The sequence below is a fragment of the Protomyctophum bolini genome, assembly GCF_963924005.1.
Source record: "Protomyctophum bolini genome assembly, contig: SCAFFOLD_159, whole genome shotgun sequence".
NCBI classification, from domain to species: domain Eukaryota; kingdom Metazoa; phylum Chordata; class Actinopteri; order Myctophiformes; family Myctophidae; genus Protomyctophum; species Protomyctophum bolini.
The window spans coordinates 24,812-96,510 of record NW_027665663.1 but is presented as its reverse complement, the minus strand read 5'-3'; the positions used below and the strand labels follow the sequence as shown (position 1 = coordinate 96,510).

The 71,699-nt window shown below is 42.8% G+C and overlaps 4 protein-coding genes across 6 annotated transcripts in view; 3 read left to right on the top strand and 1 right to left on the bottom strand.

Annotated features, from left to right (window-relative positions):
* Positions 1-9,210, top strand: part of LOC308312212 (E3 ubiquitin/ISG15 ligase TRIM25-like) — a 13,602-nt gene extending 4,392 nt beyond the window's left edge. The window contains exons 3-8 of the mRNA XM_080794596.1: positions 149-229; positions 805-957; positions 2,209-2,371; positions 3,110-3,148; positions 4,719-4,799; positions 6,774-9,210. Coding sequence (XP_080650722.1) covers positions 149-229; positions 805-957; positions 2,209-2,371; positions 3,110-3,148; positions 4,719-4,799; positions 6,774-7,330 — 1,074 coding nt within the window. The 3' untranslated portion in view covers positions 7,331-9,210. The remainder of the gene's footprint in view (positions 1-148; positions 230-804; positions 958-2,208; positions 2,372-3,109; positions 3,149-4,718; positions 4,800-6,773) is intronic.
* A 10,091-nt stretch (positions 9,211-19,301) lies between these two features.
* On the top strand, positions 19,302-46,667 carry LOC308312213 (lysosomal alpha-mannosidase-like). The gene is made up of 23 exons (XM_080794597.1): positions 19,302-19,416; positions 21,492-21,594; positions 22,787-22,960; positions 24,230-24,423; positions 24,861-24,993; positions 26,198-26,343; positions 27,063-27,262; positions 27,503-27,623; positions 28,781-28,859; positions 29,078-29,187; positions 30,308-30,415; positions 30,525-30,641; positions 31,225-31,416; positions 31,819-31,916; positions 32,051-32,171; positions 32,829-32,947; positions 38,346-38,447; positions 39,423-39,510; positions 40,716-40,796; positions 42,601-42,825; positions 43,452-43,601; positions 44,765-44,867; positions 45,755-46,667. The coding sequence occupies exons 1-23, from the start codon at positions 19,306-19,308 to the stop codon at positions 45,856-45,858; spliced, it is 2,979 nt and encodes a 992-aa protein (XP_080650723.1). The 5' UTR covers positions 19,302-19,305; the 3' UTR covers positions 45,859-46,667.
* A 1,293-nt stretch (positions 46,668-47,960) lies between these two features.
* Positions 47,961-62,572, bottom strand: LOC308312216 (tRNA (guanine(26)-N(2))-dimethyltransferase-like). Of its 2 annotated transcripts, none has more exons than XM_080794600.1 (16): positions 62,439-62,572; positions 61,625-62,001; positions 60,209-60,413; positions 59,159-59,346; positions 58,144-58,259; positions 56,267-56,379; positions 55,862-56,028; positions 55,315-55,398; positions 54,722-54,791; positions 54,222-54,356; positions 52,538-52,623; positions 51,340-51,448; positions 51,009-51,085; positions 50,148-50,267; positions 49,405-49,519; positions 47,961-48,089 (listed from the first exon to the last, which is right to left on the bottom strand). In XM_080794600.1, exons 2-16 carry the CDS (start codon positions 61,987-61,989, stop codon positions 48,009-48,011), a joined length of 2,031 nt encoding a protein of 676 aa, XP_080650726.1. In that variant the 5' UTR covers positions 61,990-62,001; positions 62,439-62,572; the 3' UTR covers positions 47,961-48,008. The 2 variants fall into 2 exon arrangements, with proteins under 2 accessions (XP_080650726.1, XP_080650727.1); XM_080794601.1 differs by having other exon boundaries at positions 55,862-56,010.
* A 2,776-nt stretch (positions 62,573-65,348) lies between these two features.
* LOC308312218 (nucleus accumbens-associated protein 1-like) overlaps positions 65,349-71,699 on the top strand; it is a 22,232-nt gene continuing 15,881 nt past the window's right edge. The window contains exons 1-2 of one of the 2 annotated variants that reach the window (XM_080794603.1): positions 65,349-65,369; positions 71,194-71,344. In XM_080794603.1, the coding sequence (XP_080650729.1) occupies positions 71,219-71,344 (126 nt within the window). In that variant the 5' untranslated portion in view covers positions 65,349-65,369; positions 71,194-71,218. Of the gene's footprint in view, positions 65,370-65,664; positions 66,078-71,193; positions 71,345-71,699 lie in introns of those variants that run through there. The other variant, XM_080794602.1, reaches the window with a different exon arrangement.

The following is a 71,699-nucleotide window of genomic DNA, read 5'->3' as shown; positions in this document are numbered from 1 at the left end:
CCCCCCCCCATACTGTACATGTTTTCCCTTCATTTCTAACAGTGTATATGATGATTTCCTTTTATATGTTTGCATAGAAGTGTATGCCTTTTAAATGTTGCCTGTATGCCTATAAACTGTTCAATCAATCAAACTCTCCATGTTCTAGGTCCAGGCCTCTACTGTGCTGGAGGACAGTGAGGCTTTGTTTGCTGAATTGTCCCTCCGTCTGGAAAAGACCAAGGCAGAGGTCAGACACACATACGCACACACGCAGCATAGTGATACTGATAATTATACCTAGATGGAGCGTAAATGATAATAACGTTATATACATGCAATAGGTATTGTAAGTGATTTTTCATTTTTGTCAAACTGATCATAATAGCTCAATATTCTGTAATCATTGCAATATTCTGTAACCATTGCTATAGTGTTTGTTGAGCAACCAGGGTCTCTACAGCTCTTTACTACATTTTATTTTATTTTATTTTATTTTATTTTATTTTATTTTATTTTATTTTATTTTATTTTATTTTATTTTATTTTATTTTATTTTATTTTATTTTATTTTATTTTATTTTATTTTATTTTATTTTATTTTATTTTATTTTATTTTATTTTATTTTATTTTATTTTATTTTATTTTATTTTATTTTATTTTATTTTATTTTATTTTAGCAACTGCTGAGACTTGACCGTGTCTGTGTCTCGTATTCTTTCATAATGGCATGTGGAGGATTATTGAACAAATCAGTATTTCAGTGTATTCCTGGCTCCAAGTTTACTCGGCACTCCGTTTATTACCGTGTGCCTTCCACACAGGTGCGAGGCAAGCTGGAGGCCAAGGAGCGTGCCGTAGTCGGGCGCACCGAGAGGGACATCGAGATGATGGAGAAGGATCTGGAGGAGCTGAGGAGAAGAGACCAGGAGATCAGTCAGCTCCTACAGACGGAGGACAACACCCACTTCTTGCAGGTGAGGAGCAGAACTTGACACGGACGTTTTAAGAGAGTACGCTGCATGGAAATCGCTAAAAGTATCATCTCGGTTATGTTGCCCAATACCGTATCGAGGGTTAATAATAATGGTGATCTTACTTTGAAGTCATATGGCCCAGCTCTGGGACAGAGAGAGAGCAGAAGGATGAGACAAGATTAAAAGCCTGAGGCGTGAGTCAGCATTGGCTAATGGAAAAAAAACCCTGAGCCTGGCTGCCATAGTGCTTTCTAAGGATGCGATAATGGAGGGGAAGGAGTTGTGTGGATCTAGCCCAGGGGTGGTCAACTTTGACGATGGAGAGGGCCATTATATTTCCATGCTCCCTCCAGATTGCATGCACGTCGTAGCAAAAATAGCCGATATACAAGTTCAAAACGCGTTTTGAACTTGTAGATCAGCTATTTTTGCTATATTTGAATTGAAATCCTGAAAAGTCATTTTAACTAAATACAAATATATTGGACATAAAAAAGACAATAACATTATTTGTAATACTACTCGGCAAGCCACTAATTTAGACTGTAAGTAATTAAAGCGGGTCATGTTTGCATGTTTGGAATTGTAACAGCTGAAATCAATAACATATCTGTATTCTGAAATTAATCTGTGGGCCACATTAAGTGAAGGTGGGGGCCGCATGTGGCCCATGTATGATCTTCTAGACAATGGTCTGGACCCAAAAAAGAAAAATCACACCCGTGTGAACTGTGAAGTGAGGGGCGCTATTATCATCGTACAAAAATTTAAAAAAATAAATTGAGGCCCTCACACCTGTCCGCCACCGATCTGACTGATATGCCCATTTATGGAGATCTCTATGTATGTCTGTCTTTTGTCCCTTTTGTGCCCACATATGGAGATGACTGATTTGTTTGTTCCTGATGCCATGACAACACATTGGTTAGACAACACACTCCATATTTTGGTGTAGCTGCATTGAACTGTGAGCTTGTAGACTATTTGCACATGAAATAAGGCTGGTTAATTCGTAATGTTGATGTTTTTGTGTCCCAGATAGACATTAAAGGGTGGGGGGGGGAAGGGGGTTGTCCCTGGAACAACATATTTTCAGATGGGGGTCGGTGGCCAAATGCATATATTTCTGGGCATGAAAATGTTTGAGAGCGACTGACATAGAAACATAAGGGTTTTTGTCAGAAAACTCTCCTGATTTAGAAGACATTTGTAGAATCTAAGTTGGGTCTAAAAATGGGTTTAATCTCCCAGGCGGCCCCACTGCTGAGCGTACCTCTCACCATCGGCCGGCGCTCCAGAGCCCAGAGCCTGCCGACGTCGGAGGCCTTCAGCGCGGCCAGGAAAGCCCTGTGCCACCTGCGCGCTCGCATGGACGAGGTGTGCAGGGAAGAAGTGGACAAAATCTGTCGTGCCGGTAGGGGATATATATATACAAATACAGACTTTTCAGTATGTTATACCTTGGTACTGCAAGCAAGCATATTTTCATGCCGATACTTTTGTATACAGGCCTTTTACTATACAGATTATTTTGATATTGTAAAAGGAAAACAAAATGACGCGTATGCAACTATGCATTATATGAATACATTGTCATATCAATTAATTTGACGATGGAATTTAAATGTTCAAGAGGACCAATGTGCTATAAAAAGTCATTTTTTATCCATTTGCACACTTTAGGGGGTTAATGTAAAATTGAAAGGAACTACAACATGCATTTTAAAACTATTTGTAATATTTAATATCATATTGTTTGTATAACCAGTCCATAAAGCAGTTTTAGCTGCAGTACCATAATGTCCTGATGTGTTGGGGGTGCTGTGTAACGTGTATGCAAATAATTTTCTCCGATACACCCTCATTCCAGCCACTCCCCTCGCGTATATCTAGTGTGTGGCCGAGCATAGGCATGGTCTCATTGTTCAAAATGGGGTATTTGTGGGGATAGAAGACGCGTAGGGGAGCCCAAACAAACACAAACAAATAAAATAAAGAAAAGTTGCATTTCGTGTTGTAGGACCTTTAACACAGAGTCAGCCTCTTTAACGGCAGAATTACACATTCGCACACTTCACCACGCACACACAACGGTTCCACTGGCACCATGTTTCACGATTTATGAGGATGTTTCTCTACGTTTCCTTCCCAGTTAACGAGAGCGATGTGTCTGTTGGAGAGTGTGTAAAAGGTAAGCACATGAAACAAGACACACACACACACACACACACAGTACAGTAGACACAACCCTGTCAACCCTGACACTGTCAGCAGCAGGTGACCCAGTTTATCAGACTGAAGGCTTTAACATGGCATCTAACACCGAGTGGGACAGTAACATCAATTATTCATTCAGCTTGAAGAGGACAATGAGATTGTCCAGTACATTGTACAACACACTATGGCACACCTCCAGTTCATTTCAGCTCTGTTAACTTCTAATGTCATCATCATTCACCTATAAAAAGATGTATTATTTATATTGCGATGGGAGAGCGCTGTCCAGCCAACACCAACTCGGGACTCCTGAATCAATGCCCTCCTACACTCAGGGCCGTGAGCTATACAGTGTTGTTAGCTAAGCTGTCACGCCCATTGTTATAATAATAATTATCATTATAAATGGGTTCCATCGCGCCTCAAGCCTAAATCGGGCTGGTCCGGTGCATCTCAGGAGCAGACACATAATAGCTGAACAAAGAAGATGTAATCTGACGTCATTCTTGCCTTGCACGGTGCACCCATCCAATAATTATTATTAGTTAGTAGTAGTAGTAACCATAGTAACAGCAGGAGTAGTAGTAGTAACAGTAGCTGTCACAGTAGCTTGTAGTAGTGACAGGAGAGACAGATACTTAGTGCTTCAGTCTCGCTTGTTGGTGCACCAGGCTCTAGCACAGCCGTTGTTGTTTGATTTGCTGGCTGTGGTATAGTAGTCGTTGCTGGCATTATTTTGTGTCCTGATCCCATCATTTCCAGTGGCAGTTTTTTTATCTTAAGATGGGGCATAATAAACAAAACAGAAACCTGTTCCAATAAAAACTTCATATGATTTTCCACCTATTCTTTTGTCATTGAGCCAATTCCCCCATTTTCTCCCAAACCTGGCCTTGAGAAGGGTGTGTAGACAAGCATAATGTCTCCTCCGAAACATGTGAAGTCGCCAGCCCGACAGTGAAGAGTTTCACCAGAGGGTGAAACATGTGAAGTCGCCAGCCCGACAGTGAAGAGTTTCACCAGAGGGTGAAACATGTGAATTCGCCAGCCCGACAGTGAAGAGTTTCACCAGAGGGTGAAACATGTGAAGTCGCCAGCCCGACAGTGAAGAGTTTCACCAGAGGGTGAAACATGTGAAGTCGCCAGCCCGACAGTGAAGAGTTTCACCAGAGGGTGAAACATGTGAAGTCGCCAGCCCGACAGTGAAGCGTTTCACCAGAGGGTGAAACATGTGAAGTCGCCAGCCCGACAGTGAAGCGTTTCACCAGAGGGTGAAACATGTGAAGTCGCCAGCCCGACAGTGAAGAGTTTCACCAGAGGGTGAAACATGTGAAGTCGCCAGCCCGACAGTGAAGAGTTTCACCAGAGGGGCATGATAACGCATGCGGAGGAACACTAATTAAATTAAATAATAAAATGACACTAAATCTGGACAATGTGGTTGTAGTGATTTATGAATGAATTGCAAGTGTAAAAAAAATACTGCAGTCTCTCTCTCTCTCTCTCTCTCTCTCTCTCTCTCTCTCTGTCATCTTCATTTGTAGCCACGCCAGCGTCGGCGTTCCCTCTCTCCTCTCTGTCTCTCCAGCCGACTGACCAGCGAATGAGAGCAGCGTTCCTCAGGTGTAAGTACAGTAACACCTGTCAGTCACTCGACACCCTGTTTCCATTCCTCACATCTCTCGGAATCTTTTCATCCTTTGACCTCCCCCCTTCTGTCTTTTTCGTTGTCTCCTTGTCTGTTTTTCCACCTCTGTCTCCCTCTTTCTATACCCCTCTCTCCGTTCCTTTCTCTTCTCCATATAGCTCTTTAGTGTACGAGACACCTGAGAAGCCGGCTGGCTTTTTTGTTGTTGTTTGTATGAGCCTCATCAATGATCGATGATAGGGCATCGTACTGTACTTATGACATCCGATCCCATTGTTGGTGGGGGGGGGGGGGGCATTCCCCAACGGATGCAAGCAGAGAGCACAGTATAGGGCACCGTGTTATGTCGTGTCAATAATTCAACAGGTCACACACAGCCAGATTAAGGCAGCGTGTGTCATATTTCCACTAGAGGCCAAATGTCAGCCACAATGCTTGGCCTGTCTAGGTGTCGCTATAGTTGACGGCAATAGCAGAGGGGAAATATGGAAACATAGTGATCTACCGGTACTGATGTCTAAAAGAAACGGTGTCTCTGTGATGCTTTTGAGTACTTAAAGGACAACTTTAGTTTTTTTCAACCAAGGTTCATGTTTTAGGTTGTTATTAGAGAAACTAAAAGGTGAGTGTTAATTTTCTTTCATTTGCTGCTTTCTTTTGTTTTGGGTATTTTAGCAGTTTTTGACAGGGGGGCGGGGGCATTCGAGCATGGGGCTAAGTATGTATTTCTTTACAAAATATTATGGCGATTTATTTTTTTATTATTTACCATAGTCCTAATAAACCCCAAAGAAATTACATCTGACCACAAAAGATAACAGGATCTATTGAATGTGACAAACTGACATATTGAGCCCTATACACACAGTATAAGCCTTCCCCAGTAGGTAGATCACATTCAGTAGATCCTGTGATCTTCTGTGGCCAGATGTAATTTCCTGGGGTATATTAGGACTATAGTAAATAATACAAAAATAAATCACCATAAAATGTTGTAAAAAAATACATAGTTAGGCCCATGCTCGAATGCCCCCGCCCCCCTGTCAAAAAGAGCTAAAATCCCTAAAACGAAAGAAAGCAACAAATGAAAGAAAATTAACATTCATCTTTTACTTTCTCTAATAACAACCTAAAACACGAACCTTGGTTGAAAAAAACTAAAGTTATCCTTTAAGTTCCCACCATATTTTTGGGTTGATTTTGGTTTGAAAGTCCACAAATAGATTCTTACTGCTGCTGGCAGTGGCGTGCACAGATAGACACTAGGGGGTGCTAGAGCACCATCTGCCCTTGCCCTCTGGACAGCAATGTGCCCTTTTGAAAAAAAAAAAATATATATATATATATAGACCATGATCAATTCTTGATAAAAAAAATAGCTTCTAATATATTATTTATGCCCCAAAATATATACATCTCACACTATTAAGGCAACCGGCCGGTTCCACGCGCTGTACACACGGTGCCCTTTTTTCACTTGAGCACCTGCCCCTCTAAATGTCTGTGCACGCCACTGGCTGCTGGGTAAAGGGTAAGTGATTTGACGAATGTGGTTTCTCCAGTGTTCTGCTGGTGGGTGGACATGTATGGCAGGCGAGTGGAGAGGAGGGCTTGTCTTAAATGTGTTGACTCATCTTCATCCTGCATTATTCATAGAACAACAGGATGCAGGCTGCTCTGTTTTAGAGCTGTATATTACCAGTTGTAAATGTGACAAATTGTTAGTCAGAGGTGGATTTCTGCGTTTCTCTCCCTTTGGCTTTTAGGCAATTTCTTTGAACCCATTTCTGCTCTCCGATTCTGACCCTAATTCTCTGTCGCTTCTGTCTCTCCCCTATGTTCAGTTTGTACGTAACATCTCGCAATGCCTGTGTGTAAGCAAGCTGTATCTCAGCGCTTATCTGCAATTCATCTTTCTCCCTCTCTGACCCCATCCTTTCATCGTCTTCAGTCTCCTCTCGCCTGTCTCTCGACCCGGACACGGCCCACCCCACCCTGGGTCTGCTGGAGAGCCCCCAGCAGGGGGTCCACTGCGGCGAGGAGCCCCAGGCGTACCCGTCCCACCCGCAGCGCTTCGACTCGGTGGCCCAGGTCCTGTGCCGCGAGGGCCAGTTCGGCGGAGCCAGCTACTGGGAGGTGGAGTGGCGCGGCGGCGGCTGGGTTGACATCGGCGTCACCTACCGCGCCATCGGGCGCAAGGGCGGCGGCAAGCCCTGTCTGCTGGGCCGCAACGACAACTCCTGGCGGCTGCGCTGCACGCACGCCGGCTACGCGGCCTGGCACGACAACCGCAAGACCACGGTGGCGGCGCCGCTGTGTCCGCGCATCGGCGTGTTCCTGGAGCGGCAGAAGGGCGCGCTGTCCTTCTACGGCGTGTCGGACGCCGTGGTGCTGCTGCACACGTTCCGCTGCCCGTTCTCCCAGCCTCTGTACCCGGCGTTCCGCCTCGACCTGGACTCCACGCTGCTCATCTGCCCCCCCGAGGCGGGGAACGGAAACCCGCCTTAAAAAGCCATTCTGACCTGAGATCAGATTCTAAAAAATGTCTTCTCTACATCCTGACAGTTTTCTGAAAAAGCGATGTTTCTATGTCAGTCGTTCTTCGATTTTTCAAAAAATAGCAGACCTACAAGCTCTATGAGCTTGTAGATCTGCTATTTTTCAATAGCTATAGCATAACATAATGCTAACACCAAAGGGGGTTCCCGCCCCAAATTGGGTTAACTGCAACTCTCCTCCAAGACCCTCTCTGGGTTTCCACTAGGACGGAGGAAGCGGATGGTCCGCTCTTGCTTTTGTACCTTTTTTTGTTTTTGTTTTTACAGGTCAGAAGGAAGCACCGCAACCAGAAATGAAACATTTGTGTAATGGTGTACCCAGGGTGAGGCCAATATGTCTGTCCTTTCTATATATTATTTTTCTTCGTCTCCCTGTCATTCGTCTCCTCATCGGTATGCTCTTTCTTGTTTAGCATAGGACAAACTAACACATTTTGGTGTCTTGACAGTGCTGTATTTCCAAACATTTCACTGCGGCCATGGATCCTATGGAGGTCAGTGAAGTCTGGAAAGGAACTCCAGTTCTAAAATGATTTCGCCCCAAAATGTAACCTAGTTGGCTCAAGTGTCAATCATATTTCCCAGCTCTGATCAGTATACATGCAAGATCCAATCCAGAAACTAATTTGGTGAAATTATCGCAATTTCTCCATATCTCCATTGTGACAAACATGGAAGAGGAAATAACCAATCCATGGGAGTCTCCATGATGATGTTTTGTTTGATATGAAGATGCAGTGATTATGGTATCCATAATTGTAAGCATGATCGAGTGTGCCAGGTTTGCTGTGAACATGGAAGTAGGAGACTAGAGAGCTTATATGACCTATCTATTCTGTAGGAAGGAACCCTGTCTGGGGACATTTGTAAAGGACACAGATCCGCTATAAACTGCTTAATACTATTCCTTGATTACCTTAATACAGTTCTGTTATAGAGTCGGTTATAGAGTATGCAGTGTCTGTGAATATGCAAAAGTCACAAATACGTATCGCTAGTGTCGAAGAACACAGCTAGCAGCTGCATAATTATGCTAGTCATCGCGTTAAAATAGTCATTACCATTCGAGTTGGGGAAACCTCACTTTTTACAGTGAAAGTGAAAGTAAACCTTCCTGGTAGCGACCTCAGATGAAATGTCGGGTTTAGGGTTACAGTGTTTTGTTTTGTATTTGATACCCCATTGCCTGCAGCACCGAAGTCTGACGTGACTTTCAGTAGAGGGCGCCAGTATACACAGGTTCATGTACTTTTTTTAATTTGCATTGAAATCCCCCATAGGGGGATTTTGGGTCGCTTCATATAAGAACCGTTTGAAAAGTAAACCGACGATCATTTCTGTCAGGGGGGGTGGCTGTGCGTCGTTAATGATGTCCATTCATGTATGATAACAGCCAGTTTCTGGAGGAAATGGAATTAATGTAGCCGCCCTTGAAACTACAAGGTTATATGAAAGCAATGTCGCTGCTAATATATGTCACGCCCATAGGCGGATCTAGAAATGATGGGCCCCTGGGCCACCGTCATGCAAAAGGCCCCCCACCCCCGTGGACCTTTTCTTTTTCTTCCCGACGTGGCGCATACTTTCTACACGTGTATACGCATAACATTTATGACATATAGGCCTGTGATATTCAGATTTACAGCAAGGCATTGCTTAAAAAATAATAAACAGCCAAAAACTAAGCCAAATAAATGCAAACCGAAGGTTTAAACACACAGTAATGTACCGTATCATGATGGTTTTTGGACTTTTGGGGTTATTTCATTGCCACAAATGAATAAGCCCGTTGTTAATAGCAGTGACAAGGACCGTGTGTGTGTCACTGTTATTCACGTTACCCCTTTTTGGGAGGGGGCCCTGAGCTTGAGCCTCTTCGCGGTCACGCGGACGCTCAAGCTCAAGGGCCCCCCCCCCTAGCTCAGGGCCCCCTGGGCTTTGGCCCAACAGGCCCGTCGGATAATCCACCCCTGGTCACGCTGTCAACACATTGCGTTCCTGAGATTCATCGTTGACGTAAGCTCAGCTGGCAGCGACTCGACTCGTAGTAACCACGAAACATTAAATATCAATACAAAAAAGAAAAAACGTAATTAACATGTCAGTTTCTGTTGTGCGACGGGCAGCTGCAGCCACCCCGCCTATACCTGGAAAGTCTCTGGGTTGTTTAACTCGTTTCTAGCGCTTACTGTGTTACTCTTTGGGTATATTTGTACATTTCCACCTTCAGTCGATGCTTCATATCCATATGAGTGAAAAAATATTATCGGTTTATTTTTCAAACACAGTTCTTATATGAAGAGATCAAAAATCCCCCGATGGGGATTTCAATGTAAATAATAAGTACACGACCCTGTGGACTGGCGCCCTCTGACAGTGACGTCAGGACTTAGGCGCTCTATAGAGCGGCGCAGTCCCTCCCCCTTTCAGAACAACGAACGGCCCAGGAAATGAAAACGCAATGCATTTCCCCATAGGCAGTTTTTATTTAATTTATTTAAAGACCTTTTAAGCGTCGTACGAAGCCAACTCTTGTTGTGACAAGAAGAAAAGAAGAAGAAAAACAACAAAGAAAGTGTTGTAACCTGCCGTTTTTTTCTACTTTCTAATTCTTTGTTTGGCCCGAAATATTGTGTGTGTTGTCATGATTTGTCACGACAAGAGTTGGCTTCGTACGACGCTTAAAAGGTCTTTAAATACATTAAATAAAAACTGCCTATGGGGGAAATGCATTGCGTTTTCATTTCCTGGGCCCTTCGTTGTTCTGAAAGGGGGAGGGACTGCGCCGCTCTATACCAAAATAATGTTCTTGAGATGGTGCTAATTCATTCAGAAGATTGTTTATTTGTTACTGTAAAAGCACTGTAAAAGGCCTTTTAGCCTGATGAGAAAACTTCCAATCAAGCTCTAAACATCAAAACGATGGGATGTTTTTGAGCCCTGTGAAATGGCATGCTATCGTGTAGATGGTACAGAAAACAATCTTTCACTTAAAAATTTCACATTTCATTTATTTTGTCTTTCTTTTATTTCTCCCCACTCTAGCCTTGGCCAATTACAGGGACTACACTATTTGTGTATAGTCCCTGTCACTGCTAACTCGTACTGTTTGCTCTTGGTGAGGGTGTAGTCAACCACATCTCTTCCGATACACATGGAGTATTCAGCTGACAGAGGCCCCCTTTCCATAACGCATGTGGAGGAACACACTTATTATCCCAACCTGTATACGAGTCCCTATTGCAGTGAGTATAAGCCTGGGACCGAGGCTAGGCGGTGGCAGAGAATGCTCTCTCCTCCGCCAGCTGGCTTCTCATCCACAAACACGGCCAAGTGTGTTTGTCTCCACGCCACGGTGGTGCACATGTTCTTTACCTCTGTGCCATCCAGGTACCGGGATGTAGCATTTTTTCAAACCAAAGTTTACCCAGTGCTTCATAGGTGCATGGGGAAGATTATTTAAAATGGGCTTTGGAAGTGAGTGACATTAAAAATAAAACCTCTCCTTGTTGCTCATTAACATGTAAAGAGATGCACTTCTTTGCCATAAAAATGCATTTGCACACATGACAGCACTGCATTATAAAAATGCCGGGTCATAGCATTTAGTTAAATTGTAGCATTTTCTTAAACCTTCGCTTCCATGTTATATAATTGAATTGTTTTGTAAAGTTTTGTGTGTCTGTGTGTTGCACCTGTGTATTATTTAAAGTACATTACTAATAAATTGAACCAACACGTGTGACAGGCCAGTCCAAGCATTGCTTTGTTGTTAACCACACACCCTGACCGGCTGACCCTGAAATAAGGTTATGGCTTTATCAGTGCTATCAGAGAAGGAAGCAGCGACGTCTCTCGTGCGAGTTCAATGCAGGCAACTCCGCTGAATGATCAGCTACCCCATAAACTCTAGGAAAGGGCCTTGGGAAATTGAGTTTTCCTGACAACATAAAACCTAAGTTGACTTCATGTGTGTTAACAGAATACTGAACAGGGTAACATAATGTATAGGATCTGGGGAACTTTGGATGCTGGAAAGACAACAATTAATAATAATTCTAAATAAATGAATGCAATTTAATTTATTTCAGCATCAACATAGATTACAAACTCATACAGAGAAATAAGTGGGAGTCTGAAAAGATATGTTTTCAGTCTGTGGCAGGCAGATGAGATTCTGCAGTTCTTCTGACTGAGGGGAGATGCCAGTCCTCAGCATGTTGGGACCATGATGGAGAACTTGGAGGAGAGTCTAGACTCTAGATATAGAACACTTGGCCAGGGTGCCGTAGGGAAAGGCGTTTTTGACGATTGAAGTGTGATGAAAACAGCTGTGATCTTGCCAAGTAGCCATGCCCTTGGTCACCTTGTACTAGGTGACCAAGTGTATTTGATTTGGATGCGAGTAGCAACCGAGTGCCAGTTGCGTGAGTGCAGATGTGGGGAGATGGGAAGACTTTGAGGATGAAGACCAGGAGTGTTGTGGCTTTATCCATCAGTTGTAGCCGTTTGAGAGCTGGCAGACCAGCAAGGAGGGAGTAGTTGAAATTGGAGATAATGGAAGCCTGGATAAGGAGGTGGGCACACTCATTGAGCTTTTGGCCAATCCCATGCCAAGCAGTGCAAGGTTTATCAGCATCTCACAGCCAATAGCACCACAGCCCACCTGGAAGAGTAGAAAGGGACCCATGTCAAAACAGATGTGTTATAGTATAGTGCTCATCATGAACGCTCGGACGGCTCCTTTTTTTTCATCTACACCAAATGTAATTGTGGGAAAAATCAACAAATGTTCACCCCAGAATATGGATGCTGCTAGGTTTCAAGTGGAGATTATTGTCTTGTGATCTATAGCTATACCCACTGAGAGCCTTATGGACCTGCTGACTGGCCAGGCCTCCTGTCTGTAAAGTAGCCTTGCCAAGCCATGAGGGCAGGAGCCTATGTCCTGTTTCTGTAGCGTGAGGCAGCTAGTACACCCCCTGGACATGACACTAGTATGTCGCAGGGACTTACCCCCAATCCAACCCTTGATGCTGAGTGTCAAGCAGGGAGGCGAGGCACTGAGTCCCATTTTTACAGTCTCAGGGCGGACACTCTAACCACAAGGCCACTGAGTTGGTCCTGTCTGTGGCTGCTTCTAAAGGGAGGAAGGGCTCCTCTCGCTGCCCTGAAGAGGTAGCGCACCAACTCAGCGGTTCACTTTGGAGCCTGGCCAGGTCAAAGGGTGAAAGAACAATAACGCTAATAGAGCAAGTGTGTGTTGATATATAAAGATGCTTTATAACAAACCATTGTAATATGTAATATACACAGCAAGCAATACAAAACAATACAATTAAAATAAGATACTATAAAACTGGTGCTCAACCTTTTCTGGATTACCCACCCATCTGACCACACCAAAACACAATCGATTGATTGTGTTTTGACTGGGATCAATGTAAGGAATCCAGTACACATTCAATTCCTATTTATCAGTAATAGTATCACAATGAAAACTCCTTTTTCATGATTTAAAATAAAACAAATGATTAGTGCCATTAGAGTACATCTTTGAACCACTCCACCGTGAACCACTCCATACTGGTTAACAAGCTAAAAGCAATTGGTTTTGATGGCACATCATTTAGCTGGATGCAATCCTACCTGGAGGGGAGAGAACAGATGGTGGAGGTGACCGGAACACTGTAATCAAAAAAGTCAACCAAAGAACAAGATTCCTATACAGGATCTCCTCACTGGTCAGCAAAAACACCTTGAAGACGCTAACAGGAGCCCTCGTACAAGGTTTCTTCGACTATGCATGCACATCCTGGTACCACAGCACCTCTACGGCCCTTAAAACAAGGCTCCAGACTTCCCAAAACAAACTGGTCGGGCTACTACTTGGCCTCACTCCCCAAACCCACCTCACCCCTGCCCACTTTGACAGGCTGGAATGGCTTAAGGTTGACGACAGAGTACAGCATGTTGCAATGGGTCTGGTCCACAAGATTCGCTACACCACCAAGATACCCATGTACCGGTCTAAATACGTCCTTAATGTCAACGAAGTCCACACCCACAACACCAGAGGGAGTTCAACAAACCATGTGCAACCCAGATTCTGCACAAACAAGGGACTAAATTCATTCCGCAACAAAAATGTGGAACGCCCTACCAACAGTCATGTGTTTCTTTTCCCTTTTTACCTCCTCTATGATGATTTCCTGTTTTGACTATATAGTTGTGTCTATTCGTATACGTCTCTTAATGTTTTGATGAATTGAAAATGGTGGACCCTATTGTAAACAAGTGTAATGCTTTATGGTGTCGTCCACTCACAGTTGACAGTTTTTTGTATTGAGTTAATTGTTACTTGAAATGTACTGTAATTCTGCAAACTGTTAATAAATCAATCAATCAATCAATCAATCAATACTCCAAGATATATGACAATAATTGACCTGGCTGGCAGAGCAACCAACGCGTCTTGATGTAAACCCTTATTAGCTACCAGCACAAAGGATATGCCAATTAAGTCTCATCCGGGGTATAGGTGAATCTATTGTTTCTATTATCCCACCCTCACCCCCACCTCGGATATGTTCCAAAGAAGAGAACACTGGCCAAATGGCCATAATAACACACTGGTAGAACATCTGCAACATCTTGTTGCACACACCCAAAGATCTGATCTTCTCAGTAAGAATAGCCTGCTCCTCCTCCTTGCTGTATAGTCAGTGTATAGAGAGTTGTCAGACCAGTCCAACGACCTATTCAGATGCACGCCTAGAAACTTGTAGCCTAGTCTACAATCTCCACAACCTCCCCATTGACGGTGAGGTATCCTCTTGGTGTGTGCTTGGTAGTCCACCATCAAGTCCTTCTTGGTCTTACTAGCATTGAGCTGGAAGCCATATACACACTAAACCCAAGCGTTTAGGTTTTAAACAGTTTTAAACACATAATTTGTAACACTTTTTAAACGTGTCACAGTGTTTAGATTATAAACAGAAGAACATGTTTAATCCCTGTAACACTTTTTAAACACATAAACGTGTTTAGTTTTTACAATCAAAGTCAGTCATATAGGTGTTTAGAATTTGAACACTAGGTGTTCTCGTGAGGTGTTTGAGTGAACTCGTGTTCTACTGTATTGTATGAATATTAATAAACACTTGGCATTTTATTATTAAACACATGGTGTTTAGGTTTAAACGCGTCACATGTTCCAGGGATTTACAGTGTAGGTGCCGGAGAGGGGGTCATTTGGGTCTGAATGTCCCCGCACTATTGGAGGAATGACTGGTCTATTATTTGTCACACAGCAATGATCAATCTGATTGGTGGACCACGTGCTGTAGGTGGACCTCCGACCTTCCTTGTTAACAGACACACTCCACCAATCAGAGCTCGCCTATGTGCGTGCAGAATACAGGCAGGATTTTAAACTCTTCATTTCATTTCGAAGTGAAGAGATGAGTCGCACTGGTGCAAGAACAACAAGCAGAGGATGGAAGGGAAAACAATCTTGAGGAGGTTAGTTGTGTTTTGTGTTTGTATTGTTTTTTTCTTGTGTTCACACTATTGTTGAACTGGTGCTCTGCTGAATAGTCATTGTGTGTAATTGTGTTGATTATAATAGTTGTTTTCCCCCTGTCGTGTTTGCACCTTTGCTTCATCGTCTATTGTTGTTTTGCTCAATTTCCATTTTAATGATTGCATTGCTTTTTGCTTTTAAATGATGCCAATGCAATATTCTGACTATACCATCTATAGCTTGAAGAAGAGTTTCTTTGGCCAATCAAAGAGTTCAACAGATGATTCCAACATCATCCAGTTCAGGTTTGTTCTTCTTGCATGTGTTAACAAATGTCATTTAGATAGCACGTTATTTGAACAGATCTGCTAGGTTCATTGTTTGCCTGATATCTGAGTTTACTGAGGCACCCTCTCTGGATTCTGTACGGCTACCTTGCTTAGAAGCAGTGGTGGATTTTCTTTGGTTTTACTTAATGTAAAGTATCAAACTTGCAATTTAGAAAGTAAAAGTCAGGAATTAAAAATGTACTTGAGTGAATGTACAAAAGTATTGGTATCATGTTATCAATGTACTTAAAGTTCTACAAGATCACAATGTGTCGCAACGCAACGCAGTGTGAGCTTGTAGATCGGCTATTTTCAAAAGGCCAAAATGATAGGGCTGAAGTGGGTAATGCATGTTTTGTAATAATAATCAAAATCTACAAAGTAACTACTAAATAATTGTATTTTCTTTTGTATTTTATCATCAGCAGCCCTAAACCAACATCAGCTCGAGTCCAGCATAATAAACAGCGGGTTGAAGATCATGGTAGTTTCCATAATGTATTATTCTGTTGAAAAAATGTCCAAACTTTTTGAAAGATATTTAAAAAATAGTGTAAATAGCAGAATTACAAGCTCTATGAGCTTTAAGATTTGGTACAAGATCATCTGCTATACAGTAGACATGCTATAAGTATAACATTATAAAATATGGCCTGTTTTGGTACATAGTACAAGTACATGCATATTAAGTTATTTGTCATATCTTGCCCTCTGCAATTGTAGATTCCAAAGCATAAAAGCGTAAAACTGTATAATGCTAAATGTAAATTGTAATAGCAAAACATGTTCCATGTTCAATGCCAAAAATGTAATTCAACTGTTAATCATAATTATTTGTATGTAAATTAATCATCAACGTCAACTTATCATGTAACAATGCAGGGATCTTCTTCAGCTCGAAGCAAACTCTGAAGAAGAAGAAGAGGAAGAAGAAGAAGATGAAATTCTCCAAGTTTACAAGTGTGAGGAAGAGCGTGGATGCTGCTGCTGCATGGATAGAGCGCATTGCAGATCATTTACAGTAAGTATTACCATCTGACATTCCTAATGTGTGTGCTCTTATTAGTTATTTTGTCTTGCTCTATGAAAGCACTACTTTCTGGCCTTGATAGCCCATGATACATCCAAGCAGAAAAGTCCTGTCTGATTGCATTAAACAACGTTAAACAATGTTAAACTCACTTTGCATGTTGCTTTGCCACTCGCTTTGCCACTCGATGTGCCATTCACTTTAAGCATGCGCATACCCTCTATTGTGTTATGTTTCGTTCTGTATGGGTGTTTCTTCTGAGTGTGATGTCTTTTTAACCATCTTATCTTCATTTGTTGAGGTGTCAATGGTCCAAGATGATTACATCAGCTTATGAAGCTGAGCTGTCCACCACCACAAACGACAACATCATACCTGGAAGGAGGAGGACAGACGATTCAGACTCCAGAACTCCACCAACGTCACCTCATGTCCAGGAGGATGAAGAAGTTGGCAATGTCTTGGTTGCATTAGTTCATGCAACTGAGCCACCCACCACAAGCAACAGTTCATTACAGTAAGTAGTACTCTGTCTGGCATGGTTGATTGAAAATGTATTCTCGAAAAGAGCATTGAGGTTTGAACTCATATTGCACTGCTGTCGAGATTACACACACAGAATATACAGATATAAAACAGTAGCCTACACAATAAAAAAAGTTAAAAACGGTTACATAGTGAGGGAGGGAGATTTAAGAGCAGGCTATTAAATTGTCCATCCATAGGATATTGGGGCATTCATTTTTAGCACGAGCTGAAGATTGTTCCATGACACTGGAGCATCATAGCAGAACTGGACTGGACCGGTGCAGGATATACTTTAACTACTTGTATTATTTATCTTTGTCCTGCATTATGCATGCACTGTTGCGGATGTATAGTGTTACATATTGTGTTCATTTGCTGATGCCGTTTCCTTTGAGTGTGATGACTTTTACCCTGCTGTATCTACAGTACCATAATGTGTAAGTGTATCTTAAGCTGCCGTGCTGCCTTTGGCGGCTGAGTTTTTCCCTCGCAGGATCAATAAAGTCTTATCTTGTCTCATCTTATCACCAGCCCTCCACCGCCACCAACATCACCCCAGGTCCAGAATGATGAGCAGCGGGTTGAAGATGCAGGGAGCTTCACCTCTAGGAAGAAAACTAGGAAGACATTGTCTGCTGCTGGATGGAGAGAAAACACAATATGCTTCTTGTTTAGTTTTATTCTTACTTGTACTATAGTTGATTCAATTTCCTGTTTCTTGTAAAAAATATCAATGATATGTATAACTTGTAAATAGCTTGATAAATCATCAATCTTAAAATGTGTCTGTATAATATATATCTTATTAATGATAATAACCTTTGTTTATGTAGTGTTTCAGGGGATTCATATACAGATCGATTTATGTCTATAATAAATTATTAAATCAAACACTGAAATAATGCCATATGTAAACATTGAAACACAGTAGGCTACATTTGTATACGTAATGCGAAGTATCCTCCGCACCTGCCCAGTGACTGTGAGTGTCAAGATGACCCCAGATTGTTGGTTTGAGTTGGCAGCAATGTTGGTCAAAGTGTGCAAACCTGGTCTATGTTTTTACTGACTTTGTGCCGATCTACACTTCCACTTGATGACAATATAAAAGTTATATGCAGCTTTTGAAATGAATGAAGTCATCCTTTTAGCTCAATGGATGGCCGTATTGGTCTGGTCCATTTAACATGCTAAAAATCTGCATCTATACCTAATTACACTCAATGCGTCTCCTCCAGGCCTCTATTTACTGAACCATCATTTGGTATCTCCTTGAGGACAAGAGGGGAGATACAATTCCAGTTTGTAACAAGTAATGTAAATCTACTCAAATACCAATAATTGTCACACAAAAGGTAGACTAACAAACAGGTTCTGAGGCTGTGGTCATCAGTATCACAACACGACACCCCTAATGACAAAGAAAGGGGTGGTGGTGGAACTTATGTGTCCCTAAGACTGTGGGATGGTCCTCACTCCTCATAACCCATTACAACTGGAAAAGCAAAGCATCTGTGTCAATTTAGATTTTAACCACTTTAACCATTATTTTATACTTTAGCAAAAAACATGAAAATGTATGCAAATCTTTGAATATATAGGCCTATTATATTTCAAAGCAAACATTTTAAACTCACTGCATGGCCTTAATGCGGTCGAGGTGCTGAGGTGCATTTTGATTGAATATAGGCTTTAATGCCTGAGAGCGGGTCACAGGTTCAAATCCTGACACCGACGACCTTTGTCGCGTGTCATTCCCTGTCTGTCTCGCTTTAGCCTACTATCAGAGTGTAGAGTAGGACAGTAGCGACACGCTTTGATCTCGCTGCAACGTACTGCCTATGGGTATGGGCTAGTTCCAAACATTGCTCCTATGGCCGGAACTATCCCATTGAGATAGAATGAGCACTTCCGCATTCCATTGTTACAATACAATGGGAGTCAACACCAGTGTCGCCACTCTCTTACTATAATACTCTGCCTACTATATAGGCCTAATTAAAGCTTCTGGAGGTCCCCGGAAAATTACATTTGAAGATGAGGGTCAGTTGTTGTTGTCAAATACACTTTGGGGGTCCTTGACATGAAAAAGTTTGAGAACCACTGGCACTGAAACATACGTAATTAAGAGAACTGTTAGGATTTGCTAAAAAGGGATTCACATGTCTTAATGACTGTTGGTAGGGCGTTCCACATTTTGGTGGCATAGGAGCGAAATTAATTTAGTCCCTTGTTTGTGACGGGGGTAATAATCATAATGCAGTGTTGAATCTACACTAGACCTACTTCTTCCTACTAATTTTCAAACGTCATATTAGTCTTTGACTCTTCTTTTATGAGCTGTGTATCTCATGTGTGTCTTGTTTGTTGATCATTTTATTAGCTTTGTTTTTTATCAGTCACACACACACACACACACACACACGGTTTCTGGCAGAAACTTTCTGCCAGTTGTCACGTGACGTATAAAAACGGAATAAAAACAGAAGTCACATGACTGGTTATTTTCCAACATGGCGTCAACGGTGCTGCAGCTGGTTTCTGCTCTCCTGCTCTTTCAAAGTTGTGTATTTTGCTTTCCCCTCGGACAAGATGTTCACGATACCTCGTCCTGTGGATACAAGGTCAGCCACACATTACTAATTAGCAGTATTCACTATTCAGTGTGTATAGAGTTTGGCTGCATTTCTTTTCTAACACGTATTGGAATCTTAACTGCTGCAAGTTACTGTACTTTCACTTTCATATTATGATACCTCAGTTTTCTCTCTAATCTACAGTTTGTTAGGTATTTGATTACTGAGGGGTTTCACCTGATCAGTCAGTCGTCTATTCATTCAACAAATGATGATAGGCCTAATGCAAATAAATTGCCTATGGCATGCTCGCAATACAGTATAGGGACCTATGATAGGGACTCATTCCAGGGATAAATTCATACTATTCAGTTTACTTTCAGTCATGAATCACACTATCACACACAGGCGACAGGCCTATCTATTAGTTCATAAACATTTTATGCCCTCATAGTTGAATATTGAATGTTTTTAAATTATAGAAAACAAATCTTGTGTGATATAGTGCATTTTATGACAGAAAAAATGGATTGAGGTATGATATCCCCCAGAATATAATGTAAAAATATCAAATGGTCAGTATAGTGTTTGGAAAGTCCCTTCTGGATGATATATTGATTGGCAAACTAGGATACCATATGACCGTTAGAGCTGAGAGCAGCCTTGTGAGTTACATGCTACTAACTTCAAGTCCTCCATAAAGAGTTGGCTGAATAGTAGCCATGATTCATGACTCTCGTATTAATCATCATGGCAGTCATGTATCAGGGCTAGCTGAATAGCAGCTGGACCTAATTATAACCATCATGATATTACTGTACATTTATGTATTTTGCATTAGTATGTTGAAAAACTTGAAATGTATATGAATATTATTGCATTTATTATTTTGCTGGTGTCTGCTAGTACTGCTACCCACTGCACATATTTGCACTCAATAGTACCACAATGGAAATAAGCTCTCAAGCCTTTTTGTGTTTTATCCTTTTGACATGTACAACTATGTTTTGTCTAAACTTCAATCGGTCAAAAAGGGGCAACGGTATACATTTGCAGCCTGTGTGTCACACTGTCACTGCTGAATGACTAAAATGCAGTGTTGTGGTATCTATAGCGTAGCAAATGAGTAGTGACATGCATGGCTTAAAAAATGTCAGAATAAAGGTGTGCCTGGTGGCCAGTTAGTGACTGTACACTTAGCTCTGGTCCATAGCTCTAATTAATACCTTTGCATTAGAGCTATGATACTTCTCTTCTTGCGCTCGCATGAAATGCAGACCAGCCTCTCGTCTGTAGTGAAAATTAAAAGAACCTTTCCAGTACTCGCCAATACAAAGGCGGCTTGTGTTATTAGAAAGTCTACTTTCCTTAGTGGATGCACTCTGAGCCACTCGTATAAAATGCACTTTTTGGCCAGAAAGGAGAAAGAGAAAACCCTACAGATTTTTTCCTTCCGGTGGAAAACAAAATCCCTTTCTGGCTAAAAAGTTTTTATACGTGTTGGTGGGGGGCTCAGAGTGCATCCACTAAGGAAAGTGGGCTTTCCAAGTAATGACACAAATCGCCTTTGTATTGGTGAGTAGTGAAAACGTTATTTTTATTTTCGCTACAGACGAGAGGCTGGTCTGCATTTCATGCGAGCGCAGGATGAGAAGAGTAGCATAGCTCTAATGCAAAGGCATTAGAGCTATGGACCAGAGCTAGTGTACACTGTACAGACCATATAAATTCAATTCAATTAGTGTGTCAAATCACAACAAGTTGTCGAAAAACTCCCCTTTAGGAAGAAACGTCAGGCAGAACCCGACTCTAGGGTGGGCGGCCATCTGCCTCGACCGTGTCGGGAGGGGGGGGTAGTAGAGGGAGAGAGAGAGAGAGAGAGAGAGATATACTCTTGGTGAGAGCAAGTCCAGACTCCCTTATCATGTCTTGTGACATTTAAACATGCTTTACATTTGCGCATGCTATGTACACTGAAAAAGAAGTGGGTATACGGCATAACTTTGTATACCGAACAGTGTCAACACTAGTACTGACCTTTTGTAATGGCTTACAGTGTGGTACTGTAGACTTGTTAAAATTGTGTGTGTGTGTGTGTGTGTGTGTGTGTGTGTGTCGTCTAGTCATGCCATGCTACCATGCCCAACATGTTGAATGTCCACCTGGTGCCACACACCCACGATGACGTAGGTTGGCTCAAGACTGTGGACCAGTACTTCTATGGAGGTCGGTGTCCTGTATCTACAGTTGGGTGTTGTTGCATGTGCTCAAACATGGAATCAGTGCTCTGCCAATTTAACTATTTATCTTCAGTTATCTCTAGATATCTACAAAGGAGTAATCTGTAATCTTGATTTTGCAACTTGTATGAGAAGTTCACTTCCTCAGACATAGTAGTCAGTCATCCATACATTCCATAATACAAACATATTATGTTCAGTCACATGCTTTTTAGTGGAAAACATCCACTAAAACTTTAACAACCGTTAAAGTATAAAATGTTTTACAATGACCATTGCATGGGCTATTGTCTTGTTGTCTAGCAGATGATCATTGTATAACTTGACCGTTGGCCAATGGTTGTGTAAGCAGAAAGTTAACTGTAGTATATTTTGTCTAGAGTGTGCATAGTTTGCATATTTCCTTTATTGTCTCTTACATGTGCACATACACTATAGAAAGAACAGGCCATATTCAATAATATTTATACTTCCAATATATTTAATTTAACATATCTGTACATAATTCAGTTGTGCTGGATGATTAACTGATTCATTATTTGACACAGGGTTTTTCAACCCCTATAACATATTCAGTATTTGGGTGCTTTCGTAAATACACTGGGCTGTATTTTGCGTGTCTTAAGTACCAGGTCCTATACCCTAACTTGAGTAAACTAAAGACCTGGAGGCGTGATCAATGCTCTTTGGCCACTCAGAATAGCCAAATGGCATTGATCACGCCTCCAGGTCTTTAGTTTACTCAAGTTAGGGTATAGGACCTGGTACTTAAGACACGCAAAATACAGCCCACTGACCCTTAAGAGCACTTGGAGAACACGGTCCACATGATAAGCCGGGTTATCAAATATCAGAGCATCCTCTGAAGTTGTCTGAACATTGGTTACAACAGGAAGCCATTGTGAAATGCAATGGTTGCTGCTTGTTTGGAGTCTAGATGGTATTATGCATGGTTTGAGTGAACTTTATACATTATTTGAGTCAAAAAATTAAAAAAAAGCGAATTTACTTCACTATCTGGGTGCTCTATGGGGTCAACACCAGAGGGTATTTTCAATGTTGCACCATGTGTATGTGTGCTCCACTGCGTGCATGTATCTAATAATCATAATAATAATCTTACAAATGATGAACAGAATGGTGCCTGAATTGTAATCCATGCATGCATGTCATTGCAGACCGTAATGACATCCAGCATGCGGGGGTGCAGTACATCCTGGACTCTGTGGTGGACCAGCTTCTGAAGAACCCGGACAGGAGGTTCATCTACGTGGAGACGGCCTTCTTCTACCGCTGGTGGAAGACTCAGAGCTCCGCCATGCAGCAGACTGTCAAACAGCTGGTCAATGAAGGTACAGTACACACACAGTAGCCTGACATTCCGTTTCACTCGCCTAGAACATATTTGAGCCAGGCTAGGTGGTACACAGGCCTGCATGCCCGGATGCACCACCATGGCAACGTTGGATTAGAACTAGGGCATTAAGCAACTAGTCAACTAGTAAATCCACTAGTCGACCTTGAAAAATCATATTCATTTTTATTTTTATTTTCCCGATTTTGTAGGCCTCAAGATCAGGTAGATTATAGTTATAGTCACCAATGTACATAGTTTTTAAATGTACAAATATATTTTTTTACACATAATGGGTAGTTGAACAACTAGTCGACTAGTAAAAATGACTAGAAGTGAATGCCCTAATTCGAACCCACAACCTCTTTGGGGGGGTGTGTGTGTGTGTGTGTGTGTGTGTGTGTGTGTGTGTGTGTGTGTGTGTGTGTGTGTGTGTGTGTGTGTGTGTGTGTGTGTGTGTGTGTGTGTGTGTGTGTGTGTGTGTGTGTGTGTGTGTGTGTGTGTGCAGGCACGTTAGCACTGCGCCACCCGAGCGCTTGCCTGCGTGCCTACATGTACATTGAAGTCTGTAGATTAAGTTGAAACAAAATTAACGATCTATTCAATATTGATGTACTACATAAAATTCACATGATTTATTTAATTCAGATCAGTGGTATTCAAAGTGGGGTCCAAGCGGGACCCTCAGGGTTCCTTGAGGCGGTTATCTTATGCTGTACCTCTGTAGTTTAGATGGATAAATAATGGTCGGATGTATAAAATAAGAGATCTTAGGAAGGAATCGTTCCCGAAAAGGGGAACGACAGAAGGAAGAAATGTGGTCACGTAGACGGACACAGATTATTCATGTATAACTCTACCCGTCTTGATTTATTTCCAGTGTTTTTTATTGCAGTCATTTTGACTGGACCATGGCTCCCTACCTGTCTTTGATTGTCATGCTGTATTTACAAGACTTGTGAAGAGCTTTTGGTTGGTATGGTGTAGTTGGAGATGGGTCAGTGGATACAACCACACATTTCAGCCAATGGACTTATCGTACCAGCACTCACAACAGTGACCTTGGGCTTATATTTTGACTTGCTTTACGATTGTAGCTACCTCTGGCTGTGCTAAATAAAACATCACACTCCTGTGAAGTCCCCCCCCCCCCCCCCCAGGTGGCCTGATTAAAGTAATGTTACCTTGACCTTGACCCCAACATCCTTTTACTATATTTAAATATTTCTGTCTGCCCTTTTGCTTGTACCCCACCCCACGCCCTCAGGTCGTCTGGAGTTTGTGAACGGTGGTTGGTGCATGAGCGACGAGGCAACCACTCACTACAGTGCTGTCATTGACCAAATGACCATGGGCCTGAGGTTCCTCAATGACACGTTTGGGCCATGCGGCCGCCCTCGCGTGGCATGGCACATCGACCCCTTTGGGCACGCCCGGGAGCATGCCTCCATGTTCGCACAGGTAGCCGAGCACATCTTTATGTTGTCAGAGGGGACTGACTGTTTGCCATTTCAGACTGCAGTGTGTGCAGGTGGTGTCTGTCATAATGTCTTGTCTTATCGTCATGATCTCTTCGTCGTTAAGTCTACTACTTCCCCTCTAATAGTGTCTGTCTTTCCTTCCTCATTTCAAACTAAGAATAATCTCATCCTACCTGGTTATTTGGCTATATTAGCATGGATTAAAGGGATTCGGTCATATTATGACCATATATGGAGAGGTCGGTCTTGTGATCAGTGCAGACTGAGAAATAACTGGCGCGCATCAATGGGGAGAGAGGGGAATTGCTTCCCTGTATGGTCAAGCAAGGGCTTTGAACAACCTCCTCTCACTATTTAAAGGTAACAGGGTTTGTTTGTGTTTTTTTTTAATTTCTTTATTTTGTTTTGTTTTTCTAGATGGGGTATGATGGCTTTTTCTTTGGCCGTCTGGACTACCAGGATCGAAATAACAGGATAATGAATTTGGATCAGGAGCTGTTATGGAGAGCATCGGACAGCCTCGCACCCCCCATGGCTGACCTCTTCACTGGTACCCTACTCTGACCATTAAACTAACGTCTAACCTTTACCATTTAACCCTAGATGTTTAACCCATTAAGACCTGAGGCCGATTCTAAAATCCTAACATAGTTGCTATATTGAGATGATAGGCTGACGTTGTTGACTTGATGTGGCTATAGAGCGTCGCAGTCCCTCCCCCTTTCAGAACGACGAGTGGCCCAGGAAGTATTTATTCTTTAAGTATTTATTTAAAGACGGTTACGCCGCGGACAAAGCCAACTCGGATCGTGACAAATCATGACAATGAACACAATGTTTTGGGCCGATCAAATAATTCATAAGAAGAAAAACAAAACAAATAGTGTTGTCTCCTGCCTTTATTTTCTTCTTTTCTAATGATTTGATCGGCCCAAAATATTGTGTTCATTGTCATGATTTGTCACGATCCGAGTTGGCTTTGTCCACGGCGTAACCGTCTTTGAATAAATACTTAAATAAAATCCTATGGGAGAAATGCATTGAATTTCATTTCCTGGGCCACTCGTCGTTCTGAAAGGGGGAGGGACCGCTCTATAGAGTGTCGCAGTCCCGCCCCCTCGAGAGACCCGGAAAATAAATCTCCGTTCATTTTCCTCATAGACTTTTCAGAAAGTATTTATTTAAAGACGTTTACGCCGCGGACAAAGCCAACTCTTGCCGTGACAAATCATGACGACAAACACAATTTTTCGGGCTAAACAAAGAATTAGAAAGTGGAAAAAAAAACGGCAGGTTTTAACACATTTTTTGTTTTTCTTCTTTGTAATTATTTGTTTGGTCCAACATATTGTGTGTTGTCATTTCATGACAAGAGTTGGCTTCGAAAAAATGCATTGAGATTCATTTCCTGGGCCTGGCGTCGTGATGAAAGGGGGCGGGATTGCGACGCTCTTAAGATTTCTGGCTTGGCCTTTTGGGCTTCAAAGAGTGAAGATTGGTCAGACGTTTGTCTCAGTTTGAGAATTTCCTTTTTAGAAAAAGGTTGATGCGCACCTCAAAAGGTTGGTGACTGGTGCGTAGGACAAAAGTGCATATAATAAAATGTTTATCTTTTGAATAACAACGAAAAGGACTCGCACACTGTCAGTGTCAGAAACTTGGACGGACAATGGAAATTAACTTTTCAAGTGTGTGTGTGCGCGTGTGTGTGTGTGTGTGTGTGTGTGTGTGCCGTCCATTGGCTTTTCCTCCAGGCATTCTGCCTAATGGATACAACCCCCCAGAGGGCTTCTGCTGGGACCAGTCCTGTGACGATCCACCGATCCGAGACGACCCAGACCTAGAAGATTATAACGTAGACGACGTGGTGACGCGCTTCCGCAACATCGCCACCAAACAGGTCGGGTCATGCAACTCAATCATGCATACTAGGGCATTCGCAAATACAGATTTTCTTTCGCATTCGACTTTGAATACAATAAGCTAATACCAGTAAGACGCCCCTGAAGGCGAGGTTGTGCTGAAACTATACAGTTCTGGGAATGCCAATATATGGACTTTATTTATTTCTGGGCCGTGTAGGGCGTCCAATGTGTGCTAATTGGTAAGGCCAGGCGGGGGCTCTCGGGCACAGCCCAGTTAGGGCCCAGGTAGGGCCGGTGGCCTTAATTTTCGGGCCTCTTGAGAACTCTAGTTTTTTGCCGGCTGCCGGGGCACGGCTGCGCTAATAACTTTGGGGCGGGGCCCCGTCTAGAGTTTGAATGTGGACGGGTATCAGTCAAAAGGGAGACATCCTCGAAGAGGAAGGACGGGTGGGGTAGGATCAACATATGGAATGTCGGATGGGGTCAGTGTCATGATCCTCATATATATATATATATATATATAGACGGCCAGATATAGACTATTCTTTATCAAAATGTGAAAAATAATGATATACTAGCTAATATTTTAAATTTGATGTACATATGTGTAGAATAGTACTTTTGTAATAGTCTAGTATTGGATCATTCTGTGAAACCCCTAATGACAAACGCACATTAATGACTGAAATGCGCAAGGCATCGTGTTGTACAAATCTTGTCGTTCATTCTCCTTCCACTCGCGTCCTTCCTACAGGCCGCCGTGTATAAAAGCAAGCACATCATCATGACGATGGGCTCGGACTTCCAGTACGAGAACGCCAACCTGTGGTACAAGAACCTGGACAAGTTGATCCGCTACGTCAACGCTCAGCAGGCCAACGGCAGCAGCATCAACGTCTTGTACAGCACCCCCTCCTGTTACCTACAAGAACTGCACGGGGCCAACCTCACCTGGTGGGAGGACCATCATCTCTCGTGCTCTTATTTATTACAGTAGCATGGTAAAATGCGTCCACGCGTCACGGGGAATTAAATCGATTGGATGCATAGGACGTGTGTGCAGGCGAGAGAATAATAATCAGATTTTTTCTTTTTCTTTTTTTTTTTTTTTTTAGTGAGCCTCTAAGGCCACCGAAGTCCTGACGTCCTGACGTCACTCGCTCATCCCTTATTGTGCTCCGTCTGTCTTCCCAGGGCTCTGAAGACGGATGACTTCTTCCCGTACGCTGATGATGCACATAATTTCTGGACGGGTTACTTCACCAGTCGGCCAGCCCTGAAACGTTATGAGAGACTCAGCAACAGCTATCTGCAGGTAGTCCCACATGGGGTTTAGGATTTAAACGATTCCGGTTCCTTAACGAGTCCCTCTTAACAGTTCCCATTTAATGATTCCTATAGCATCGCAGTCCTGCCCCCGAGAGAGACCGGGAAAATAAATCCCTGTTCATTTTCCTCAGACTTTTCAGAAAGTAATTATTTAAAGACGTTTACGCCACGGACAAAGCCAACTCTTGTCGTGACAAATCATGACGATAAACACAATGTTTTGGGCCAAAAAGACGGCAGGTTACAACACTTATTTGTTTAGTCCAAAATACTGTGTGTGTTGTCATGATTTGTCACGACTCGAGTTGGCTTCGTACGACGCTTAAAAGGTCTTTAAATAAATACTTTTTGAAATGTCTATGGGGAAAAATGCATTGGGATTCATTTCCTGGGCCTGGCGTCGTCATGAAAGGCCACCAGTGAGTGTACAAATGGAACTCTTGACTGTACAAAATGTACAAGATGGTCCTTATTTGATAATCACCGGTATTGTAATTGTACAGTTCTGCCAGCTCTGACCGTGTGATAAATGGTTCCAAATGTGATGTCATCAATGTTGGTTCCGGATCCCAACCGGGCCTATATCCCATGTTAAATGTACTCCCTTTACTCTGACACAGTTTGGCCAGCGCTCAAAAATATTTTTGGAGTAACAAATGTGTGCTATTTTATGTTGCAAGAGAAGAAGAAAGAATATCTAACTTGGGTAAATCTCAAGCGTTGTACACTCTTTTTTTCCCCCCCCTTTTTTTTACTGACAAGTGCTTTCACTCTGGGGCTATCACCTCGTTCACTGATTGGTCTAGAAATTTGGTGGGCGGTCCCCTTGGTTTTGCAGGCACAGAGAGACGGAAAGAGACCACATAAAGCGAGAGAAAAGGACTGAATAGAAAACGGAAAGGATTAGAGGGAGAAAGCAGAGGAGAAAGAACTGCATTGTGTGTGCGTGCGTGCGTGAGTGATATGGCGGCGCGAGAGATCTGAACCGAGTATGATGGCACTTTTCTAGATGTATAGCATATTGTCACCTAATGGGTGATAACTTATCACCTCAAACTGCAGTATGAGTAGGCCTTAAGAGTGAGGAAGAGTAGTTAGTTGTGGCTTTTGTCTTAGAACTGTGTGACTTTTGCTGTTTTGTAGACCTGCAACCAACTGGAGGTGCTGGGCGGACAAGTGTCCAGGAATGGTGTCTTTGGAGAAGGAAACAGCCAGACCATGAGTAAGCCTAAATAAGTTTAATTCTGCCTGAAGTCTAGTCTATTCCGTCACATAAAGTCATCGGTGTATCGGCACATATCAAAGGATGTTAAATGTAAAGACATAAATCCTCCCAAGTCGTAATACATTATCGTAATGCATTACTGTATAAAGAGTGCTTTGCGCCGGGATATTATACAAGTGGAAATGGTTGATGGCAGCCTGTCCTCTGGTCACCAGGAAAGGCTATGGCCGTGGCGCAGCACCACGACGCCGTGTCGGGAACGGAGAAGCAACATGTTGCTAATGACTACGCCAGGAGACTGGCCATTGGCTGGCAACACTGTCAGGTAGGGCAATATGTCACATGACTCTAACCCATTTTGACCTGAGATCAGATTCTAAAAATGTCTTCTACATCCTGACAGTTTTCTAAAAAAAAAGCTATGTTTCCATGTCGGTTGTTCTTCAAAAATAGCAGACCTATAAGCTCGTATGAGCTTGTAGATCTGCTATTTTTCAATAGCATAATGCTAACACCAAAAGGGGTTCCAGAGGTCTGTCCCTCAGTCTCTTCTGGCTCCCAAAATGTTGAATGACTCCTAAACCTGCAGATTCACTTTCCAATTTCCAACACAGCCTAAACACTAACTTCATCAGTTCTACCTTGATTCTAACATCCTTGTTGTTTATGTCCTCAACTCTACTGACTTATACACTGCTATTATTTAATGTTTTATTCCTTTTCTTTTCTTTGTTTTTTGAGCACCTATGCACAGCTTTGTGTGTTTGTACCACGGAATGTGATGATTTGATTGGCTGAGCACGGAATGTGATTATGTATAAGATCTTTTTTTTGAGTGGTGCAACCACTCCAAGGAACAGCAATGTCCGTGTTCGCCTATGTGTCCGCCTATGTATGTGTATTCTGTATTCTTGTCTCGTCAATATCTGCTAAAATAGTTATAGGATGCAGATGGACACTGTATGTTGGTCACTTGGAGTCAACTCAATGCACAGCTTTTAGGGGTGCGGGGCGCGTCACCTGTATTGTAGACTCGCACTGGCGTGACTGCAGAGCTAGTGACACTGCAGAACTCAACACCCTGATGCAGCGATTCAGAAGATTAGACTTAGACTTTGTCAGTTGTTCTTGGTAAGAGTGTCTTCTAAATGCTGAAATTCTAAACGGTGGGAGAACGTCAGAGTCTCTAGCATTACCGCAGCTGACCCCAGTGCAAATCCAACCCGATGTACAGTGCACATAACATGATATTCCTCCTCCCCTCTCTCCTGCCTTTCCCGTAATGTAATTCATTCATTATTTGTCCCACACTAGAGCGCTTGGGCTTTCACTATACCGTTTGTAGTACGTGTTCAGCTATGTTCCTCTACACTGCATAAGGAGCATGGTGCTCTTGATAATGGTGCTCTTATAGAAGAACCATGGCTTCTCCCCGTCTTCCTCAGGTTCTGGTCAGTAACAGCCTCGCTGCCCTCACTGGTTCGTCTGCTCCGAGGATGTACTGCGAGCACCTCAACATCAGTGTGTGTCCTCTCACGGAGGCCAGCAAAAAGGTAATGCTACACACATACTGCATGTTGACTGTACACTAGCCCTGGACTGAGGTGTACAAATTGAGTCCGTGAAAGAAATGATGGTTAAACTCCTACCGCTCTCTTTCAGTTCTCGGTAAACGTGTACAACCCCTTGGCTCGTCCAGTCACGAGGGCAGTCAGGCTGCCGGTCAACGGAACGCTGTATTCCATATCTGATGCTAATGGCGTACCTGTGGACTGCCAGGTCAGTGACTGTGTGTGAGAGGGAGAAATGGCCTGTCTATTGTAGTCTTTTTGGTTTCGCGGGACCCCACAAATGTATACTTGCAATGTAGTCCCATGTTTGTATGTAGTCTCTGTGATGCAGATTGCGGCCTGTTCTAAATCTGTTATCAAGGTGCAATCAACTAGATTAATAACTATTCACGATATCTGACAAAATAACATCGCTATAATTTTTGGTAATGCCATACCCTAACCACAGTACATTCCTGAGTGATAATCGTACTCTGATAGCGTGCAAATGGACCCTTTGATATTGTACACTCATTGACATTGAACACTTATAAGGGCTCATTCACACTCCAATTTTACCGCTGTAGTGCCGAAATGATTTTGGCTCGTCAGAAAATGCTAGTGGCACCGAAGAGACTACTTTAGGACGGTACCCCCCCCCCCCCCTCCCCCCCCGAACCTCAAATTACGTCACATTGTAGGCTCTACAGAGCCGAACCGGCTTTTATTCGGCTCTAAAAAATGGGAGTATGAATCGCGCCTAAGAGTGTGTTTTTACAATACGACTCCATATTCTTGTGTCCTGTCCACAGGTTGTCCCAGTGTCTGCAGCCACCCAGGCGCTGAGGGGAGGAAGGGGCTATGCCGTGAATGAGCTGGTCTTCCAGGTCCAGGCTCCTCCACTGGGCTACAGCACCTACTCTGTGTCCCGGTTTCAGAGCAGACCCCCACCGGCCCCCGCACAGCCCAGACCCCTGGCGGGAGTGGCTGCCATCGAGAACAAGGTACGGTTACAGTTATAGATTATGAAGGGCATAATCCCATGAAAGTTGTCGACACTTTCATTCAGTGCCGCACCTGGTGGTCACCAGTTTTGTCTCTCGTTGTCAATTAGCCCATTATAAATAAAAGAGAGAAAATGTAATTATATTATGCATGTCATCTGCATGTCATCACCTGCACACCAGATTAGAGGAATTTTCTAAATATGGATAAAAAAATATATATATATATATAAAAACATCAAAACTTGTCTTGTCGTCCCTGGCAATCAGTGCATAATTGGATTCAACTCGTCTTGTCGTCCCTGGCATTTGAACTGTTTTAACAGCCCAGCAATACAGTGTGAAAAGTGCATGGATGGATGGATGGTTTTTAATGTGAGTCTGTGTGCATTGCGTTACCAGTTCCTGCGTGCGACCTTTGACCCAGAGACGGGACTTTTGAGCAGCCTCAGTAACCTGGAGACTCGACAGACCATCAAACTAACACAGAACTTCTACTGGTCTCTCTCTCTTTCTTTCTCGCACACACACACACACACACACACACGCACACACGCACACACGCACGCACACACCTGCATACGTTTGTCAGTCTAATGACTGCATTTTGTTTGTTACCTGTTATATATTCCAGGTACAATGCCAGTGATGGTAACAACTCGGCCAGTAACCAGATGTCGGGTGCTTACATCTTCAGACCCAACTCTTCCACCCCATTCATCATCAGCAAGACGGCAAAAACCCAGAGTATACAGGTAGACGGAACACACTGACTGTGTTTGAAGGTATCTTAAGTACAATTTTTTGTGTATGCTTTCATTTTTCCCATAGAGATATTTATAGTTGGTTACTTTATTGACACAAATGTATAAAACATTGGGTCCAAACAATAATTAGAAAAAAACCCATGAATCAAAAAAAAACTTTAAAAGGTACAATACATTAAAATATACAATAGACAATACAGGATCCCTTTACAACAGGAGCTTTCTATTGCTCCACACGTGACAGGCAGGCATGTAGCATATTATGCAAAGTCTCTCTGTTAGTGCCCACAAAGAGTGAGCTCAAATCAATACCATATTTCACTCTTGATATCTTGTGTGAGGGGACACACCAGTATGTGTGCTGTCCGTTTTGTATACCCGTCTCACATTGGCAAAACCCGCCAACCAAAAATAAATGGATCTGGGTTGATTGCTTGGTATGTCTTATATCTATACATTTTTTTTAAGACTAGAATCAAGCCACCCAGGCTCCTGGTGGTGAATCATACAAATATTAGATTCTAGTGAAAAAGTAATGAACAATTATAATTGAAATTCCTGATCCCATGAAATGTTTCCCATTTATCCTTTTCTTCTTTTCTTTCTCTTCTATGTCGTACTTCATCTCCTGCTCGGCTGCCTCAGACCTCGGTGGTCCAGGAGGTCAGACAGTGGTTTGGTCCCTGGGTGTCTCAGGTGGTCCGCCTCTACGCCCACAGCAGGTCTCTGGAGTTGGAGTGGACCGTTGGACCCGTACCCATAGAGTGAGTGCAGACCGTGATGGGTTTGCGTAAGACATTTGTTGGCCTTTTTATTAATGGAGTCTTGGAGTGTATATACTTTGGGGGTTGATGCTATACCCTCCACAGGGCTTCGAGAGTCGGAGAGCACGAGGTTCAAATATAAGGAAATGGTTGCACAGACGGACTGTATGTGTGTGTGTGTGTGTGTGTGGTGTGTGTAGATGCATGTAGACTGCACACCAGCTGGGGTCCTCTTAGAACAAGGAGTACCAAAAACGGAAGCCTACAGTAAAAGGAAACCTGGGTCCTAAATGAAACTAGTGTGCCTGAAAAAGCATTCACTAAATAGTACGTTTGTCCCTAAAAAATAACCTATACTAAGTCTTTTAGGTGTTTTAAAATACAGCAGCAGTCACAGAAGCAACTGTGTTTTGGCCTATTGGCCCTTGTCCGCGTTTGAGCTATCAACTCTAGCTTATATTTGATTAATATATTTGGCCACAGATCCCCCCCCCCCCCCCCCCATCTGAAAAGGTGTGCTTTTAAATAATTTCTTCCTCCAATAATTTAAAAGAGACCATCTACAAGCTCGATCTTGTAGATGGGCTATTTTCGAAACAGCCAAAGTTTTAAAATAGAATTTCAAGTGGTTTAAAAAGCAGTTAAAGTGGGGAGCCCCTGGCACCGGGGGAACTGGGTTAGTGTCAAAGCATCCTTTTGATTTGATTTGATTTGATTTGATATATTCATGATACAATTCATAGAAGAGCAGCATACAGAATGATCAGGATTGCACAAAAAAGTCAAGAGGACTTAATTCCATTGTGATCCAAATAAATAAATAGTTACGGCATATGATAAGAAGAACATGTGTACTAACGTTACAATACTAATGACATTTACAACCGGCCATCATAGATCAATAAACAAAAGACAATAAATAGATAAATCCTTTAACAAGACACTGAACTGCTCCCGATGAGCAGGTTGGTGATTTGCATGGTTTATTCCATCGTTCGGATGCGTGTTTACGGATGCGTGTTTTTGAAATGGGTGAATGTAATGCACAGCACTTTAGATTAAGGCGCTATAAATGCACCATTTGCCATTTTTTTATTAGATGTGATGCGAGATATGTGGCAATGGAAACAGAAGGGGGCAGTCATTAGCTGCACTAAACGTATATAACTCACAGTTCTTGTGCAGCACTAGAGAACCGAGCGCTTGTTTTTATTTCCCCTGTCATTACTCAGCCTTTTATTCTTTCCTTTGGATTGAATGAGTTGGACTTAGGTTTTGATCAACCCATTTTGGACTGAGGTCGAAAAAAAAAAAAAAGGCTTCTGAATCCTAAATTTCTGAAAAACCTATGCTTCTATGTCAGTGGTGCTCAACCTTTGTCGAGGACCCCCAGAATTATCTCTATTGGGCCATGGACCCCCATCTCAAAATATGTAGGGACCCCCCCAGAAGCAAATATCTTTGTTAAAAATGTTCGCTCTGAAATATATAATCAATGATTTGCGCCACATTTTCACGATTTTTCACAGACGGACTGTGTGTGTGTGTGTGTGTGTGTGTGTGTGTGTGTGTGTGTGTGTGTGTGTGTGTGTGTGTGTGTGTGTGTGTGTGTGTGTGTGTGTGTGTGTGTGTGTGTGTGTGTGTGTGTGTGTGTGTGTGTGTGTGTGTGTGTGTGTGTGTGTGTGTGTGTGTGTGTGTGTGTGTGTGTGTGTGTGTGTGTGTGTGTGTGTGTGTGTGTGTGTGTGTGTGTGTGTGTGTGTGTGTGTGTGTGTGTGTGTGTGTGTGTGTGTGTGTGTGTGTGTGTGTGTGTGTGTGTGTGTGTGTGTGTGTGTGTGTGTGTGTGTGTGTGTAGACTGCACACCAGCTGGGGTCCTCTTAGAACAAGGAGTACCAAAAACGGAAGCCTACAGTAAAAGGAAACCTGGGTCCTAAATGAAACTAGTGTGCCTGAAAAAGCATTCACTAAATAGTACGTTTGTCCCTACAAAATAACCTATACTAAGTCTTTTAGGTGTTTAAAATACAGCAGCAGTCACAGAAGCGACCGTGTTTTGGCCCTTGTCCGCGTTTGAGCTATCAACTCTAGCTTATATTTGATTAATATATTTGGCCACAGATCCCCCCCCCCCCCCCCATCTGAAAAGGTGTGCTTTTAAATAATTTCTTCCTCCAATAATTTAAAAGAGACCATCTACAAGCTCGATCTTGTAGATGGGCTATTTTCGAAACAGCCAAAGTTTTAAAATAGAATTTCAAGTGGTTTAAAAAGCAGTTAAAGTGGGGAGCCCCTGGCACCGGGGGAACTGGGTTAGTGTCAAAGCATCCTTTTGATTTGATTTGATTTGATTTGATATATTCATGATACAATTCATAGAAGAGCAGCATACAGAATGATCAGGATTGCACAAAAAAGTCAAGAGGACTTAATTCCATTGTGATCCAAATAAATAAATGGTTACGGCATATGATAAGAAGAACATGTGTACTAACGTTACAATACTAATGACATTTACAACCGGCCATCATAGATCAATAAACAAAAGACAATAAATAGATAAATCCTTTAACAAGACACTGAACTGCTCCCGATGAGCAGGTTGGTGATTTGCATGGTTTATTCCATCGTTCGGATGCGTGTTTACGGATGCGTGTTTTTGAAATGGGTGAATGTAATGCACAGCACTTTAGATTAAGGCGCTATAAATGCACCATTTGCCATTTTTTTATTAGATGTGATGCGAGATATGTGGCAATGGAAACAGAAGGGGGCAGTCATTAGCTGCACTAAACGTATATAACTCACAGTTCTTGTGCAGCACTAGAGAACCGAGCGCTTGTTTTTATTTCCCCTGTCATTACTCAGCCTTTTATTCTTTCCTTTGGATTGAATGAGTTGGACTTAGGTTTTGATCAACCCATTTTGGACTGAGGTCGAAAAAAAAAAAAAAGGCTTCTGAATCCTAAATTTCTGAAAAACCTATGCTTCTATGTCAGTGGTGCTCAACCTTTGTCGAGGACCCCCAGAATTATCTCTATTGGGCCATGGACCCCCATCTCAAAATATGTAGGGACCCCCCCAGAAGCAAATATCTTTGTTAAAAATGTTCGCTCTGAAATATATAATCAATGATTTGCGCCACATTTTCACGATTTTTCACAGACGGACTGTGTGTGTGTGTGTGTGTGTGTGTGTGTGTGTGTGTGTGTGTGTGTGTGTGTGTGTGTGTGTGTGTGTGTGTGTGTGTGTGTGTGTGTGTGTGTGTGTGTGTGTGTGTGTGTGTGTGTGTGTGTGTGTGTGTGTGTGTGTGTGTGTGTGTGTGTGTGTGCATGTAGACTGCACACCAGCTGGGGTCCTCTTAGAACAAGGAGTACCAAAAACGGAAGCCTACAGTAAAAGGAAACCTGGGTCCTAAATGAAACTAGTGTGCCTGAAAAAGCATTCACTAAATAGTACGTTTGTCCCTACAAAATAACCTATACTAAGTCTTTTAGGTGTTTAAAATACAGCAGCAGTCACAGAAGCGACCGTGTTTTGGCCTATTGGCCCTTGTCCGCGTTTGAGCTATCAACTCTAGCTTATATTTGATTAATATATTTGGCCACAGATCCCCCCCCCCCCCCCCATCTGAAAAGGTGTGCTTTTAAATAATTTCTTCCTCCAATAATTTAAAAGAGACCATCTACAAGCTCGATCTTGTAGATGGGCTATTTTCGAAACAGCCAAAGTTTTAAAATAGAATTTCAAGTGGTTTAAAAAGCAGTTAAAGTGGGGAGCCCCTGGCACCGGGGGAACTGGGTTAGTGTCAAAGCATCCTTTTGATTTGATTTGATTTGATTTGATATATTCATGATACAATTCATAGAAGAGCAGCATACAGAATGATCAGGATTGCACAAAAAAGTCAAGAGGACTTAATTCCATTGTGATCCAAATAAATAAATGGTTACGGCATATGATAAGAAGAACATGTGTACTAACGTTACAATACTAATGACATTTACAACCGGCCATCATAGATCAATAAACAAAAGACAATAAATAGATAAATCCTTTAACAAGACACTGAACTGCTCCCGATGAGCAGGTTGGTGATTTGCATGGTTTATTCCATCGTTCGGATGCGTGTTTACGGATGCGTGTTTTTGAAATGGGTGAATGTAATGCACAACACTTTAGATTAAGGCGCTATATAAATGCACCATTTGCCATTTTTTATTAGATGTGATGCGAGATATGTGGCAATGGAAACAGAAGGGGGCAGTCATTAGCTGCACTAAACATATATAACTCACAGTTCTTGTGCAGCACTAGAGAACCGAGAGCGCTTGTTTTTATTTCCCCTGTCATTACTCAGCCTTTTATTCTTTCCTTTGGATTGAATGAGTTGGACTTAGGTTTTGATCAACCCATTTTGGACTGAGGTCGATAAAAAAAAAAAAAAAGGCTTCTGAATCCTAAAATTTCTGAAAAACCTATGCTTCTATGTCAGTGGTGCTCAACCTTTTTCATGTTGAGGACCCCCAGAATGATCTCTATTGGGCCACGGACCCCCCCCCCATCTCAAAATATGTAGGGACCCCCCCCCAGAAGCAAATATCTTCGTTAAAAATGTTCGCTCTGAAATATATAATCAATGATTTGCGCCACATTTTCACGATTTTTCAAAAATGGCAGACCTACAAGCTCGTAGGCACGCTATGAGCTATTTTTCAAAGGCTAAATTATAACAATGTTTACAACACCAAATGGGGTTCACCTCTTTAAAAGGTTAAAGAGGTGGTCGGTGGATGACTCACAAAGGAAGCATATAGAGACATCCATTGCACCAAAGTCTAATACACGTTCTGATGTAGGTGCATTTGTTAAAGGACCACTTCACTGCTTTTCAACCCATCTTCATATAATTGGTCCTCACTAATGTTCATGATAAAACGGCACAATTGTTTTTCCTACTCTGTCTGTGTCTCATAGGAGGGCAGTTCAGAAACCTGTCCACCAGTGACCTCATCGATGGGGAATCCATGCTAATATAAACGCCAAGCTTTCTATTCCTGAAAAGATGCAATGCAAAAATGGAAGCCATCGTTCTCACGATAATAGACATCAAAAACATTGTTTAAAAAATAACGATGATGGACGGGTTTCTGAATTGCCCATAGCCTCTCCTACGAGACACGGACTGAGTAGGAAAGAATTGTGCTGTTTTGTCATGATTTATTAGTGAGGACCAATAATGATGGGTTGAAAAGTGGTGAAGTGGTCCTTTTTTAAGATAAGAGGAACATGAACAATATCTGCATTCATGTTTTCCTATTCTCTCTGCATTCATTTATTCCTATTCTCCCTAGGCCACATTATACTTCCTAACTCGCTATAACTCCTCCTTTTCATTCTCAGTGACCACCTGGGAAAAGAAGTAATCACGCGTCTAGACACCAGTATCGACTCTGCAGGAGTCTTCTACACCGACTCCAACGGCAGAGAAGTGCTGCAGCGAAAGTAAGCCGCATTAGGAAGACCGTTTTCTTTACCGGATTTATCTGGTATAAAGAGGTATGGTCCACTCCCTAGTCGGCAATTCTGATTGGAGTCTTAAAGGGATAGTTCAGATTTTTTTTGAACGTAAGTTGTATGAAATACTTGCCATTAATATAGTGGTCGCAACTGTATTAATTGATTGCCAGAGTCCCGTGGTGGGAGTTCTGCTCTGGTTTGAATGAATATCAAGTAGTTCCTTCATTTGTATTGTTGACCTATTTCTAAAATATTAGTGCAACTTTTGTTCTTTTTTTTTTTTTTACCCCTCTATCACACAGAACTATGTTTTTTGTGTCCTACGCCCAAAAAATTGTTCCATGTGATGGAGGGGTCAAAGTTGAACGAAAGTCGCACTAATATTTTAGTTAAATAAATCTGAACTATCCCTTTAACCACAGACTCGATGGGCATAACGTTGCTGTCGGGTGGAAGCCTTGTATGTCCAAAACCGTTCCATTTTTATTGTTTTTGTAAACAAATTGAAATGGTAAATGGCCACTGTACACAAGCTCACAATGCGTTTGTGTTAGCTTGTGTACATTGGCTTATTTTTACTACTTTTGTACTACACTCTTGATGATGATTGTATGATGACGTAGGGCAGGGTTCCCCAATACATTTTCCTCAAGGGCCATATTTTGACTACGGTACCAGGCTGGGGGCCGAGTCCGCACGTGCAAGGTCGAGGTCTTGCCCTGAAAATGAATTTTCAGGGCAAGACCCCATTTGAAAAGGATGCCCAGTTTGACATGCATAGGCTACTGACCCCCGTAACTGAAGTAGGGCATTCATTTACCAAAAACATAAATGTGGAGATAAGAGGTTTTTACTCAACGATAAAAGTAATTGTATCGTCGAGTAAAACTTAAAAATTTGATCAATGTAATTCAGAATCATTGTGTGTGTGTGTGTGTGTTGTGCTGTCCCGTCCCAAAGGAAAGACTTCCGTCCAACGTGGAAGCTAAAACAATCTGAACCCATCGCTGGCAACTACTACCCCATCAACTCACGTGCGTACATCAAGGTTTGTGTGGCTCTCTATCCTGCACCTGTTGTAGATTAACTTGATGTTTTTACTTACCGTGATTACCCACGCCAATCTTGATCATTTAAAATTATTTAAAACAATTCTGCAAAGAAGGGTTTGTGGTTGATCACAAATGACTATAATAAAGCTGCCCTGACGTCAGTTCCTCTGCCTGTTGTGAGTTCTACAGTGTGGATTTTATGATGTCACAGAGTGAGCCAGGGTCTCTTTCACCCAGGAGACTTCAGACAGCATGGCCTGTCTACTATAGTCTTTTTGGTTTTGCGGGACCCCACAAATGTATACTTTCAATGTAGTCCCAACTATATTAAAGCTGCTATAAGCAATAATAATGTCAAATTCTTTATGACTTTTTTCCCCCCATACAGCCAGCAATGGGTAGAACGCTCCCCAAAAAAATGTAGTCTCTGCTGTGACACATCTAGGGGGGCGCAATCTGCATTCAAAGATTTTCCTAGAAGCCTTGTCATTGGTCGATTTGCCCGTCTGCTTCCTGATTGGTTAGTCATTGCGACCGGGTTATTTTCCGACCAATGACAAAGCTTCTAGGAACATCCTTGAATGCAGATTGCGGCCCCTAGATGTGACTACCTGTCCTCTTAACCCATTAAGACCTGAGGCTGATTCTACAAATGCCTTCTAAATGGAATCAATAGTTCTCACCCTTTTTCATGCCAAGGACCCCCAAATGGATATATATATAGATATTAGCCCCCCCCCCCCTGCCCATATGAAAATGTGACCCCCAGAAGAGATGATTTGTGCTAAAGAAAAACAATAATTTCAAGATATTTCAAAAATGGCGGATGTACAAGCATGCAGCGCAGCACAAAGTGACGAGCTGCAAGCTTGAGAACCCCTGTTCTAAATCCTAAGAGTTTTCTGAAACTAGCTATATACAAATATATAATCAAAAGCGGTTAACCCATTTAATGCGAACACCTTTTGGTGTTGGCGTTACGTTATGCTTTGGCTATTTAAAAATAGCAGATCTACAAGCTCATAGCGCGCCACCGAGTGGCGCGCTACGAGCTTGTAGGTCTGCTATTTTTGAAAAATCGAAGAACGACTGACATAGAAACATGGCTTTTTCGGGAAAACTGTCAGGATTTAGAAGACATTTTTAGAGTCTGATCTCGGGTCAGAATGGGTTACTATAAATGGTGAGTGTTTGTGCGCAGGACAATGACGCTCAGCTGACGGTGGTGACGGATCGCTCTCAGGGTGGAAGCAGTATCTTCAACGGCTCACTGGAGATCATGGTGAGATAAACGCGACACTAGCACGCTACGCTTCGCTCGTACGCTCACTTCTGAACAAACTCTGGGCTGCTATTTTTTCTGGGAGTCTGGGGGTTCACTTCAAAATACACTGCAGCGTCTGTCTACTCTGGTAACCTATATTAGTCTTAGACACATGCATGTGGTATGTGTAGACCTTGGACCACAGTGCCAGTTCAGGCAAAAATCCCCAATCTTGGATTGCGTCGTATAAGAACTGTGTTCTAAGAAATAAACAAACCACCCTGGCGTTTTTTACTCGTCTGGATATGAATGAAGCATCAACTGACGGTGGAAAAAGTAGAAATGTATCCAATGAGTAAGAAAGTATATATTTCTTTTTATATCGAATGTAACTCAATATCATGACATGCCTGTGGGATTTCCAAAATAACACTGACACAGGGGGTTAGTGGGAGTGGCATCAGGACCTCTGTACTTTATATTATCATAAATTAGGGCCGGGACTAATTGCGATTAATTTAGATTAATTAACTACAGAAAAATGAATCTCGATTAACTACAGATAAATTAATCGCACCTTTTTTTTTTCACCGCGGAACGTTTCTCACTGGGCGCTTTTCTATAGTACTGAAAACTGGAAATAATAAAAAGTCACCCCATTTTGTGTTGCCTAGAACTGGAGGTCTGACAAAAAAACAGTAACAATATGAAGTAAGTACAGCTTTGTGATGTCACTGAGATGTACTTGTTACTGTCAGACCTCCAGTTCAACACAGAATGGGGTGACTTTTTATTATTATTTCCACAACGGGTATATTAACGACAGTAAAATGTTGAAAATGAGTGGTATCCTGTAGTCGCTATTCATTGATTCACTGGGATACCAAAAAACATTAAAAAAAAAGGTTTCTCGCTGTTCTCAGGTTGAATATTGATATGCGATTAAAATGCGATTAATCTAGATATATTTTTTTAATCGAGTCCCAGCTCTATCATAAATATAAAAAAATATATATGCCTCAGTGGCCGCTGGACGGTCTAAAGAGGACGAGACGCGAAGACCGTACGGGAGAGACGCCATGTTGCTCCATGGCAGTGTTGCCGACTCGTGACAGAAATAAGCCAACCCCACCTCCAAAAACAAGCCAAAACAAACCCAACAATATGACCATATAATCCTAATTAAAAAAAAAAAAGATTTGATGCATTTATCATTATAAATACCATGCATGTCTAATGATAAGACTATATTAAAGCTGCCCTGACGTCAGTTCCTCTGCCTGTTGTGAGTTCTACAGTGTGGATTTTATGATGTCACAGAGTGAGCCAGGGTCTCTTTCACCCAGGAGACTTCAGACAGCATGGCCTGTCTACTGTAGTCTTTTTGGTTTTGCGGGACCCCACAAATGTATACTTTCAATGTAGTCCCATGTTTGAACAACAAAAAAAACTATATTAAAGCTGCTATGAGCAATAATAATGTCAAATTATTATTGAACGGGAGGAGGAAGTCAAGCGGAATCTTGGAAGGCACGCGCCTCTGATTGTCCTCTGATTTTGCTTACAGACGGGTGCAGACTAGTCATTGGTCCGACAAACGACAACGTCTAAAATAGCAGACCTACAAGCTCGTAGATCTGCTATTTTTCAATAGCTAAATTATAACGTAATGTTTAAAACACCAAAAGGAGGGGTTCCATCGATGTTGTGCCCCTCGCGTTCGAATCTGATCGCAGGCACCATTTTGTTGAATGAGGCCTGTTGTGTCTTCCTAAGCACGCACACATAAATACACGCGGCCTCCTCCGCTTCCATTCCGCAGCTCCATCGGCGCCTGCTGTACGACGACGTGCGCGGGGTGGCCGAGCCCCTCAACGAGACCTCCGACGAGTACCCCCAGGGCCTGGTGGTCCGCGGCAGCCTTCTCCTGTCCCTGGAGCCCCCGCAGAGGGCTGCCGACGCACACCGGCCCCTGGCCCAAGAGACGGTGTTGCAGCCGCTGGTGACGTTCACCGATGGAGACTTGCACCCCAACACTAGACTGGAGGTGAGAGAGAGAGAGAGAGGAGTGGAGGGTATGATAAAAGACGGCGACAAAACGATCCCAATGAGGACGCTATAAACGGCAGATGTTATGGATATGACATGGATCAAGCGTTTTCAAAGGTACATTATTCAGCATTTGAGCCACGGACCAACATTTGATTAGATTTAGCCTCTCAGAACCCAAGCTATTATATTCCATGCTGTATTGACATGGTACCATAGGAGATAAATAACAATTATTCTACATTGTGTGTGTGTAGACTTTTACCGTTGAGAGTGTAATATGAATAATTTTACACTCTTAACAGTTAAATATCTAGAAGGGTCCATTAGATTATTAGCTCATCATTTAGCTGGGGACCACCTGGAGAAACCCCGTCAAGGACCACTGGTGGTACCCGGACCACTGGTTGAAAACCAATGTCATGGCTGAACGACTGGGTTGATGGACGGACAGACAGAGGTTATCTATGAGCAGATGGTCGTCAAAATGCAAAAGGGAAAAGCTTGGCAAAGCGGTGTTTAAACCAGGCTGCTATGTTCCTCCGTGTCCAAGGTTCCCCTCAACTTTTCCCCACATCTCTCTATAGTGCTCTGTTCTGCCTCTTATCTCTCCCCTCTGTATAGTTCTCTGGCCTCCAGGCTGCGCTGCCCCCTGCTGTCCACCTGCTGACGGTGTCCCAGTGGGACGGGGAGTCCATACTGCTGCGCCTGGAGCACCAGTTTCAGGCCAGTGAGAGCAAGGAGCACTCCCTACCCGTCGCTGTCGATCTGCAGGTCTGTCACGCTTTTTTCATACAAGTCCTCGAGTAGTACGTTTCAATTTTCTAAAACGGTTAGTCCCAATACTCGTTGGGTGGTTCATGATTAGACCGCATAGTAAATCTCACGATAATCTATGACTTAAATCACTTAGATTTGTATCAATCTCGGGTGCGTTACAGTGATCCATATCTGTAGCTGAACTAGGGAAGCGCTTGATTTCCTTACAAGCCCTGGCCGTGCCATCATGATTCTGACGTCAGAGTGGCGAGGGGCTTTCCCCAACGACTTCTATGCGGGCTCGCCGGGCTTGGTGGCCGTGGTAGCATAGCAACTTATGCTACTATTTTGGCGTCACATTTAGCTTGAATACTGGGTGAAAGTCTCATTCAAAAAATTATTTTTGCACAACATTGTTCAGGTGAACTGTGTGTTTATGCTTGTTCATTGTAATAATCAATATCGCTATGATTATTTTATTTATCGCCGCGTCGCTCCGCATGACAACATACAGTCTAGCCCGTCTCAGATGCAGGCTGCACACACACGGGGGGACGTGTGTGTGTGTGTGTGTGTGTGTGTACACACATGCCCAGTCCCCCGTAGAGGCTCATGATCTCGTCCGCAAGACTATGCCTCGGCATAGCGATATTTATTATTACAATGAATACAAACATAAACACACTATAGTTCACTTGAACAATGTTGTGGTAACTAACTACGGTATTACAGAGTGAGAGCGAGGGTGTACATGTCAGCCTGCGGCTGAGAGGGGAAAAGAACAGTAGTCGCGCTGCGGAGCTTCTCTCACAGCGGCCAGACAACAGCAGACCGTCCGTAGTCGCGACTGCTTGTGCTGCAGTTCCCCTAAAAAACGCCACGCCAACCTCAATTGCATTCAAACTAAGCATTTCTGGCGAAAAAATATTTTTTTTCAATTACATTTCTAGCCAATATGACGCTAAATGTACCGTCAAAAACGCTAGCCTGACCTATAGCCACTTGTTGCTAGCGCCGTAGCCCCGTTTCAAACTGTTTTCAGTCAGACCACGTGATGTGCTGTACCACCCATATTAATTTCGGGGCGTGTCAGCGGACCTTTAATTTATTTTGTATTCTAGTTATTTCATTGGTTCACTGTAATAACCTTCACCTGGCTGTTCCTCTTGATGTTGCAGAAGCTGTTCTCTACCCTGGAGGTGCTGGGCGTGTCTGAGCTGAACCTGTCAGCCAATCAGTGGAAGGACGAGATGAAACGTTTTGATTGGAAGTCACATACAGGTACAAGACACTTCTGAATGGTTTGAAATTAAATTCCAGTACGCTTGTATACGGTAGCACTTTTCAACATAGTTACTCGGCAGTGCCTTTGGTGTTCTCAGACAACTTGCTCAAACCTTGAGTGGTGCTACGTTTTTGTAGTTTTTGCATTGAATGCAACTTGTGTTGTAAGACTATGGACTATTTCATGCAATGTTCCGGCACTTATGCCCTCGTTATCCAATCCGGGTGATTAGACTATACTGTAAGCCAAAGTTAGCGTGGGTTTTGTGCGTATAATAACCACTGTATCTCTGAAATACCTAGTGATGGTGGTCCATATTAACACTGGATCACAAACCTCAGTAGTAGCATGGAAACTTTGACGGTATCAATACGTTTAGTGGAACAAACTTATTGCGTGTGTCCAGAGGAAAACCTGTGCAGAAAAACAATACAGTAGACTGTCTTCAACTGTACTGGACACCTAGGATTTAAAGAACATGAGCCATTCCTTCCCCTAGGCTAGCTTTTAACCCATTTTGGGGCGGGAACTAGCCTGGGCACCATTTCATTTAGGGTATATGATCCTGTCGGGATGGACGATATCGTTACGTCATGTTGTAGTATTGTTTTGTAGTCGACGGGCAGCTACAACAGGCGGCAACTTTATTGAGGGAAAAGGAAGGTTCCTTCCTTTTTTCTCTCAATAAAAGCTACAGGCTACGAGAGCTTTTCCTTGTAGCTTGTAGGTCTGCTATTTTTGAGAAAATCGAAGAACGACATAGAAACATGGCTTTTTCAGAAAACTGTCGGGATGTAGAAGACATTTTTTTTAATCTGATCTCAGGTCAAAAGACACCGTTTCAGAAATGGCTTTGATGTGCATGTTTTTCTTTTTTTTTCAGGTGAACAGCCTCTGCCAAAGCGGCCAGAAGACTCCTCTGTCTGGGAGGTGACATTGAAACCCATGGAGATTCGCACCTTCCTGCTCCGAGTCAGCCACAGATAACCAATCACTTTTTTTCCCCCCTTTTCTCTCCACCCAAACCAATGTTGATTCAGCCATTCCCTGTGGCCTCAATGTCAAAACGTAATTTTTTACTTTGTCACAGAACCAAAAAGAGCTGATCTATAAGCTCATGCGACGCAACGATTTTGACGGGATAAAGAATCTTTTCATTGCTAATGTAGGAGGCTTACATAGCAAACGCTACCCACCACGGCAAACGAATCAATTCATATATCCGCTGGCTGGTTTTACAACTGGCACATAATATCCTGGCTGGATCTCCCGAAAGCATCCTAAAACCAGCTTCATCTTTAAGTCTAAACATGATTTCACATTCCAGCTGTTTGTGTGGAAATATCTCACATGGCAACAATGATACCTTTTTTTTTTTAGACACGGTATCTCCATGAAGATCAACTCAAGGCCACAATAGAATACCACTGGATCATGTTTACTGTGGCCTTTTTAGTTTTACACACATGCTCGGGGACCAAAATGGACATTTGCACAATCGTCTTTAGTGTTAACATATCTGAAGTTCTGCCAGGAGGTGCATGTATTGTGACAAAAGCTGCCTTTTCTATTGCGTGTGTATAATGTTTATACAGTATTATAAATGAATCATTCACTGCCAAGCAGGTTATACCTTTTCTTAAAAGAGAATTGTCAGACCATTAATTTCCACACGTACATTTTTCAAGCCTAACAAGTTTAAGGGGTTGTGGGAGCTGGACTATTTCTCCGATGTGCCTATGTAAATAATTGATCATGTTGATTTGAAGATGACATAATAAAGTGCAGTCATTTTATATCTTGTGTTACCTGTATCTTACCTCACACAAACTGTTCACCCATTTTGGCGTTTTTAAAGGACCACTTTTCAACTTCTCTTCCTATAATTGGTCCCAACTGATGTGTCTCATAGGAAGGCTGTGGGCAGTTCAGAGACCCGTCCACCAGTGACATCGATGGTGAATCCAAGCTAATAGAAACGGCAGGCTTTCTTTTCCTGAACAGTTGAAGCCACCGTTCTCACGATAATAACAATCTAAATATATTAAAAAATATATATATATGCCTAATGATGTCACTGGTGGACGGGTGTCCGAACTGCCCCAAAGCCCTTCTATGAACACAGACTGAGTAGGAAAAAATGGTGGTGTTTTATCATGAACATTGGTGAGGACCAATTCCTTTAAAGGAGAATTCCATACTAAAAGGCTTTCTTACCTTTCTTTGTAGTTGTTACGTCCCCATCAAAGAGGTCCAGGTGTTATTTTGTGCAAAAGCTCCTTATTGGCTATTTCCCCTACCATAAGCCCTAAATGAATTGCATTGAATTGAATTGAATGGGATGTATGGGATGTTGTGCTAATTCGCTTATTTCCATCGCTCAAAATTATAATCTTTTTGTATATATCCTCTTCATAATGTAAATAATAACCCAAGCGCCACACTTTACTACTTATTTCGATGGAAATAAGCGAATTAGCACAACACCCCATACATCCCATTCAATGCAATTCATTTAGGGCTTATGGTAGGGGAAATAGCCAATAAGGAGCTGTTGCACAAAATAACACCTGGACCTCTTTGATGGGGACGTAACAACTACAATGAAAGGTAAGAAAGCCTTTTAGTATGGAATTCTCCTTTAAGCATTGTTACACTTTAGCTATTGAAAAATAGCAGATCTATAAGCTTGTACATCTGCTATTTTTGAAATGTTTTGAATGCAGTGCAAATCTTTGAATATACACTTTCAGAGCGAAATTTTAACTCTTTGCTTCTGGTACAACGTATTTTCAGATGGGGGGTCGGTGGCTAAATTGCATATAGTTTCTGGGGTCCTTGACGTGAAACATTTTCGAAGTCTGGGTTAAGTCAAGGAAGCCAGAGAAGATTGGGGTTGATATAGGAACTTTAATTAGACTGTCGCAACAGTAGAAATGACTACCAAAAAAAAAAAAAAAAAAAATCCCCTTGATGATGCAAAAAAGAAAGAAAGTTCCCCTTGATGCTGCCTTGGGCAGGCAGAACTCCAAATACTGTCCTTTGGCTGGTTCCCCATCTCAATACAACCATCATTCATTAGTCCAGAACATCACTGGACCCAACACGACTTTGTTCTTTGGGGGAAGGATGAAGTTTCACTCCATCTTCTCCCCGTCCTTTTGCTCCTCCACGTCATGCGAGTAGCAGCATTTCTCTGCTGTATATGTGCATATTCCCTGCAGGACAAAGAAAGCATTGGTTTCTGTAAGGAGTGCCCACAGTGGTCTGGGGAATAACCGCACTCAAAGTTTGAGTTTCTTTTATTTCATAAACATGCAGCAGTCCACCTAGACTAGAGAAACGAACGTGTTTTGGCACACAGACCTTCCTCAGTGTTCCAAACATATTTGTCCCCTTACATTAGCCAACTGAATTACTTTAATATAATGCTCCATTCCTTTTTACAGTATCAATGGTGCAACTCCTATAACCTATAAATCGGCTTAATCATGCATGCTTTCAGCTTCTAGTACACACAATGTTTAAACTGTACGAAGTTCAGGCGATCTCCCATCCACCAGAATGCATTAATTTACAGTTCACTGACGGGTCAAATGAGAACAGGGAAGAGCATAAAAATGCCACAAATCTTTTAAAAACAAAGGAGTGCACGTTACTAGTTTCAGGCAATGGATGCATAATTATGAGGGAACAAGAATCCTCACCTGACCCCTGGGGTGGGGGGGCTCTGTACTTTGGTAACTTATGGATAATTAAACCAGCAGGGCTTAAGTGGTGCATAGGCAGTCAGGAGTCACCCCATTCACCCGCATGGAATAATTATGCTAAATCAACCGTCATCAGGACCCTGCAATGGGCCCAGTATGGACATTTTCCACATACTCACTGTTTCAGTATGTCATTAACACCTATTGTGACGGTGGTGATAATGGTATTTTTGTGTCACTGACAGGCCTTGAGCCACGTAAGGCGGCGTCGTGCCGAGTGTCGCTACGGCCGGCAGACCCGACTCGACGCCGTCCGAGTTACGTCCCGATAGGCAGAGAATATCATTAGTAGCCCCTAGTTTCCATGCGCCGACAATAGAGTTGGAAATGACACGTTCAGCCAAGGGTGAGAGTATGCCAGTGTGGCCACATTGGCCGTATTCCAAGGTCCTGATAACGGTTGCTTTCGTCTATTTAATGCAGTTGCCCGTCTCATGTTAAGTATTAAAATGGCCACGTGGTGCCGTTTGGGAATGTAAATAGTGGCTGAGGCGTACTACTGTTTAATGTACCCATCAAACAGTGTTTATTTCGTTGACAAACTGACAAATGTTCTACCTTTTTTCCACTAACTTAAAAAGCTATGATGACAAGACTAAATATATTGACAATTTCGTCAAACTAGACTAAAATCTTATTTAGTTGACAAACTAAATTAGCTGTCAAAATAAACAGTGATTTGATGTAGCCATCAAATGATAACCCGTCATGAGAAATGTCCCTGTGTGTGTGTGTGTGTGAGAGACGGGAGAGAGGAACCGACCTTCTTGAATCTCTTGCAGGCGTGGCTTTTGAACTGGGAGCCGTCCGTGGCCTGGTTCTTTCGCTTGTTCTGAAGCAGCTTCCTCTTGTCCTGGAGGTCAGTGGAGATGTTTCCGCTGGATGAGGCGGATGATGAAGAGTAGATTGAGGCAATATGGGGCATGGAGGACATGCAGAGAAATAGGATGTCAGAAAAGTTAACCCATTTTGACCTGAGATCAGATTCTTAAAAAAATGTTTCTATGTCAGTCGTTCTTCGATTTATCAAAAATAGCAGACCTACAAGCTCGTAGCGCTATGAGCTTGTAGATCTGCTATTTTTCAATAGCTAAAGCATAATATAATGCTAACACCAAAAGGGGTTCCCGCCCAGAATGGGTTAAAGGAAAGGAGTGAAGTAAATAAACCTTGAGGTACAGAGGAACTTTCAGTCTGAATGCACACATTTCTAACTTATTCCATGGAATAATATTGGTACTCTAGTAGTTGGTTTCTAGGGCATGACTATGGCTTCTCTTCTCTCACTTGCCGGAGTGAGATATCGTTTATTCCAAGGTCGATGAAGATGGTGCCAACAAAGAGTTCTATTCAGACGCACGAGTGCATATTGCCCCTAGAATAATTATGAGCAAACACACTACGTATTCATTTGCAAACTGGCCATGATATAAGGGAAGATATCAAACCCTATGCTCTAATATAGGAACGTGTCTACTAGTGTGGAAGGAGATAAGCGTTATCTACCCGGCCTTGGCGCGAGCCTTGGGCCCCCAGTAGGCCGTTGGGTTCTCCTGGAAGCGGGTCAGGTGGTGTTTGCGGGACTGGGGGTTGGCGTCCTCCCTCACTGTGAAACATGCCTGGAGGCTGCGGATACACAAGCACCACAACAAACTGTTATTGTGAGCATGAGGACATTCTTTCACGGTGTCGCAGGAAACCGCCTATGTCCATATTTAACCGGTTGTTTCTCTCCACGTAAAAATGACCGCCCTACGGTAGGGCGGTAATTGTCAGTGTCACACAAATGGCATCAAAAGTAGATCTGTCATCTGCAAGCTCAAAACACGGCGCGAAGACTCCCGACATGTTTTGAGCTTCTCGATCTGTTACTTTTGCAGTTTTTATTTTATTTATTTGAATCCAACTCTAGCATGAGCTTAAATTCATATTTGGAAAATGTTTCAGATGTCAAACATTTCTGAGATGATGGCCATGGAAGGGGAGCATTCTGAAAGCTTCATGGGCAAAGATAATCAACTTCGACATTTCAAATGGGTCAAAATGACCTCAGTCATGCCAGTGTTAAAAGCAACTGTTTTGGACATGAGGTTTCCACTCGACCGATAATATGAAGTCACGCGAACCATGTCATGTCCCAACATCAGGGGACAACTGTGACCATCTGTGGTAACAGTTTATAAATTGTTCAACTCTCATAGAAGGAAGTAAGTAAGTAGCCTTGCCATGAGGCCCATAGGGCAGGAGCCTATCCCCGTTTCTGTAGCGTGAGGCTGAAGAAAATATTTATTTCATTCAAATCTTAATTATTCAGAAACTGCCAATGTCACCCAGCTAAGAGTTCAAGGTGTTGGAGTGTGGACTGACCTGGGCTCTGTTGAGAGGATCTTGAAGGCAGGACTACTTTCTGACAGCTTCTCTCTCTTTACAGGATTGGACTTCTCCTACAGTACACATGGCACACGTTCAGCAGAGACATTACTATACAAAGCATTGCTTTTAATGCTTAAAGTGCATACAAACATTTCATATATTTTGCAAAGTGTGATAAATTATCTCAACAAGACTGTTCTCTGTTCTGCATTGTATTCTAATGCCCGATTTATATACTCCGTCATACGCTGGTGTGAGCTTGTAGTATAGTGGATATTTTCGTATTATTCAGGCTTAAGTGTGTTTAAACTTAAGTGAGGGTTACCCAGCAGCGCATGACGTCCCAGATGACAGCAGGGGGGGCATCTGTCTTGATGGCATTTTTGGAACAGTGAGAGAGGGAGACCTTGTAACCGGCGTGAAGGAGAGCTGACCTGAGGGGAAGAGAAGGAGATAGACATCCCATTAAAAAAAAGAAAGGGGATGCACACGCAGATTAGACACACCAATGGACCGACATGTGGAAACAATGGTCGGACAGAAAAATCTTTCCCCATCACCATTGCATCTGGCTTGGCCAGGCCAAAGATGGTTCATTTATGAAAATAGACCATCCCAATTTGAGCCACTAGAGGCAATCCTACAAGTGGTCTAAGAACATGTTTATAGATCCTGCAAGAGTGTGAGTGTTGTCAAAGTAAATTTTCTCCTGATTTGTCTCTATGATAAAAAGCCAGTTTAATATGACAATCTTGGGAAGATTGTGTGTGGCTTGTGACGATCGGGTCCAATAGTTAATCCAATGACCATGGAGCTAAAGAATGGTTCAAAAGCTGTGTTCACGTTCACTCCAGCTTCCGGTCTCCTAAAAAAAAGGCATACGATGATCCGGGCTAATTCACGCGGTTAAGGCAAATTAACTTGGGAGAGGCTTTCTATTTTTGTCTTGGGCCAGGCGCCATCTCCTACAGATATGGTATGGTAGTATTCATGGGTGGGATGCCGGGAGGGGATTATATCCTTGTCGTTGAGTGCTAGCGACTCCTACTTGTTGGTTCGGAGGGGGAGGGGGGCTGTTCAGCAGGGAAGGAAACTAGCCTGGGGAGACACAGCGAAACTCCTCATTCATTCATTCATGTGCATCAGCAAAGGCATGAAGTCATCGGTCTACAACACCCTCCCCAGTGTTTTTGGCAATGACTCAATTTGGGGGGAAAAGATCAAAAATAATTATATACCAGAATAAATTGAGCGATTTCAGAGATCCTTGGTGCGGGACCACTGTGTGCGCACATATTTGGTAGCGTTCGTTTTAACCCATGTAGGCCCGACCTCAAAATTAAAGCTTGTATAGGACTGCTATTTTTCAATGGCTAAATTATAACATGTTTAAAACGCCAAAAGGGGTTCCCGCCCAAAATGGGTTAACATGCTCCAAGACGAAATCATGAATCATGGCTACTTAATCATAGCAGAATAATGTCTCTGTTTGTGCGAATGAGTGAGTGTGTGTGTGTTCCAACCTGAACTGCAGCAGAGGCGGGGTGTTGCAGTGTATGGTGCTGCTCAGATTATCCACAGTGTAATACAAGGGTACGTCCTCCAGTTCCTGGAACAAAATGTCACGCTGCTTGTTAGAGCCTGCTGCCGTGGACCCAGTGGTGTAAACTAACTAAAGTACATTTACTTAACCCTCTTATTCCCAGCCTTAAATCACATCTTTTTGTGGCTTAGGCCAGATTTGGCGACTTTTTGAATGACAATAGAAAAATGTGAGATATGACCACAATGGCATGAAATATCTCATTTTCAAGATGCATGTCTCTACTTCACAATGAAAAAAGAATTATGACTCTAGCATGTTCCTTCGTTGACTTATAAGCATTTTAGTACAACTTGGTTTCACTGTTCACTGAAAACCAAGGTGTATTAAAATGCTTATTACTAAACAATGGAATATGCTAGAGTCATAATTTTCTTTCTTTAAAATGAGATATTTCATGCCATTGTGGTCATATCTCACATTTTTCGATTGCCATTCAAAAAGTCGCCAAAGCTGGCCAATGCTGGCCAATGCCCCATTTCTTAATTCGTCATTTTCATGCAAAAAGAAAAAACAGCGGTCTAAATAAATTATATATATATAATCCGGCACTTTAACTGTAACACCCAAAACTGCCACCAGATGGCGGGAAAGCACCATTATGCTGAAAATGCCGTTAGAGTCAAATCTCTTGACATCACTTCCTGTTCAAGGCAGTAAACAAGAAGTAAAAGATTGTCCCCTACAAGATAGCCTCACTCTCTCGGAATGCTAGGCTAACAATAGCTTCATCATAACTTAGTCTAAAATCACCCAAATCGAGCCCAGAAAGTCCCAAAATATCACATTTTTTGCCGCGATTCACATAGAGACGGCGCGCGTGCACGATAGTGCACGATCGCGCGGATTTCGGCCGGTTTTTAGTAGATTACATAAAAATAAAAAATAAAATGCAAAAAAATCGGGAAAAAATGATAATTTTATTAATTTTTTTTGGAATTATTGTCTACCACGTCCACAACGTCCTTGGCCATGAGGGATTAGTTGATACCACGTCAAAAAACACGTCGTTGGCCATGAACCAGTTAAGCACTGTACTGAAGTACAATTTTCAGATATTTGTACTCTACTTGAGTATTACCCAACACTTCTACTCCACTACATCTCAGAGGCAAATATTTAACTTTTACTCCACTACAATCATTTCGAAAACTTGAGTTATTTGTACCATTTTGGCCATTTGAAAATAGCTGATCTACAAGCTCGCGGTGAGACACATTGTGAGCTTATAGATAGGCTATAGAGCAGGGATGTCAAACTCGAATGCACAGTGGGCCAAAATAAAGAAATTGGTACAAGTCGAGGGCCGGACTGTGTTTCAACACTGACACAGGCGATTTTTGGGGAGAGGGGTAGCTGAAAGTCGACCACAAGTGATATACTTTCACTGCTGATCAATAGTGAAGAGAAGACGCATGCTTGCGCTTGCGGGCCCTCGATACGTGACAATGCACTCGCAGTGCATTGTGGGACTTGTAGTATTATGGTGGTCCGTGCAGTATACCAGAGGGCGAGTTCTAATACTAATTAAATATCATCCCTTTTTCAATAGCTAAAGCATAACATAATGCTTTTTGGGCCACCCCGTGCGCTCCCCCTCTCACCTCGGTCACCATGCTGAGCATCCCTTCGATGCGCCTGGCGGTTCCAAAGCGGGACGGGTTCCCCGACACGGCCGATAGGACCTTCTGGACGAACGCCGTGTCGTGGAGGGGCTCTGCCCAGACGGGACCACCCAGCTATTATGGGCCACAGGACAGGACAGGACAGACCCATGAAAGAGCCACGCAGAAAGACAAATGTGAGACAGAATTTATTCATCAGCGCATTGTTGCCGAGTCGCAGAAACGTAATATCTCCATATCTTTTTTTTTTTTTGGTTTAAATTCATGACCTGCCTTAACTCGATCATACTACGGTCAAAAACAGCCGATCTACACGCTTGAATTTGAATCCTGGGAAACAGTTTCCACTGACGGGCGATATGTTTGTGTGAAAACTTGATTGTGTTTTCTATAGCGTGTGTATATATTCAATTATGCATGCATTGCATATATTTCTAATCAATGTATAATGCTTCTACAGTAGTTTGTGTCTCTCATACCTGATGCGTGAGTCCACAGTGTTGGCACTTGGGTCCGACAGGAGGACCGGTCGCGGGCGAGTATTTCGTACTGGAATCAAAGCAAAGGCATACAATACGTTTCAATCAAATGGCTTTTTTTGCATGAGAAGACCCGTGGTCTCTGAATGAAAGTGGAGATTATAGACCGGGTATGCACGTGACATCATCATCATACCCGGAAGTTATGCTGGAACGCCTACCGAGTGGCAAAAAAACTACTTGACAGCCCATACATCCAAACGGAAAGGTCCCATCCGATTGCATTAAACAACATTAAAACACACTTTGACACTCAATTTCCCCCATTCGCTTCATGCATGCGCATACCCCTCTATTGGTTCCCTTGGTAATACAATCTGGTCATAATCCAAATGCGAGCGCCACTAAAGAAAAGAGTCAACTGGAGTGACTCTTTAGTGCCTCGAATGATGAGATACATTCACATGCATCTCTAGGACCATAATGTCCAGCATTTTCAGAGCCCACCAGCGGTCCCCCGGGTCCCTCACAGGTCGGGAACCACAGCCGTAGTTTATTTATTCATCATTAGGAGTCATGGTGGAGTTGCTTACTTCTTTCCTTGGGCCGTTTTCTTGCCCATCCTTTGCAAGTAGAAAGCCCCGCAGCCAACACAGTTGTATACCAGAGCCTGTTTGCTGCAATACACACAAGCACACAATGCCAATGTTGTGAGGACGCGCAACGTGACATACAATTTGAGCACTGTCATTATGCAATTTGATTGTGTGTGAATTCCCTTTTTTCTTCCAAGAGCTAACTCTACGGTGATTTGAAATGCTTTGATGGAGATGAACCCTCTAATCCACGTCTGTGCCAGTAATTGAATTATGAAAGCCCATCGAGGACAACTATTATAACGTAAATGTACAGTACGTGTGTGTGTGCGAGCATGCGTGTACATAACATTAGCGGTATGTGCTTCTGCATGCACGCACATGTACACTTTGTCACTTCTATGAGCTGTACGGGTCGGGTATGCCGATAAGGGTCCATTTCATTTCATTCCATTTTGGCTTAACACTGTGGATGTTTACTGTCTGGGCATACTGTATAATGTTTGTGTTTGTGTACAGTGCGCGACTGCGCGCGGGCCACTACCTGGCTGAGTTCTTGACCATGGCCTGTCCCGTGTGGACGCGCACAAAGACGCGGATGTAAAAGTCCACGCTGACGGAGAGGAGCGGTTTGATGTAGCGCTGGTACACGCCGGCCCTCTGGTCCAGACTGTGGAGGATGATACGAAGAGCCTGGGGGTGATAACATACCTAATTCATATTTAGTTGTACGGCAATGTGCCACGGCTAAAATAGCAGATCTACAACGCTGCCATGTTACAATCGTGCAAGCTGTCTGTGTACTGTATGTTTTTATGTATGTTGTTCATGCCCCCCCCCCCCCCCCCCCCCCCCCTTCCATGAAAATGAGATGCTGCATCTCGAGGGACTATTCCTTCAATAAACATTCTAACTAAATATAAACATACTATATGAATCCTTCCCTCACCATCTCATGACAGTATTTGGCCTTGATGGATATTGAGCCATATTTACTGTAGCAGGTCTCTCCACTGTTGCCAGCCATCACTGCCATGTCCGTACAGGTCACACACAACAGTCCTGACAGACAACAGAGAGAGAGAGAGAGAGAGAGAGGCAGGGAGAAGACAAGAAGAGAGGTATAAGCTTTAGGAGGCGAGCGAGAGATGCAATGGAATCTCATTCCAGGAAATGTCTAGAATATTATTGATCAAGTTGCCTAAGGATATAGTGTGGCATAACAAGCATACTCATATATTTATGATCTTCAGGATCTCTGCAATGCAATTTATGACCACAGAATCAATTTGGAGAAATCATTAGTAATACTCGTTGGGAAAGATGTACCGAACTAAAAAAAACGAACTAGAGAGAGCAATGGCCAATAGCAATGGCTGAATCTACTTCATGGATGCGGGTATCAAAAAACAGGTGCCGTTTGGATCTAAAGACATGATATAAGACCAACAGAGAGAGAGAGGTTACATCCTGTAGTGTGGTGTACTTTGCTTTGTGTGTTTGTTTTGTGTGAGAGTTTACAGCACGAGTAATGACTTTAACCGGATTGATTGTTTTGGGCCATACCATAATGAAACACAGTGACAGATGGAAACCTCCATACCACTGCTTTTCACAAGCAAACCGTTACTCAATTACTTAAGGCAGAAAGCTTTCATCATCATCATCATCATCCCGTACAGACATCTTAAGAGGACCTGTGATCAAGAGCCAGATTCTGAAGCTATAAGGCCAAATAAATGCAAACATGATCTCTTCCAAGCCACTATTATTAATGAGGCCTGTAAGAAACGGAGATCTCCTGCAACAGAAACAAAAGCATCACAAGTTATAGCTTGTGGGGTGTCAGCCAAGGGGCAAGGTCCTCGAGGTTCAAATAAACAATACATAATTACGTTGCATTGATTAAGGCCCCGGGCAGCTGGCGTAGCATTCTGGGCACGACAACCCACGACAGCACGTTGTGGGTTCAAATCTTGAATCCCAACAACCTGTGCTGCATGTCACTCCCCATCTCTCTCTCTCTCTCTCTCTCTCTCTCTCCATTTCCTGTCAGACTAATTTATTTTGTAATATTCTATTTTATCGCTTACCTTTCTGAAAATGTATAATATTAATATGTGAACATTATATGTATGTTTATTTGGGTACATATTGTATTTGCATGCTGTGGGTGGTGCCTGGTCCTTTATTGCCGTTCATTATGGCCTAGAAGGGCATGCAGGAGCAGAGCCCTGTGATTAGAGTGAGGCAGCATTGATTGCACCTGTGTGAGCTGAACTCAGTCAGAACAAGCTGAGTTTCAGTGGTGCAAGGAGCTCTTCCCACGTCTAAAAAGAGTGTCCTTAAATAAAGAATATAAGAGAAGATAACGTAGCTCTCCTAAAATAATCTGCAGAAGGCGCACACGGTATGTTACATGTTGTTTTCTTTGTTTGAAAACAGTGTTGTAATTCTGTCGATCGTTTGTTTGTGTACATATCATTGGGTTTGTTTATATATAATACGGACATCATGATTGACTGACAACAAGGACATTCATGTTTCATTGTGTTTAAAAGAATATTGTTATGATTTGTGTTGCAGTTTTTCCACGTTGTCTTGGGGAAATAAACAACCTTGAGATATCAGTTGGAGCGTTTGTTATTCTGCTTGGAGCGTTTGTTATTCTGCTGGATAGGAGCGGTTATAGTATCGTTTATTCTAAACAATTATATTGAACAATGATGATGGATTTTCTACACTACCAGATATTGATGCTGTGGTAGAATCTACCTATACTACACAGAAGCTCAATAAGGAAAGGGAGGGAGTACAAGTACACACCTCCCTCACCGACGGCCTGCACGGCAGCATCCAGGAAGGAGGCGGGGCTGCCGTATGGATCCAGGTCGATGACGTCGTAGCGCTCCTTCTTTCCTCGCTTCTCGTACATCAGCATGCTGGTGAGGGAAGGGTTGGAGAGCACAATGTTGTACCACGTCGTGGAAAGCGATGAGATAAAAGAGTGTGACAGACATGAATAGTGAGGGGAGGAGGAGAGGAAATGTGGCAGCAAAGCATGGTCACTCCAGCCTGGGCAAGACCTACGCCGAAAAGACCATCAGCAGAAGTTGCGGGATTTTTGTTGCGGAAGTATTGCCCAAGGAAATGACGTTGATGCTTTTGCAAATCAGTTTACATTCTCCGCGAATGAAACGAGTGTTGCGATTGGTCGGGATAAATGTCGTATCCGGGGGAAATGCATCTGACGGATCTTCCGGAGGATACGTCCGCCGATGGCTTCTCTGCCTTTTACGTTGTGACCAGGCTTTTCTTTTCGCAGATAAGTAAGCCTGGGACCGAGGCTATGGTCACGAGGCTATGATTGTTTTATAATCGATGCGGCTCCCCTCCGAGTGTCTGAATGTTAGTTAGACATTAGATATGGTGTTCTGCTTGTTAGGAAATCTTGGGAGTGCAGCAAGAACTGCCGAAATTAACTTTGGCAAGCCAATACATTTGCTTGTTTTCTTCATTCTTATGTCGAACTTCGCCTAGCTTTGTTTCCCGCAAGTACGCTGCAGCCTTCAACCAGGTTTATGTTTATTTATTCGATATGGACATGACAATTACACTGCTCATTGCACAGTTGTACAATTTGTAGATGCATTGTTTACAGTGTGTTAGCACATGCGCTAATTTACACCACCTGTCCACAGGAGACTTTTCTAAAAATACAATAACACTTGAGTTTAAAAAAAGAAAACCCCCATAAAGTACAAAAAAGGAATACAATACAGGTAAAAAAAAATGAATTAATTAAGAGTCTATGTGACTGCACTGTTGAAGTTAAGTGCACCTGGCATCCTTGCAGCTGGCCTGGAGCAGGTGCGTGACACCGTTGTGCTGGGCGTTCCTGGAGATGAGGGCCGCCGCCTTGGCTGAGAAGTCGTTGGCGGTGATGCAGCGCAGGCCGGGAACCTCCAGGGCAAAACGCACGGAGCGGAGGCCTGATGCTGCCAGCCCCTCCAACACACACAGGCCATTCTGCGTTTGGTGTGGAGGGAATAATAAAGCAAATATATTTCACTTTCACAAGCAGTACAAACTGACTGAAATAGGACATGGATATGAGAGAGAATTGCATTTAAAAAAGGATTAAATTGTCAAAATAGGAATAAAACTCATAATAAATAAAAGTGACAAATGCTTGCATTATGTTTTGTTGACAAATGTCAACTACCAACATTTTTTGCCACTAAATTAAAATGTACAGCAAATGCTGCTAAGCAGTGTACCAATGATCGATTTTGTTTTGTTTATTGCAACTGTCAAAGGAAAAAGTGGTACCAGCTAATGTCTCGTAATCTGCATCTAGCCCTGGACATTCATGCATTTCAATTCTGCCTGTGTGTACTCACCTGATAATTACTGTGATGACTGGCAATTAGCTCTTGTCATATACTGCAGTATCACTATGAAACTATCAAATCTGAACAGAAAATATATAAATATATTTTTTTCTTTTGTAAAACTTTGGATGAGATTCACATGTATGTGATGTGTGGTATAACGTTTACAGCAGCAGCACTAAAAACAGTAAACATTCCATCAATGAGAGCTTCATATATTGCCATTTGCGATTACAGACAGTTAGTCACGCCAACCTATACTGGGTTGCCATGCCAACGGACCTGGCCATTTCTGACTACGTATATACTCACTCAGGTTTACATAATGTTTAGTACTGCTGTGAATGCCATCCTGTTATTAGAATTAGAATGCAGTGTAGAGGTGACTCCTTCCCCAGAAACTACTTTGAGCGTTCTATAGTTAACATAATACACAAGTAAGGAATGAATATAAGCCGTTTTAGGGCCGATTCTACACTCTGCATCTAGTCCTGTACCTCACATTTCTCCCCCACATGTGCAGTCACAACTGGCTGTCCTCCATTTTGCTCTTCCGTTTGCTTGTCCGTCTCCCCGTCTTCCGTTTCCTCCTGGTTTTCTTTTGATAGAGAAACCACCACCCTCTCTTTCTCGCCTGGCACCACCACTTTCACTCCTCTCCGAGCCATCTGTTCCCTCGCAAACTCCGTGACCACGGCACACCTGGAGAGGGCATAGAAGACACGGATATAACCTACCACTGGCAGAGCCTCCAACCGCGGAACACACATACAGTTCACTAGGTTTTATGTGATTAATGTACGTGCTAAAGTAAAGTCTTTATGCTAATGTATAACAACCCTCCTCCATAAAAGGACAGGCTTCCACAAGGTTATCCTCCAGTTTGGTCTGACAGGGGTGCCCAAAAGGTAGATCACGATCTACCAGTAGATTATAAAGGTAATATATATAATATATTATGCAGGTAGACCACATAACATGGCCCTAATATATATATATATATATATATATATATATATATATATATATATATACACACACACACACCGGTATATATATATAATTTACATATTTACATACAGACCGTCAGCTCAAATCCACAATGCAATACTTTGTTTCCAATATTGTTGTTACACAAAAACTTCAGTAGAATTACAAAGTTATGTATTTTCTCCATTTCCCATTCCAAGTGCATTTGTCTTATATTCAAATGCCAGCACCGTTATTTTCAGCAATGGGTTCATTTCTTTGGTGGGTAGAGAACTTGTTGAGCTGCTCATTTTGAAAGTAGCTCTCAAGTCAAAAAAGTGTGGGCATCACAGAACATAAATATGCCATAAGGACCTATAATGTAGATTACCATGGCATCATCTATGGCGTGCAATTCCCATATATTTGGTCCATATCGAACATGTGGATGCTACAACCTATCAGATTAGACATTAGACAGGTGACCACGCCCCCTTTTTTGTTTTTCTTCCACTCTGTACATACAGCGTTGTTTTATTTTGTGATGATACATAATTGTGTTGTTATCTTTCATGTCGTGTTTCTGAATTGAATACATAGGGCTCGAATGGAAACAAGACCGCGAGGACTTTTAGACCAAGTGTTGACTACACTCTTCGTTTAGTTTAGCTTTACATTTCTGTCTAAGAAAGTATTCAAACAATCAATCAATCATCTCAACAAATTACTTCAAAGAGAGACTTTAGGATTTTTTTCCTTTTGATGCTTTGGAGGATCCATGTTCTTAATGAACAGATTTCTGTAAACAGGCTGGTTGTGGTATAATTTGGTTTATCTTATCCGTTATTGGTATACAGTATAATTAACAGATATGGGTTATGGCTATTGAGTGAGCGGACAAGCTGAACCCACTTGGGCAAGTACTGAATCAGTGTTTTACTTACGTCAAGTCTCTGTTAAACTCCTGCACTGGGTTATAAAAGACCTCGTTGGCACTGGGAAACCAGATCTCTGCCTTGCCCTCTCTGACCACCATCTCTCCGGGTAACAGTTCAGTTTGGGGTCCTTCCCCGTCATTGTCTGTCAGACTCTGCCCTTCCCCGTGTGGTGGCAATATGACAGGGGAGGGACGGGGCTTTGTGTCCTCCCCAGCCACGGTGTTTGGAACCCGAGGGTCCTGAATGGAGCGTAGGGGCTCCATAGATCTCAGTCCCCTCCTATGTCCCTGGAAGATAGTAGCGCGTCTGCAGTGCTGTCTCAAATTATGGCCAATGAAATGGGGCAATAGTTGGGCTGGCCGCACCAGCATCAAGGATAGACCCTATCAACAAACAGAAACATTCATCAACCATTATCACTAAATCAAGTCACATCATTTGGTGATTCAAGGGTTTATATAATAGGTTGATTAGGTACGTGTGATTGCAGCCAGGAGATCATGACTTGCAGATGCGTCAAACATCTGTATGGGAAACTTAACTGTTGCTTCATCTTGAGTAGCCCTGCAACATCAACATGAACCATGTCTACTACATCTTGAGCAAAATGTGACCCAAAATAAGCACCATCATCATGGTGACACATTAAATAGAATATTGTACTTTCACTAAAGAGGTCCGTTAGGTTATCTCTAGCTTTTAGCAAACGGTTGCTTTAGGTTTTAGTCACAAGGTAGCCTACTACAGTCAAGATGCAAATTACTTCAGCTTTATCGTGACAAAGTTAGCTAACTAGCTATACATCAGATAAGATAAATACCTTCGGTGCTTTCTCCAAGACGCGTATTTGATGTTTATTCTTTTCTTATCTTAAAGCGAAAGGTGTTAAGGTTTGAACGTTTACTATGCTGTGCATGATCCAAGTCGTCGCACGTTAGCACATGGAGGCAGACATGACGGTTGGATTGGACCGTCCACAACTACGGCAGCCGTCGAGGTCCCAAAATAAAAACAGTATGGAACAGTGTTGCCATGTCTGCTTGCTATTGAAAAAAGTCTCTGTTTGTTTGATTGATTGATTTATTGATTGATTGAAATATTTATTAACAGTTTGCAGAATTACAGTACATTTCAAGCACAAACTCAATACAAAGACTGTGAACTGTGAGTGGACAGTGGACACCCCAATTAAGCATTACACTTGTTTACAAGAGGGTCCACCTCAGGGACGGATTAACCCCTATCCCCTACAACCTCCCAAAACAAACTGGCCAGGCTCCTACTTGGCCGCTCACCCCCCGAACCCACCTCACCCCTGCCCACTTTGACAGGCTGGGATGGCTTAGGGTCGACGACAGAGTACAGCATCTTGCAATGGGTCTGGTCCACAAGATTCGATACACCACCAAGATACCCATGTACCTGTCTAAATACTTCCTTAATGTAAACGAAGTCCACACCCACAACACCAGAGGGAGTGCAACAAACCGTACAACCCAGATTCGGCACAAACAAGGGACTAAATTATTTTCGCTCCTATGCCACCAAAATGTGGAACGCCCTACCAACAGTCATTAAGACATGTGAATCCCTTGACTCCTTCAAAACTGCTCTCAAAGGGCACCTACGGATGGCTGCAATTCGAAACTGGCCTCTGTAAAAGCTGAATTTTTATCTGCATTGTACTGTGTTTTTGTATGGACGTGGTGTTGGGTGCCTGCACATATGCACACATGGCATCAACGCATGGTGTTGTGTGCAGGCGCCCTGCACTTTGTCCTTCTTTTATCTGTTGTAGCCTACTATGTTTTTGTATGGACGTGGTGATGGGTGCCTGCACATGTGCACACATGGCATCAACGCATGGTGTTGTGTGCAGGCGCCCTACACTCTGTCTTCCTTTTTCTTTTACCCCCCTTTTCCCCTCACTGTATATGTATTTTTTCCCTTTTTGCTTCCTATATGATGAATTCCTGTTCTGTTCTTTAACTACATAGAAGTGTCTATTTGTTTGTCTCTAAATGTTTTGATGAATTGAACAATGTGGACCCTGTTGTAAACAAGTGTAAGGCTTAATTGGGGTGTCCACTGTCCACTCACAGTTAACAGTCTTTGTATTGAGTTCGTGCTTGAAATGTACTGTAATTCTGCAAACTGTTAATAAATATTTCAATCAATCAATCAAAAACGAGGGCCCCTGGGCCGGTCATTTTTGCAGGGCCCCCATAGTGCGTGTGCGTGACATTTGGTTGTTTTTCAGTGTTTTTATCATCTTTTTTACCTAAATTTTACTAAATCAATGGCCAAAGAAGCGCTCCAGAAGCCCTTTTCAGGGCGTCAAACCTAGTACAATTTCCTCAAAGGGCCCCTAATTTGTCCTTGGTCCACCTTGTTCAATTCATCAAAACATTTAGAGACGTACCTCTGTGACCGAGGATCTCTCAGTAGAACCTGAAGTCTGGTCACGTGATATCGGGGGCCGAGGATTGTATCATGGTTAGCACGGGCAGAATTACAATCCTGATTGGTCACCCACAACTCTGGGGTGAGCGATACACACACACACACACACACACACACGCGACATTTTAACAAATACTGTACACTTGTTTGAAAAAATTCTTCCTCCTGACCTGATGAGTGATGATCATGTTTTTAAGGTGGGGAAAAAAATCATGGCAGTCCATCTTTAAGCTATATGCCCATTGTATAAGAGGATTGGCTGATTTTGGCCGATTGGCAGATTTTGTTATGGTGGATAACAAAAACAATATTTACAAGCAACTTTACAGAAAAACAAGCCGAAAGTCGCTTATAATAAGAGGACATGGCAACACTGGTATGGAACCGTTTCTGAAGAGAACGCCCCTCTGGGCGACGCAGCGTAAGGTAATGCAACTGGTGTAATGTAAGGACACGCAGGACAGAGGGGGTCATTCATTCAACACTACACACACACACACACACACACACACACACACACACACACACACACACACACACACACACACACACACACACACACACACACACACACACACAGGCCCGCTTTTAGTGCCAGAACCAAAACAATGTTAACATTTATACATAATCTATTTTCATCTGATCTCCTTATGTATACGGTAATTATCATGATGCATTTTAGATATTATTGCCTGGCTGGCTGGCCTATGGACAATATGGACATGGGCCATATATGGCACATCTATGTACAATAGTATTCTAATGATCAAAGGCCTTTTTAATTGCATGTGTTGCAATTAATTGCATGTGTTAATTGCAATGTGCATGGTTTACAACTGATAAGATTACAATCATATCTTTAATGGATCTAAGACATCCATTAAAGATATGATTGTAATCTTATCAGTTATCAGACAATTGTCTATCACTAGGAATGTCTAGAATAGATGCATATACATTCGATAATCTGTAGGGGGCGCTATAACAAAGATGCCAACGACGGAACATCATCACACCATACGTTTGACATTGGAGAATTATAGAGTTAATAGCATTTGGCATGACAGAGAGCCCCCCCCCCCCCTCCTGCTATCGTGCTTGAATGCAGTCACATCCTATTTAGTATTCTATGCGCGCTGCTATCTATAGACCCCTGAGGGTTCACCTGCCCAAGTCTAGACGCACACTAATAGCCCACTTTCAACACAACAAGGTTCTGACTGCCTTCAACGCACTGTCCACGCGGGTAATACCGGGCAGGCGGGCAGAAAACACCGACAACACCCGGGTGAGTGAAGTGTAAGGAGGGGTGGGTGGCTGGGTGGGTTGACAGACGGGTCGGCTGGGGACGCTGTCTGTCTGTCTGTCTGTCCATCTATCTGTCTCTCTGTCTCCACGATCGGTGGTTCTGTGATCAGTCTGCAGCCCTTTGGGGAAAACCGCTTTGCGCTCCCTCGATCACTCTGTGCTCCGTGTGTCTCGCCTCGTCGTCTCTCTCCTGTGTGTGCTCTGTTGTGCGTGTGCGTGCGCGCGCGTGTGTGTAGTCAGTCACACACACACACACACACACACATCACAATGAATGGCTGCCTGTAGCGAGGCGGAGGGAGCGAGAGAGAGAGAAGAGAACGCGTCCGCTCTGCTGCTCCTCCATTGAAACGCACTCTCTCCTACGGAATATACAGCGAGGGGTGAGCTGAGTTGTTGCCCGGGTTCACTTCAGTCTAGCGGGGTCACGGAGGACAAGCGTTCCGGGGGAGACGGCTTCGTCTACGTCGGCGCGGCTGGCCCCCGGTGTGAGTGGGTCGGTGTTACGGGTTGAATCGGGATCGGTTCGGGGTGCATTTTTGGAGTGAGTCGGTGGGGGGGGTGAGCTATTGTTTTTTTTGGGAAGGTGTGCTGTGGGGGATGGGCTCGTAGGGACAGCACCAACAAAACTTTAACCACTTCACTGACTCTTCACGCCGTCATCGCCGCGGGCTGGCTTTTTCTCTCGGTGAGTGACTGTTGAGTTTTTACGCTCTTTAACTCCTCTGCATTCCTGAACTTAAAAAAAATGAAGGTGAACGTTATTATTTTTTTGCATTGTTAAATAGGCTACTTGAAATGCCCTTTAACGTGGACACATCAGTAAATGCGGATTGGTTAATTCCATTGGGTTTGATGGATGCATAGCATACTGTACTGTACATATTGGATATGATCTGATTGCGTGCTGTCGTTAAACGGGTTGAGATGTGCCTCTCTCTCTCCCTCGCCATGCTGGATCCATCCGTCTGGCTCGCCCACAGTTGCAGAGCATTTGTGTCCCGGGATGACCTGTTGATGTCGGTGTGAGCGAGGAAGGATTACAGCCCACTAACGCTAGAGCTAGATCCCCCCTTCTCCCCAGTGAAAGAACACAATAATAACCTGTGAGGAAATATGAATGAGCAATTGTGCATTAGTATCCGTGGCATAGATGTTTTGGTACGGGGGGGGAGTGTATTATATACATTTAAATTGCTGCGATGGAAGCGAGACATCAGGCGATGGGCGAAGCCAAATGTTTGGGTACAGTGTGTCTGTTTGTCTGTCCCGTGTGGACGCGTTGGTAGCTGCTAGGGTACAGTGTGTGTCTATCCTTTGTCGATGGCTGTGTTTGGGTACAGTGTGTCTGTCCCGCGTCGGTGGGTGGCTGTTTAGGGTCTAGTCAAGTGTGTGACTTGTCTGTCCCGTGTCGGTGGCTGTTTAGGTATACAGACAGTGTTGTCTGTCCACAGAGGCAGACTGGCAGTGTCCCGTGTCGGTGTCTGTAGGGTACAGTGTGTGTCGGGGACACACACCGACACTGGGTTAGGGTACAGTGTGTGTCTGTCCCGTGGGTGGGTGTCGGTGGCTGTTTGCTAGGCCGGGGGAGGAGGAGGTAACCCAAGCTACCCGACATCACATCGCACTGGCACAGAGGAAAAAGGAGGGGGGGTGGGGGTAGTGGGAACTGCTGAATATTTTATCTGCTCGACTATTTTTGTGGCAGATTTCGTGTCCGGGTGTCCCTGCAAAGGCAGTGGATGGATGGAAATCCAGTGGCATACAGTACCTATCATCGTCGCTGTTTGTCTTCCCCCCACCACCACCAACATACCCCCCGGCCCGTGCCAGTCCAGGACTCCAAATCCTAGCGGGCATTGAGGCTGGCACACAGCGGGGCACGAGCTCTCTCTGTCCGCTCTGACGAGACTAGTTCCCCCGCTGGCGGCGGTTGTCTTGTACCTCTCTGGAGGCTGGCTACCGGCGAGACGTCGGCTCGGCTCCGTTATAGACTTCCATGTGAGATTAATGAATGCATAGTTAATCTATTCCGTTTGAAGTTTTGATTTTAATCGTGCTCAAGGGAGGCTAAATTATAGCTACATATTTATTGGGCAATGTGTCGCTACAGTATAGGTCGCGAAAATACTTGACGTACTATGTTTTATAAAGTTGTGGTTGCCTTTGGAGGTGTGCATTGTTGTATGCATACTATGGGATACAATGTTGAGGCTAGTATTACACGAATGTCCCTTTTTAGCCTTAGCTTTAGCCTGCTACTTGCTAACAGAGGCTACCTTTAACCTCTATAAACCAGGAAATTGAATATCAGACAGTGATCAGACAGTGTCATTCATTTATCTATCTATCTATCTATCATCTATCTATCTATCTATCTATCTATCTATCTATCTATCTATCTATGAGACACTGATATACTATTGATAATGCTTATATGCTTTTATATATATATATATATATATATATATATATATATATATATATATATATATATATTATACACACACACCTGTCCTGTTTTTGTTAAAATTGAGTGTGTGTGGATTCAAATAAGATAACATTTCACAAACTTCTCTATACCAATAGGCTTCCAGGCAGACTACTAGAAGAACAAGATGTCACTGAAATGTTATCCATCCTGACACATAGGCTGGCATTGTTGTTTCATGTCAGAACATAATGGGGCACACGGGGACAAAGGGGTAAAGGTCAAGTGGGGGGAAATTAACTGCCTTTCTGTTGCCTGGAAGTTGTTTTGAACCCGATGACCTATAGGAAATGGTACTCTGTGTTTATAGTACTTGTGGTATTTTGTGACATCCCAGTGGGAAATCGGAGTAGACTTGGATCTAACTTTTGAGGTATTCAGTATTCACACAGTCATCATGAGTGTCAACTTGAAACTCTTGCCTGCATGTTGCCAGTTTTCATTTGTTCATGTGTTGTTTATTTGAGGGAAGGTTTAGGCTACTTGATTTGCTGTCCCCATGCACTGCTGCTAGTTAATGTATATGCATTCACAATTGGGAGAGTTAGCGTTACAGTCACAGTCTTGCATTGTTTACCGCTGAGCAAGCCACTGCAGCAATTGCTGTTTTTTCCAGATTAAGGGCACCACAAGGGTAGCTGTTGAGAGAGCAGAGAACATTATTACTCATCCACTTTGAATGCCTCTCTCTCTCTCTCTCTCTCTCTCTCTCTCTCTCTCTCTCTCTCTCTCTCTCTCTGGGAGATTTGCACCAGCAACCTTTAAACTAAAGCTACCACTTCAACTGATATGCTAGTGCCACTCCCAGCTCACAGCATTAATTCTAAACCTTTTTGGAGAGCCTATGATATATTAAGGCGAGGCATGATTATCCATGGTAGGGAATTTTTTGTTGTTGCTTATTTTTTTCTTTTACATTTTCAGTTATGTAGTGCTAATATATGCAGATTAATGTTGGGCTAAACTCAACATGGTGAAACCTTATGAAATTGTGTCATCCTACCACTTTGGCAGAATCAGAATTAAGTAATTACATTTGGCTGCAAATGAACAACTTGGATATACCAAAACATTTTATATTTGATTGAACCAGCAGAAAAAGGCAATGCATTGCAAACCTTGAACCTTGTTCATATGTTTTCCTAATCAAATCTGAAGTTCCTTTTTTTTATTGCCCCACAGTTGGAAATATACTCCATTCAAATGCTCTGACATGTTTACAACATTGGATATAAACCCAAGACATGGACAATGCAAAGTTTAACAACACCACAAATATGCAGTGTATTGAGCGAGGCAGTGTATTTTAGTATATTATACAAGCCAGTTGGGGACTTTAAAGTTAATGTTTCACATCGATCTGATGTATAAAATATATATCGGGTCAATACAACTGTACAGAACTCGGAATGTTACTGTTGTTTTTTTTTATATGAAATTAAATTCATTTATTGGTAATAAAATGTGTTGGAATGAAACTCTAGTATATAGGCTTTACCCAGCTCAGTGGTGTAAATGTATCTGCATATTAACCATCAGTAAAATTAAATTAAATTGGTGAGTTGTCATAATGAACGGAGATGGCTCAATGGGATTGTAGTATTCAAACCATGGTTTCTGACTGTTGGAAGACTGCAATAATTTAGTTGTTTATATGGAAGGACTGAACCTAGGCTCTTATCGGTTACAAAGTTGAGTTTAGGAGTATTCTCTCATTCATTCAGCCTCCAGAGTCCTCACTCAGCACACCAGTCTAATTACTGTCATATTGTTTCCTATCTGTGTCCCCCCTTGGACTCCAGCCAGTCTAGGAAATTACCACTAGTTACCAGCCAAATTCTGCTAAATCTTTGTATGCAGTTGGCTGCTGTATGCGTCTGTCATCAGCTTTTTTGGCAGATAACCAAACATTGCTTGGTACTGTTATTCTGTTATAAAAAAAATTGTACTAGCCAGTAGCGTCTGTAGCTGTTTGGAGAACAAAGCTAGTTTCCCTTTGTGCGTGTTGGACCACATAGAATAGAATGCAGTTTATATATTTGCAACTGACTACAAACAAACATAAAAGACCACATGCTGATGTGATGTGTTGATTCCAGAGGAGAGGGAAAAAATGTAAAGCTTCTCTTTTATTTTCCCTTTGGCAAGTTTGACAGCTTCTCCCCTTTTGATCAATTTCTTTTTGGTGAATGGTGATGAAGACACAAAATAGGAGCGTTATATAAGCATTTAAAAACTAAATCAGATAGGAGAGAAAAAAGACAGCAAAGTAGGACAAAAGACACAAAAGTGCCTATTAACAGTGAATTAGACCTAATGAAAATGAGGTATACACTTGAAAGGAGGCTTATATAACCAGCCCAAAAATCGTCCTTGATTTGGTCCATAGATCATTCAATTTAAGCTGTTAGTTAACTACTTAATTAATTAATCACACATCTCACTTGCCCTCTCTTTTTGCCCTTGGCTCTCGCTCTCTCAAATTTCACTTATCTCCCTCGCCCTTTCCCGTTTCACACCAACCTCTAAAATCCCTCTTTCCGTCTGTCGCAGTACCTCGCTCCTTTCATCCTTCCGTCCATTCCTCTTTGTCATCTCTATCCATCTCTCCCCCTCTTCTCCCGCCAACTCCCGTCCCTCCTTTTGCCTTTCGCCTTTCATCTTCCTCAATCTCCCCCCCGCCAACCTTGAAACCTGCCTGTTCCGCCCTCATCCACCCAGCCCTCCTCCTTCACCTGCTACTACTGACTTACCGTAGTCTTCCATCTCTCCTCCTTCACCCAACTCCCTTAATCGTTTCACCCTTGCCTCTCAATGCATCCACACTTCCATCCAGCCTTTGCCTCTAATGCAGGGGTCTTCAACAGGGAGTCGGGTCGCCAGATCTTTGTGTAATAGGATATTTTATATTTTACACGAACCGCTTGAACACTAGCTTCCGTATTCTGAGGGGAACAAAATCCGAAAATAGTAGAAAACAAGAGGAGACCAAGTGCACGTTTTGAACGCTACGCACAATGATAGAGCTGTCAAACAACTAAAACAAGTATACGAAGCCATCTATGAAATCTATTAAAGTGTAATGTGCAACACAGTTTTATACAGCTATAGTTGGGGTCCCTGTTTCATCTCTATCTCTCAGCTAAGGGGTCCTCCGTGGCCTGAAAAAACATTGAAGAAGACCCCTGCTCTAAATGTCTGGTCACCCTCCATTCTACCTTCCCTTTCTTTCTCCAGCCGTCTGTCATCACACCTCTCCTCTCCCCAATATTGACTAACTCCATGCTCTCTTGTCTCCTCCCGGTGTGTGCAGATTGGTTGGTGCTGGGTGGAGCGTAATGGCTCAGACCCTGCAGATGGCGATCCCCAACTTTGGCAACAACGTCCTGGAATGTCTGAACGAGCAGCGGCTTCAAGGCCTCTACTGTGACGTGTCAGTGGTCGTCAAGGGCCACGCCTTCAAGGTCTCCATAATGTATACTTTACATGCATATCGTTGGCTGACGTCGGGCAGAAATTTACGCCCTACTTGAGCGTACTACAGTGTCACACAAAAGCATCAGAAGTAGCAGATCCGCAAGCTCGAAACATGACACGATGAGTTTTGAGCTTGTAGATCTGCTACTTTTGCTATGTTTATTTTAATCGTGAAAAGTAATAGTTTGTGACATATTGGTTTCCAGTGCTGTTCTCTAATATTAATGCATAACACACAACAACACAACACTTTGGTAGTTGATGGGTAGTAAGCATTATAGTAATAGTAAACATTCTTTTAGAGCAAAAAAATACTTTACCATGTCTCACAAACCCAGCCCC

Bases quoted from the DNA above. Each gene is read 5' to 3' on its own strand.
- LOC308312213 (XM_080794597.1), top strand. From the start codon at position 19,306: ATGGCGTCAACGGTGCTGCAGCTGGTTTCTGCTCTCCTGCTCTTTCAA. The intron at 22,961-24,229 runs GTACAGTACACA...CCACGCCCTCAG, and splicing joins CAAACAGCTGGTCAATGAAG to GTCGTCTGGAGTTTGTGAAC. The intron at 26,344-27,062 runs GTCGGGTCATGC...TCCTTCCTACAG, and splicing joins GCAACATCGCCACCAAACAG to GCCGCCGTGTATAAAAGCAA.
- LOC308312216 (XM_080794600.1), bottom strand. From the start codon at position 61,989: ATGCTGGTGCGGCCAGCCCAACTATTGCCCCATTTCATTGGCCATAAT. The intron at 55,399-55,861 runs GTAGTGGCCCGC...TGTGTATTGCAG, and splicing joins ATGGTCAAGAACTCAGCCAG to CAAACAGGCTCTGGTATACA. The intron at 54,357-54,721 runs GTATGAGAGACA...GGCCCATAATAG, and splicing joins ACTGTGGACTCACGCATCAG to CTGGGTGGTCCCGTCTGGGC.